This window comes from Anopheles nili, chromosome 2 (genome assembly GCF_943737925.1).
Source record: "Anopheles nili chromosome 2, idAnoNiliSN_F5_01, whole genome shotgun sequence".
Lineage (NCBI taxonomy): Eukaryota > Metazoa > Arthropoda > Insecta > Diptera > Culicidae > Anopheles > Anopheles nili.
This window is the reverse complement of record NC_071291.1, coordinates 60,513,827-60,585,915: the sequence shown is the minus strand read 5'-3', so window position 1 is coordinate 60,585,915 and position 72,089 is coordinate 60,513,827. Positions and strand designations below refer to the sequence as shown.

General features: G+C 48.6%; 1 protein-coding gene across 1 annotated transcript; it reads left to right on the top strand.

Annotated features, from left to right (window-relative positions):
• Positions 1-16,102: 16,102 nt before the first annotated feature.
• LOC128727289 (uncharacterized) lies at positions 16,103-51,183 on the top strand. The gene is made up of 9 exons (XM_053821186.1): positions 16,103-16,166; positions 39,709-41,238; positions 41,826-42,052; positions 42,231-42,384; positions 42,564-42,833; positions 45,506-45,781; positions 45,894-46,094; positions 50,136-50,314; positions 50,698-51,183. Exons 1-9 carry the CDS (start codon positions 16,103-16,105, stop codon positions 51,181-51,183), a joined length of 3,387 nt encoding a protein of 1,128 aa, XP_053677161.1.
• Positions 51,184-72,089: the final 20,906 nt, after the last annotated feature.

Below are 72,089 nucleotides of genomic sequence, written 5' to 3'. Positions count from 1 at the left end.
ATATCTTGCCCAACTGCGGTTTCACAGCAAAGCCCGAAAACCGCACCCAGCTGATGCTTTTATTCGATCTACAACATTTCTAAATCATTTAACGGGTGAGCTCCATTAGCGTGATGCTATTTTTCACTCACTCCCCTTTTAGTAGCCTCGCAACCACGCAGTTTTTCAATTAAAGTTTCAGTTCCAATTGTGCGGCACGTCGAGCGAAGGAATGCATTTAAAGTTTGCCACTAGCCACTGGACTCGCAATCAAAACTTTGCCGCCCTGCCTGTCCGGGATAATTGCTATCCTACACCCGCGACAAACCCAGAACCCTCGTTGGATCGGTTCGGTTTCAATTATCGGTGGAAATATTTCAATAAGGATTTTTCCCATTTTTCCACTCGCTTAAATCATTTCCTAATTATCCTAAACTGGGGGACGGCGTGCCCGCGTTGCACCGAGCGTCCGCGCAAAAGTTTAACAATTACGTCTGCTAACTTCGCCACAACACCATCATCATCATCATTGCCGTCATCATCATCATCGCTGGCGTCATTGTTTCACTCAGAAAGTTGGCCGATTATTAGAACCCATCGCAAGCGCGGGAAAATAACGCGGAAAAATGCTACAAAAAAAAGCATGGTACCTTCACTTCATCGCGCGGGCATTTGTAAAAGATACGTCAAGCGGGCGCGATGGTTCGGTTTCTGAACAATAACTGTTATTATAGATGTTGTCTAATTACTTCCCCGGCTAATTGTCCGTGAAATTAGCTTTCAGCGTGGGTGGGAGCGCTATTTTTGGCAGCGCCACGTGGCGAAGTTTGCTTAGCTTGAGGAATCAGGATGGAAATGAATGCAAGTGGTTTTCAAAACAGCTAAAGCGAAACACCTTCCCTGAGGCGGAAGCTTAACGCGTTCGCGAGGAAAAAAAAACACGGACGTCAAAAACAAAATCCCACCCACCCACCCACCGAGCACGCAGAGAACAAAAGGGAACAAAATGGCTCAAACGTTGAGCACAAATTTGAGTTCGAAAGGTGATTTTACGTTCAACCATGGCCCGCACATTTCCTGCACTCAGGAGCGAAATTGAATTATTTACTTGCGCATCATTCCGATTGAACGGAGCCTTTCGCAATGCGGAAAAGCGACAGTGGTTTGGGGCAACGGGCAAAGGGAAAACTTTCTCGATCAACATTTTTGCTTTCAAGATTCACGTGATTCCGTTCTCGTACTTTTAATTCGATTTCTTATTGTACGGTGGCGCATATTGCTTGTTTAAAGAGAAAGAGACGCTAAAGAAATGAGACGGTCAGAAAGAGGGTAAAAAAATTCGCCGGAAAAACGATCCGCCCGGCGTCCGAGACTCGCCGCGAGAAATCAAAGTTCAATTGCTTCAATTTGACTGATTGTTCTTTTATAGTTCCACGATTTTGGGCGCAGACGGAGGAAAAGTGAGCGTAACTAGTTTGAAACAAAAAAAAATCCCGAACGTCTCATACTCAAAACGGGCCAATCAGTTGTTGGCAGAGAAATTTGCTTCATCTATTGACTTTGGTGCAGCAGTTTCTTTAAAAAAAAGTATTATCAAAGCAATTCAAACCCATTTTCTAACGAGCTAGAAAGGTTTCTATGTTGTGGACAATTTTCATGCATCTTATGTTTTGTAATCGCATCTGTCGTGAATGATTTAATTTTGTTGATGTATTTTAAATTCAAATGCTAAAGAGGGTCGTCGAATTCCAGTCTAAAGAGGGTCATCAGTCGAACCCTAAATGTTCGACGAAATCCGCTCGATCATCAAATTTGAAATGCACAAAGTAGTATACCAGGAGAACATAATTTCAGGAGACCGATTGGTCAAAATATCTCTCGTCATGTATCCAAAGTCTTCCATTAGTATCAGTAGAGCATGAATTTCGGAAGTACTAGGCTAAAAATGCTGGTAAAAAAGTAAACTCTTTACGCTCGGATTGTTAAATAAAATGTTTATATGTCCTTAAGTAAAACGATAAACACCATCCATGTTTGGGATACTAAAAGCAATCATGTTTATCTTCTAAGTAAACGAATAGTACATAGCATTCGACTAACATGTATAATAAAAACATAATTAATATGAGAATATCATAATGAAAAATCTGCGATAAAGCTGCGCAAAGTGAATTCGCTTGAATTTACTAGATTTATTTTTCTACGAATATGCATCGTTTCAATAGGTAAAACGGCTGAAAAACGTAATAAACTATTTGTGAATAATTTAAAATCCCATTCTTATTCCGTTTATGAGCAAGTTTTAACAAATTGGAAGCATATTTGCCTTTCGTTTCCCTTGAAACGTGCACATCATGTCATAATAATTCCCGTAAAAATGATATATAACCCCTCGAATCGTCTGCAAACCCGACGGAAAAACCTCCAGCTTTAGGTTCAGCTCGACCCTCGCTATAGCGGAGGAGTTTTCTCAGAAAACCGACGGAAAAAAAGTAATATCTGTCCAATACCCAATCAGAGCTATCTTCCGGCCCGATGCGTGAGGCGATGCGATTGAAAATTCCACCAACGTCACCAGTCCCCGCGCAACTTCTCACCCTTCCGTCCCTCTTTCCCTCCCACCCACAAACGGATATACCATCCCACCTCTGCCACCCAGAAGGACCTTCCGCCTCAGTGTTGACCATTTTCATTAAATTTCCGTTCACACATAATGCCACCGCAATTACTTCCACCCGATTGCAGGCGCCAGAACATATTCGAAGGCCCGGGCAGGATTAGCCCCGGAGAGTTCGAGAAAACACTCACCGTGCCACCCGAACCCTTGAATAATTTGCATTGACAAAAAAAGGTCCTTCTCGCACGCTTCCATTCCATGCACGCGCCCCCTTTTCCCAAGAAAACCCTCTGTACCGATTCGTTTTGTGTTCCCTTTTTTTTCTTTTCCTTCACGCCACCCATCGAAGGGAAACAAGGACCTGCCTTATCGTGACCTTTCTTCGCTGCACCCTCTTTATCAATAGAAAAGAGAAAGAGACAATTCCACCACCACCACCATAGCTGAGTTCCAAAGAAGAGGAAGAAATGCGAACGGAAATGTTAATAATAATAAAAATGAAAGACATTCCGTATTCCATTGACAATTTGCTTTTCGGTATCGGTCGGCGGTCGTTCTTCATTTCGGGCGTTCCCTTCGGCATTTTTCCCGGCACAATACGTCGCTAATGATTTCCCGCAAAACCGGGAGTTGTTGACGGGGGAAAGAAAGTCGACCCGTCTGTTGCGGTCGGTTGATCACGAGATTTAGCGTTCCTTTTCTTGTTTGGGGAACACCCCGTGAAACCGCGGTGGATATGGGAAAATGCACCGACGGAAGCAGCTACTGCTGACGGGATGAGCAAAAAAAAGGGCCACGGGAATGCCGGTTTCCAGGTCAGGAGGTTTTGTGCTGAGCTAAGGGATCGAAGTTTGGGTGGCTGAACGCTGTGAATGGATCTTTTATGATTTATTTACTGATAGGTTCGCGGTGCTCAATCAGCGTTTGCGATTGATTGGATCACTTCCGCTAATCAACGGTTTTTATTTAACGTTTTCAAACGATTCAATCAAACGGTGAATATTTCCTTTAAATTTGAAGGAATCTTAATGCAACAGAAGGTAACTTGACAACAGAATATCGAAATTATCCACCACAGATAATTTACTGGAAGTGTTCATTTATTTTACGTTCATTTGATGAAAATCTGTCTCGTTCATATCTTTCTCACCAACTCACGACTCACATCTCCCTTCTGCAACCGTTCAACGCCTGCTACGACCCACCGGAATGCCCAGAAACGTCGTCTGGTGGTGAAAGGTTCATCTCGCCGACGGTTTCCCTGGCAACCGGCACCATCCATTGGGAATTTCCCACCCCGATCGAAGCTGCAGCAACGCGCCGGGAAGCGGAAGGGCCCTGCAGGACGTGTTTTTGTTTTGACTCCGTCACAGCCGCATGTGAGCGCGTTTATTGCGCCTGCGCAAAAAGAGCGCTGTGTCTCCTGCTGTGCGCTTCAAAGCGTTCCTCGAGGACATTCGCTCTCTCTCTCACGGGTTTTCATACCCGCACGCTCATCTCACGCGAAAAGGTCTCACTAAGGGTTCACTAGTGAGATGTACAGCTTCACCAGGAGTACGCCAAAACCAGCCAGCTTCCGTTCCATCTTCGATCGAGGAAAGCCAAACCCCTCCCGGAAGCAAGGCGCGCTCGAGTCCGGCGTTAGTACGATTTTGGACACGCAACGCATAAATCACTCATCGTCGGTGCTCGCTTTTCCGGCAGCGGCACGATTTATTGGCCGTCGAAACGAAACAGGAGACGAAATGAGATAAGCCCACACGATGCTGATGGAAAATTAGCTCACAAGCGCTTCTGGCAATCTGGTTAGGGTGCTTCACAAAAGCGAAATCATGCGCGTTCTCAGATTAAGCAACAACCGGAGCCACCTGGGAACGGTTCGCTTTATTTTAATTAAACTTTTCCGCTTAAATCAGTCGCAAGCTTATCAGCGTTTCGTCGAAACAGTTAAACACCGTTCCGTGTCGCAGGCTCCTGCTACTTACAGCTCAATTTTGGGAGGCCACGTTTAAACATTTTCTAAAGAAATAAAAATAAAACCCCATTAAGTTCCATTGACCTCGTTTTTCAAGAAACGACATCATTCTTCACCACCGACGCGCTCCAGTTCTCCCACCGACCACGCCGTTCCGTCCATTCATTCTTCGACGGGTGGCAACAATGGGCATTTCCCAGTTTCCCATTTCAACGCACATTGTGTGGGGAAAAGTGGAAAAAAGCAGGCACAAAAAAAAAACACACGCTTCGAATGAACGTGAACATGAAAACAGAATTCCCCTCCATCGCGGGTAACTCATATCCTTGCGGTGAGAGAAAGTGCCCCTAAAAAACCACGACGCGTGTCCTCTCGCATCATGGTTAAACCATCCTGAGAGCGTGGCTGACTTCTCTCACTCTCTCTCTCTCGCAATTTTCCTACCGCTAAACCGACACGACGATGGCACAGACCGAGGATGCCAAGGATGCCAGTTTCGGAGTATCCTTCGCAGGGGATGGACCTTACGCGCGCGCGTTCTTTCCTCTCTATCTCTATCTCGCACTATCATCATTATCATCATCACCGTACTCACTGAACTCCTGGACCTGCCTGCGAACGCCAGAAAAAAAAGGCAGTAAACGTAAGTGTCAGTGAAACTGAAGGCGTGGAAAAATTCGGCCGGAAAAAAACTCGCTATAAAACGCACACAGTTCGGTACAACGTTTGGGAAAAAGGGAAACTGCCGTAGCGTACTTGGATTCGAAACAGGTTCAATCTAGCACTCGCGCTTTGTGGGCCTGTGTTGTCATGGTGAAGAGCGTTCTAATAGGAAGCGAATAATAGGAATGTGAAACCAGGACGACGGAATGATGTGCTGAAAGTGCAATTCGTGATATGTGATGTAATATTGGGTGTTGGGCAACAGCACACGAAACAAAGTGTCATTTACAGAGCTAGTGCCGATGCAAACGTCCTTTTGTTAGCAAAATCCACCGTTTAAGTAAATAATTCACCCCCACCAACATGTCGTAAACAAGGCTTACGCCAAAAAGGACGAAACGTGGTTGTGTGACGCCCCAAACAGTGCCGGAATGCGAGTCAAGTGAATCTGTGTCCCGAGACCGAGACGGGCCCCCAAACGTCGTCTAGAACGGTTCTGTCCCACCAGCTGACCGGACAGGGCGCAACGACATCATCCTCTCCCGTACATCAGCAAATAAATCATGATTCGCACGATTTAAGCACACGCGCTCCTTTCCGGCCCCGTCGGGGTGCGTCTTTTTTTCGTCCAGTTAACTCCGACCACTGCCGTAAGTAGACGCTTTCTCGTGGTGAATTTATTGAATCTACTTTTCCCCAACTCATCCTCGTCCCATTAGAGCGATCCATCCTTCTTTTCCCGTCTTTTTTTTGTCTTCATCTTCTTCTCTTTCGCATCAGTATGCGTGCCTGTCTGTATGTGTGTGATGAGACGTGAATGCTCCACGCGAACGGAAAGACGCACCCCCAGGTCGCAAAAAGGGCGCTTCGTTGCGGGGGATGAAAAAGTTTCGCTCGTTTTATTCCTTCCGCATTTCCCTCGCGCGTCCGCCAGTTTTCCTTCCAACCCACGCAACCCACCCATTTCGGTGGTGAAAGAACGCGAACTTTTCTTCTCATTACGCGCATACCGATGAAAATGCCGTAGCGTGTACGGTTCCTTGCCGTAGCGTCGGGAAGAAGTTTCCTCACGGGTGCACGGGAAGGGTCACCGAGGTGCCCGGGAAATCCCTTTCACCGGACAAAAGGAATCCACCCCGAGCGCGAGGACCGGTGGAATGAAGCACTGACGTTGAAATCCACACACACACACACACTCGGAAAAGTCGGAAAGCTCGAACTCACTCCAACAGCTCAAAAAAGACCGACCGTATCGCGGAGAAAAGTGAAACCGTTCCACTTTGGGAGGCGAGATGCAGGAAAAAGCCCCTTCCAAAAGCCAGGAAAACTAGGGAAAATCGGCCTCCGGCGAGCGAAACTACCCTAGCGCGATAAAAAGCGAAATAAACTACGGGCGGGAAATGAAGCAAACAAATTAAATTAAAAGACGCTAGACACGGCTTCCCGCTCGAATGTGGCCATTGTGGACAGCCGCCACTGGGGAATTGCGTCTGTCATCCGGTGCGATGCTCAGATCACCCCGAAAAAAGTGCCCCATTTGTGTCCTCGCAACAAACCCAACCGCTTTTGCTTATTGAAAACGGGCCAAAAACCATCCATATCAATCAGCACCGAACCGGGCCCGATCGCCGGCAGCTTTTGGTTGGGGTGTTTGTTCTAAAAACAAAACCGGTAACACACAAAAAAAAACAAGCGAACCTACCGGCCGGGTGGACTTAGTGGCCCGGGAGGGTGGTGGCCACCCAAATCCAAACCCACCCGGTCTAATAAGCTTACCCTTGATCCGCCCCTCGGAGGGTTAAAGAACTCGGGAAAACAATTTCACTAACTCCCTAATTAATGCGGAAAGCTTCGCAGAATTAATCCTCCCGGTGTTTTTTACTCCTTCTCTCTCTCTCTCTCTCTCTCGCGGGCCTTTTTGGGGCCACCGAGATAGAGAGAGCGAGAGAGAGAGAGAACGAAAGAACGCGCAACGGTGCGGAATGTTTTACATTTTGCCGGCCCCCGAAACCGTTTTCAAACTGCCCCTCTACACAGCTGACGAAAGTTCCGGCATCAAAAAATCAGAAAACCCAAAGTGGAGTTGAAATATTTGTGCTGCTCATCAGTGGGATTATTCTGGGAGCCAGCACTGGGAGCTGCCTCTGTGTGTGTGTGTGTGGGTGTCCTTTTTTTTCTCCTTCAAACATTTGCCATCTGGGCCGTTTTGTGTCTGCTTAAATCCTCCCCAAAGGGTTTGAGGGCGTTTTTCGGGGTATAGTTTTCATCGATCCGGCAGTGATCCGTTCGCTTGCTCTCTCTCTCTCTCTCTTTCTCTCTCTCCACCCCCGACAGAAAAGGTACACCTACGCGAGGAAGGCAAAAAGTTGTTCATAAACAATCATTTGCTTGTTTTACACAGCACAATCACACCACCCGTGCTGGGCTGGGGATTCGGGAAAAAAGGGATTCAGGTTTTCGGGGATTATTCGCCGGGTTTTTGTGTTGTTATCTACACGCTCTCGTGCTCTCTCTCTCGCTCTCTCTCTTTCGCCTGGCCGGGTTAGCATTTATCACAGTGGTTAGGATTGAAGAAAAATTTTCCCTCAAAAACGAAGCATACACACACACACCGGGTGCTACATGGGGCTTCACTCGAACCTCGGCTTCCCGCAGGAGCAGGAAAAACGACGACAATCCTGCATCAAGCACCATCGTGCGGCGCGTTATACATTCCGCTTCCATGCTCTTTTTTTCTCTTCATTCAACTTCACACCGTTCCCCCCCACGAAAAACCACACGCCAAACATGCACGGCGGAAAAATGCAAACTTTTCCCTCTAATTCACCCGCGCCGAAAGCGAATGAACCGTTGCTATCTATATTCCTGCTTCGATGGATCCTCGGCTTACGGTGCTCTTTTGCTGGCGTTTTTTTTGTTGTTTTCACTCCTCTTCTTCATTCCATGCCATTTCGCTCATCTTCGCACGGGTGGATTCTTCGTTGGGTATGGAAGGGAGAGGAAAAAAAAACCCCGGAGGCCAACCATTCAATGCAGACGCAGCTGCCGTTTTTCGAAGAGGGAGTTTGTTTTGTGGCCGCGCGGAGTTAAAAGTTAGACAAGCAACCCTCCGAACCTCCGAAACTACAAACGAACCGGCTACGAAAGTGCGGGTGAATGGGGGTTTGGTGGGGAGGGGGGGGGGAGCTAAAAAGGACACCCTCCACTCACCCTTAGCAGACCCGCGAAGCGAGGGTGGCTCCTGCTGCTCGTGCATATCGCACCGGTAGAACATCCCGCCGGCAAAACACCCGGCGTGGTGGAGTTTTCCTTCTTTCTTTTTTTTCGGTCGTTGGTGAAATTTTTCTTCCCACCACCCCCACACAAACCCGGCCCCTTCGGAAGGTGCACGAACGGGCAGGTTTTACCGGTGAGCGGAGGCCAAAAAAAAAATGTTCGTCCTTTGGCGCATTTGGCTTGATGTTATTGCTGCGGTATTTCAAAAAACTCTCCCCACGTCTGTCTGGGGGCTGTTGGTGGAAAACCCCACCGACCTCCGGCGTCGCGGAGACGCGCGGCGCACTTCGAACACATCGACCGGTGGGTGAACAAATGAAAGCCACAGCAATTTTGGGATGATATTTGAAATATTTAAGCCTTCCAATCCGTGCGCGTTCCACCGCAGCCGGCTTTTTGCAGCCGGTGAGTGGGAGCTCAATTTAACGCGAGGCCGCCAATCACAGCTGATCCGGGGCGGGATTTTTGCTGTTTTCGGAGTGGTTTAACGAGCCGATTGTTGGTCGGCTTTTTTCCTGCTTTTATTTTTTTAATTAGCGAAGCTAGACCACCCTCGGAAGCAGCTGGCCTGATCAGCTCATTGTGGACTTGAGCTCAATCGTGTGACATTATTTATTAACGGACACCTAATGGAGCACATTTCAACAGTTTAACATAACGGAATGCGTGTGTGTGTGTGTGTGGTCTGGTTGACCTGCATCCTCACGGGGGATTTTCCATCATAATGCATCCACCGCGCTTTTCCTTCGCCAGCCTATCATTCGTCTCCATCCAGCTGCAGTACGCGAACAAACGCTTGATTATCTCCCGTCACCTTCAATGGTAAAAGTGAGCCACCGGTGCTGCACGAACGAGGTGAATTCAATTCTCCGCGCTTCATTAGAAGGATTTATAATGCATAATCCCGTTTGCCGGCGCTCGTTACGAGTTGACGTCGTAACGTGTGGGTGATTAGGGACCGCTGGATCGCGATGAGCAGTCAGTAATTGCCACACGGGGGGTTTTTTTTGTTGCTGCAACTCACAGCTGAAGCTCACTGAAAAGCACATTCATGTGCATAACTGAAAGCCGATCTCGAAACTCGTTTAATTTCGGTGAGTAACTTTTCCAATTTGAAACCATTCCTCCAAAGGACGACTGAGAGCGCGTCATGTGAGCTGCGGTGTGCATAAATTCAGGCGCACTAACAAACAGAACCCAGGCCCAGTTTCCCAGCCTGGCTGGTTTGCTGAGAGCCACTAGACCAGTAGTTGCCATCAGTGCAGGTGACGGGACACGGGGAAAATCTGACGATGATTTCCAGGGCACAATACTGTCAGCAAATTGCTGTCCGAGCCGTAGCTCCTGGCCTAGTTTCACACAAGCAACCCCAATCAAGCCAGTTTCAGCGGTCCTGCACGAAGCCTCGAGGTCGCTCGATGGCTTCCGGTGTACGGGATTCCGTGTCCTGTCGAAAATCTGATTAACCGATTCGACAGCATCACGCGGGGGCGTTTTGAGCTCGTGTGGTCGCAATGTGCGCAACAATGCACGATGGTCGCTTAAAATACGCACCCCAGTTTCCCGAAATTAGAGGAGTGCGGACCCGAAATTTGGCACATTTTCCGACAACTCATGACCCATTTCACCCACAGGGGTTGGTTGTAGCTTACAGCATCGCTTGGTGTAGGTGTGTGTGTGTGTGTGTGTGGTGGAATTCGCGGCCAATGGCCACGATACCGCGAACGGTTCGTGACCATAAACCACCGGCAATGGCGTCGTGTGGGTTTAATTGCTGGTGCGATATTGCGACCGCAGCAGCTAGTGGCGAAGCACACGTGCAGTGTTCTATTTCTGATAATTAAGATACGCGGTCGAAGGGGTGATGGATTTTCGAGGGCCAATAAATATGGCCCGGCAACATTGCGGGTTGAATGGACATCGAATTATGCACTTTGTTCCGAGCCACGGCTATGGTCGCAATTTCGAAAAGGAACCTATCATGTAGCTCAGTTTTAATCAGAGTGTTCGTTTTGCATCAAAACGTCCTTCAACAAATGATCGGGAACGAGAAAATAACACGATGTTGGCTCAGTCTCTGTCGCGAACGAAAATAGAACGGCGGATCAGTGTCATAGATTAGCCGGTTTTTGCCTGGAATAATTCGAAATAGATTATCGATCAACACTGGTCTGATGGAATGCGATTTGTCTAATCTTTTCCGAGAGCTTTAAATACTATCAACAATAAAAAAACGAATGGTTTCAGTTCAACGAATGGAAATGGTTGAGTGGTGCAATTTAAGTGAATGTAAGAACAGGAAATGAAAAATGCATATTTAAACAGGTATTTAGGGATCTTTTAGTTTGGGGCAATAAAAGAAAAACCTACAGAAATTATACAAGCGACAAAATGGTGGCGAAGTATTCTACTACGGTGCCTAAACGAACACACCGTAAAACATCATCCAAGAAGCCCTTGCTTCGCGAATTATTACCATTCTCTGATGGGAGCCACAGATAATGAGCACGGCGAGTTCGGGCGATGTTCGTGGAATCAAAGTATTAACAATTTCCTTGCGTAGATTACTTCTCGCCGGGTGGAGGAGCATCTTGAGAAAATTCTAATTCCTTCAAAGCACCATCTCCAGCCCGAGTGTAACCACCGGAACCGACATGACACCTCGCGCAGGAGTCTTTTCCTGGCCCCTAAAGGGCAACGCAATCCCTGCGAGTCCTTTCGCAAAAGTTTCCACCCCACGATTCGGTTTCCCACATTGCGAGGGCCTACTTGGAGTAATTTCCCTCCCCAAGAAGGCCGGCTTCTGAGGGTGGAATTTCTCACACCACGATTCCCCATCGGAATCCCAACCGCAAAAGGGGCTCCAGAAAACTTTTGCCACGCGGTTTAGCGTGCCGCGCGTGCCCTTTTTACGACATCGCGCCGACACTCCATCAAATGCGGCTCGTGCCAAAGCTATCACGCTATATTTTCCCCGAGAATTATGGTCCCTGTTGTGCCACGGAACGGGATGGGTTGGCGTAAAAATTCGTGACCCCATCGGACCCGCCACCCCTTGAAGGTGGTGAGTTTTTCCCACCCTGAAAAAGAATGTCTCCACCGCGTGGAAGGCGATGGTGAGTATGGCTGTTTTTGGGCCGTAAAATACGATGCATGGGGTGTGAAAATGAGCTGTTGGGTTGCTGTACTATCAGTTCGATATGGTAATTAAATGTTCGCGTGCGGTTTTTCTTTTTTTATTCGGCTGGCACACACCCCCCCCGTTCGGTTCGCAGAAACCACGACAAGCGCGAAGGCCTCTAAGAGGATTTTGATTCCGTCTCGTCACGCCATCGTACCCCGGTTTTTCTGGGGTGGAAAATGCCCACCAGTTTCTCACATGCGTGTGCTGGTTTGTTTCAAACACACGGCGTGCGGACCTAAGTAGCTCCTGAGGCGCGAAAGACCCACCCAGGGGGTGCGAGCCACCTATTTTCAGCTCACAGCCCGCACCGAAATACGTACGCATCCTTTTTATGATTTTTTTTTCCGTAGCCGTTTCGTTTCCGTTGGGTTTGTTTTCATCCGCGAGCGCGATCGGAGTAGGCGCGTGCGAGCGACGTTTCGCGTGTGAGTTCGCTCGCTCGATTCCACGTCCAACGGAAGCAGCAGCAGCGTCGCCTCCTTTGATGGCGCGTGGTTGTGGTCGGGGATTAGACAGGCTTCGCTGGGTGCGTGCAAATACATGCCCCGATGCGTGCGTTGGCAAGCGGAATCGCGTAAAATTACCTTCCCGTGGTGATGTTGCAAGCGCTCGAAACGCACCACGCGAGTGGCCCTTCGAACCGATCAAAGGATTAAACGGTGTGTCCTTGGGAAGCGGAAAAAAAGCGCGGCGATTTGAATCCATCCCAGATGTAATTAGCTGGTTGAACGAAAACACCAAAGGACACGGGTTTGGCGTGCTGGTTAGGGAGTTACAAAACAGCGTTCTGTAGAATTTATTCCACAAAAACGTGTCATTAAAATTGTTTTACCCTCTTTTTTTTTACGTCCTCAGCGTTAGGCAATTAATTTGCTTCCAATGAACAATGGTATTAAATATTCACCGACCACCGGAACTCCTGCAGCATCCGGCGGCTTTTTAAGGTGACCTCTAATGGTTGCACGAAACTAGAGCCTTCCGCGACACGCCAGACGAAAAATCCCACCAAAATTGCACCAAAAACCGCTCAACATTTATGACCGAATGTTCACGTTCTCTGGCGCGCTAGTCCTTTTTTTGCTGGGCGACGAGTTTTTCCTCATCCCACCACGCATCGCAGCCTCACACTGCGTGTTTGTGTGCGTGCTCTCGCTCTCGTAAAACGATCAATAATATCGCCCCGCCAAGATGACGGTTGGATTTAACCCAATTCTCATCGATCGATAAGTCGTCCTGTATACATTCTTTTTCCCCTTTTTCTTTTTTTCTCTGTTGTTCGTCATATAAATTCTCTCTTTCCACTGGCAGCTGCTGAAACCCAGGCAAAAGTGGCCCTGTCACGCCATGCCCGAAAGAAGCAAAAAAAAACACGATGCCAAGGATTGTCCTCTCAGAAAATAGATCTGTGCGAACTGACGGCAGCTGAGATGGCCCCGCGGGGCCACCGTTTTACTGCTGCTTGGCTCGATTGCCACGGCGACAAAATGGGCGATTGTTTTCGTAAGCCAGTTTTATTTCGCTCCGTTTAAGGGGGCTCGTAAAGTGGGACGCCTTGGTTGGTTGGCAGGTCCTTGCCTTCACATTTCATTTTCAGCACGCAGTTATGCGAAACAAACAAACTAGCGTAACGAAAACAAATCATAAGCGACCATTAGCATACCACCAGCGAGTGACGGCTCGGGCACGTCCATTACAAAGAAACATTTTTCTCTACTTTCTTTTGCACATTCTCACAATGAACCAACGGAAACCGGAAACGACCCGAAGGTGTAGCTTATCACGCCAACGGTAATTAATTGCAATTAAACAGGAACCGATTGTGACGCCGGTTGAAAGATGATGACGCCCGATCGCTTTTCCTGCTAGCTTTCCCTAGCTTTCGTGGGGTCGGAAAATTACCTTCGACCTTTTGTTTTGCTTTTTCGGTGCCTTCTGGTTGGGGAAAAACAAACAGTGACGTATGCGGGTGGCACAAATACCACGTGCACCATCCATGAGGGAGATATGGAGCTATCGTGTCACGTTCACGGTTGATTTAGTGTGTTTTCGATCTCTCCCTTTTGCTCACCTACTTTCTTTCTTCACACGCTAATCTAATGAGTTATCGTCCAAAACGCGCGAGAGATGAAAAATGAGTCCCACCCCCCTATCACACAAGGGTGTGACTTTTCCTCCCAGTCGTCCGTCAAATCATTACTCGGGTTGGCCAGGGTTGGCTAGTTTTGCTGCGACTTCCGGTGGCTTGCGTACGAAACTCTGACTAATTGATGGATTCGTGGCACAGTTTCCGTGTTGCTGTGGTTTCTGTGCGCGTGTTGGTGTGTGTGTCCCAGCTCAGGAACCGTTCGTTCCTGTTTAGTTTTCCCTCATCGGAGAGGCAAAACAATTTGTACTGGGTCACGGTTACCGTTGGTTCCGTTCGTTCGTCCGAGCGTTTCATTAAAGTATTGTGACGCTAAATGGACACGCCGTGGGAGTTAGATTGATAAGGGAGTATCTTAGCCCACCGTGGGGCCAGTTAACGTTCCCAAACGTGCACCCGCTTTTCCTTCACTAGGAAAATGGCTTAGCTTTTCCATCCCCTCGTAACGACGGCAAACAAACTGTCGAGGTGTCGTCGCCCATTAAAGGTGTTCCCTGGGAGTGTTTCCTTGCAGGATTCAACCGAACCGATGCTCTGCCATGCCGGCGTTCGATGGCTTTCGATTTTCTGGCATCCTGCTCCTGCTCAACCCTGCACCACCCTGCAGCCCTCATGAGTCCACAACCCAGTGTGCCGGTTCCATTAGCGAGCAAGCACTTCCGTGAGTGGTGCCCTCGTTCATCCCCGGAAAGCAGCCTCCTGGAGGTTCCGGTGGCATGGTCCTGGCGCCTGCCATGATGTAGAAAATTAAATTATTTCCATTAGTTTTCACCCGGGCCCCCGCTATGGGTACCGGGGTCGCCTGAGGCCATCCGAGGGCATACACCACGCAGGAGGCTCGAGCTAGGGAAAATTATAATGAGGCTTTAAGATTTGGGTCGAGTGCCCGGGACTCGACGGTTTCGGGCTTTGGGCGGCCCAGTGTGGTGGCTCGCGGCTTTCTTTGGCTTCCTAAAATCGGCCGGTTGAGGTTTGAATTTGCACACCCACACCCGGGAGGGGGGTGGGCATATTTACAGCACACCAACATCAACAGCAACAACAGCACGTCTCCTCGCGGTGGCGCTTGGAATTGAAAGCCCACCGGTGGCCTGGCTGAGAGGCGTGTATTTATGCTGGCTCGTTCTTTAAGGCATAATTACCGAATATATTAAATTATAGGGACCCGAAAATATTCTCAAAATACCCGCGCCAAGCGCAAACGGTAGGATTTTCCGGTAGACGTTTTTTTTTGTTTTTACTTTTCAGCATGTTTCACTTTCCTTTCCCTTCTTTTTTTTTTGGGCGTATTTTTATCTACCACCTCCACCTCGCCGGAAACCGCCGGCTCGCCCGGATCTCTCGCTCGACGGATGGAACTGAAAATTTGCATTTCTGATGAGTGGCTGATGTGGTTTGTGTCGATAAAAATTCAGCCCATTTTGCTTGCGAGAAGGGTTGCGCGAGGCCCACTTTTGTGTTTTCTTCGCTTTGTTTTGCGCCGTGCAGCGTGGAAGGCTTGTGATTTTTGCTGTGAGCAAAAGGATGGCCCGAACGAAGAGCTAATTTTAAAACGCAAACCCCGGACACGGCACAAACCATTAGCGCTTTCCTTTATCTCTTCTGGTGAGGTTTAAACATTTGTTCGCATCCACACTAACACGCGTTTGTGCGTTTTTTCTTCTTCTCTTCTTTTCTCTCTCTATCTCTCTCTCTCTCTCTCTTCTATCTCTACTCCACAGGAAACTGGACGCTGGAGCCTGCCCCATTTCCATCTTCGGATGTTTTCGCCTTCCATTCTGTTAAATATATTGCCCTTTTTCCGTGCTGCTCGCGTGCCTTTGGATCCATTTCTGTGAAACACATTATATTTTCAGCATTCATTTTGTTTTCCAACCCACCACCCTCTAAACCGCTTCTAGCCAGCACATTCTGCATTAGGAAAGTGAAAGTGAGCGTTTTTGACGCCAGCAGTTCTTTCAGCCAGTGCGTGAGTGAATAGTGCGCCCCGGAAATAAGCATTAGCAGCCGATATTGTGCAATCGAATCAATTGGAAGAAAAGCGACACAAAAAAAGAGCGTGTTAAAAGCATACTTTTTCTAGCCACACGCCCCAGCTAAAGCATTCCCCGGTGGAAAGGAAGCATGCGTGGTTAAGAAAGTGCCCCGAAAGTGATCGTGGTGTGTGTGTTTTTTTTTCTGGTAATTTCCGTGAACAGCAGCCTTTAAACACTCCCTGCCCGATGGAATACGACAACTTCGGCTAGAGCTAAGGGCATGCCGTCGATGAAGATGCCAACGATCGACCGACGTGTTTGGATTATGTTTCTTTGGTATCTTCTTTTGAAATGTAAGTATACTCGCCAACTCGCCACAGAGCTCCACGAGCGCTTAATGCATAATCAAAATTAACGATCGCGCTTGGCAGCGGGTCTGCAAGCGCTTGGAAGAGAGTATTTTTGCAGCGAGTAAATCATTATCGTTACATCGTTCCCGCGCGGGCATTAAGGATGCAAAGCCTTTCACCAACTATTCTCCCTTTTTTTACACCCCACCAAAAAAAAAACCGACCCCACTGGAGAGAAGGGGCGAATGCTTGCCCGGACTAAAATCATGGATGTCTAATGAGCTCATCAAGGTTATGCGAAAAACGGCACAACGAGCTTTCGCGAAACATCGTGCTTCATCTCTCTTTCTCTCGCGCGCGCACGTTTACTGCCTTTTGGCATTCACTCGGTTCTTCACGCCACTCTCGCCTTTGGCTGACCGGAATGTTGGACTTGATCAAACATTTACATTCTCCGCTTTTCTGCTCCACTTTTGATAATGAATTAATTCCATCAGCGCGCTAGCGACCTGACCCCGGGGCTGGTCGCATCCTTGCCAGAAGATCCTTGCCGGAGCAGTTGCGGTGGTAGTGGACCTGATAGGGTGTTGTTTTTTTTCTTTGCCCTTCTCCATTCTTTCGCCTTTCTGTGTATGTGTGTGAAGGTGGAGGAAAATAACACCCTCTCTCTCTCTCTCTCTCAAAAGGAGTACCAAAAGAGACGAAGTAGTGGCCAAGCTTCCTTGTTCGTCCTTGGCGCCTGGTTCGCGCGCTCATAATCACTGAAAGCTACCGGTGTTCGGATGAAATGTTATGAATTTTTTAACACTCCACCTTTCGTGCGATTCGTTTCCATCGGTGGGGGTGTGTTTTTTTGTTTGTTTGTTTGTCGAACCACCCGTTTTCTCGGGTCCGAAGACAAGCGAGATGAATTGCGCTGAAATTGGTTGGCTTTTCGCGAGATTCAACACTACCCCGAGAGAGGTGGCCCCGTGCAGATTGAAGATCGAGAAAATGAATGCAAATTGAGCGTCTTTTGCATAATTGTAACCCGGTGCGCTATCTTCCCTCTCGGAAAACGTACACGAAAAAAGGCTACGAGGGCAGCATTTTTTAACCAGTCAATTTTGTTTTGCTTTCTTCAGCTACTGGTGCGATTTAGTTAAGCGCAACTTCAACAAATTGCCGGACGGTTTGGAACTGTTTTTTTCGGATGTTTACGCCCACCAACCGGCGAAGTGGAAAACGCTCCGAATCGTCAGATTATCACGCGATTTGCGATAACACAAATTGATACGGGACCGGTTGAGTGTGTGATGCGTTGACATGGTTCTACGGTTGTCCTGTTGCACAGGGAACGCTTCCCGTGGAGCTTCTAGCAGCCAAATAAAACCCTGCCATGAGTGTGCCATCGCACTACGTACGGTCGGTCTGTTTCGAATACTCCGAGGCATCCTTCAACCGCTGGGGCTGGGTGATGAAAATAATGATGATGCACCATCCGAAACCATGCCTTTGCGCGAAGGGATGACGCTGGGGAGGACCATTTCCCGGGAAGCACTACATTGTATGGTTGTACCGTTTGGTTGGATTCCTCGTGTGTTGGCTTCCTTTTGGCTCTCGCATCCTGTCGGAGGTTTTTGGTGTGCGACCGATTTCGGTTACGCGCCCATTTCCGGGTGGCGGTTTGAAGTTAAACAACGAATTTAAACGATTTGTTGTGGGCTTGATGTGTAGCATTTTCACGGCAAATGCTGCTCACTGTTAGCTGTGCGAGAATTCAACGAGTTGGCCAACTAATTTAATGGTGAAATTGTGTAATCGTTGCTTTTCAAAATGAAACAAGCAGCGTGTCGAAGCTGCATCGTGAAGCAAGGAGCCTATCTAGTTCCTCTGGGGTAACATTCCCGAAATTTAGGATCCCCACGGGCACCTCCTACTGTGCCAATATTTGAGGTTTTTGGTTGTAAATCCGAAACGGATTGAAGCACCGAACGAACAAACTACGGAAAAACGGAACGATCCGCGCGCGTGAACCCGGTGGTTATGGTGTCGGTGATGAGCTAGCAGCAACAACCCGACCAGCTCGACAACATGTATCCGCTACTTTCGGCTACACGGAATTCGTAACGTTCGCCATCGTTCGACCGCGGGTTTGGTGGTGGAAAATGGTACCTTTCGATGCTGGAAATTGAACCTGCCTATCCCGAGTCGTCGCCGAGAACCGTTTTGAACGCTTTCTGCTTTCAACTGGGTGGGTGAGTCGGTGGTTGTCTCCGGCTCGTTTTCCCGATAGTTTACATCGATGGGTTTTCGATACGACCTCAAACCGATTCCATCCTCAAAAGCACACACACAGCAGTGGCGCGGTCTACACGCGTAATTGATGTTTGCAGCAAATCGGTTGAAGGACGAGCGAGAGTCAGTCGAAAGGACATCGTTGCTCGAGTGAACCCACGAAATGGAAAGGTCCGATCGCAGGACATCGCATATGAGATTCTGTTGGGAAATGGTTTGTGGGAATCCAAATGTGTGGGTATGGCTTTTTTGGTGGTTTTTTTTTGGGTCCAATTTTTCCCAACCAATGGAGCACCATTTTCATTACTTCTGATTAATTGAAGTTACAGTGTTGGTTGTCCGCTTCCTGTCGTGATCGTGAGAACCAAGTGAATAAGGAATTTTCTCATGGAATAAAACGATAGGAGTGTTTACCTAAGAGATTATTAAATAAAATCCTCATAATTATTATATCATCATCCTTACTGTCATTAAAGAAAAAGAATAACTGTTCACTAATGTTAAACATGCGCGTATATAATCTCTCAACTAAAGCAAAAATCGCTCCTCGCCAGGCTCCATTTCTCAGCATCCCTTTTTTCACCGGCTTTGAGCAAAAGAGAAGCTCCATAACCGTTAAATTACGTCATCCCTGGGCTCGGTGCCATCCTGCCTGTATCCTTTTTTTTTATTTTGCTTGAGTGAGCGAGACACCGCCCTCTCAACCCAACACAAGCATGGTTTCATGCCATGTGCTCGAACCATTCCAGGACAACCCTAGTGGGAGCATCCGTTAGGAATGGGATTTTCCACCCACCACCCACCATACCACTGTGCCAGTTTCCCGGGCATCATCGTCGTCCTCGTCGTCGGTGGTAGATTTATTCATTCACAGCAGCTCGTTACCTCGCGTACGCTCGGTGGCGGGTGGCCGACTTTGTAACAAGTGGTTTTCGAGGGACAAAGCAACAAGCAAAGGAGAGAGCACACACACAAAAAAGTGGAATAAAGTGTACAAGAAGCGAGCCCCGGGAAGCCTGTCACGGAGCGTAAGCAAGTGGAAGGCTGGAAAGCTCTTAAACTCATTACCGAGCCGAGTGTGGCGTTACGGGGGCTGGAATTCATATTAATTAAGCTAGGTGTGGTGACAATAGAGAGAAGGTGTAAAAAAACCCTGTCTCAACCACCGGGATCGTTGGCGGCAGCAGTCGAGCGTGTGGATGTTGTGTGAGGAAAAAAAACCCCCCCGTCCACGGTGTCTGTCGTCTCGATCGTCTTGTCAGCGCCTCGGTTTCTTGCTTAGTTGTGAGGTGTGCAATTTTGCTGCACGAGTTTGCGTGAAAGTAAACCAAAGTAAAAGGACACCCCGGGGGGGTACGAACACGGCTCGCTTCCGGCCAAAAGGCAAACAAGGATTTACATCACTTTATAAATCAAAAAAAGGAAGCGAGCCGAATGTATTAATAACAAAGACAACCGAGACAGCGCGACGCGTGCTGATAGTTACGATGAAAAATACCGGATTCGAGTACTCGAGCTTGCCGGCAAAAGTGGCGTACCTTTCCGGCCATTTCCAGCCACATTCAGGAGCTCTTCGGTGGGCGCGAAAAATGCGCACAGCAACGAACGAATGCCGCTCCGTAAACAAAACTCCCGCAGCTTCGTCCTGGCCGGGGAATGACGAATTACGATGCCGACGCGGGGCCGGCGAATAGATTATCCCTGATGATGATGGAGCACACGGTTGTGGGAATGGTCGGGTGGTTGTGTGTGTTTGTTTGTGCCTTTTTTTCTTCATCGTTGTTATTTTCGGGAGTTTACCCCACCGGAAATGAAACCCTTAAGAAGGAAGATGAAGAACGGAAAGCAAACACATGCGCGCGCGCGCGTACACACACGCACACAAGCAACGAGTGAGTAAAAGTAAAATATATATAAAAAAAACAAAGAAGGATAATCGACCGAAGTAGGCGAGGAGGAAAACAAAGTGTGCCAAATGCGCGGCCACGCCGCCCGAGAGATGAAAGCGAGCAAACAAACCGAAGCAGGCGGTGACGGTGGCCTCGCAGCATAAATCTCCGTTATGCGCTCATTTTTTCCACTTTGCCCCCGCGCGTGGAGCTTTTGTTTTACTTCTGTACCGTGGTTGCTTTTTTTTCTTTCTTCCCTCCGTTATGCACGATAAATTACAGCCGCCGCGTCTTCGTGATCGTTCTTTTTTTTTTTTGAACGCACTCCCTCAACACGAGCGTAAAAGTATTATTCCCCGGCTCACAACTCACGTGCTTTCGCGTGGTCTGTCAGGCGCAGCACGTGGGATTCATCTCGCAACAGCCGGGCATTAAAACAGGCACCGGAAGTGCGCGTGTATAATTCCCTCGCTTCGTTTGGTTCCGGCTGGTTTGGAAAGCTAACGGGCGGTGGTTGTTACGCTTCCGGTGTGAGCTCGGAACGGGTTAATAACGCCACCCGGAAGCACGCAGGAGAAAAAAAATGACTAACTGCGCATTTCCCGCCCGGGGCGGGGAAACATAAAATCTGGATAAATCGATAAAAGCGCTCTAAGACGATTAGGGAGATGCTAAAATTAGACGGCTTTTTTTTTTTTGCTCGCATCCCCGCTCACAGATGGAAAAAAAAACAGAACAATCGCCTGCAAGGTGTCATCGTTTTCTCATATAAAAAATTCATTACCCTTGAAACGTGTGCTCGCGAGTGTGTCATCAACAGTCGCCCCAAACAGACACACACACAGACACACTCCCATTCTCTTTCTCTCATCGGGTAGCACTCGACAAATGTCGACAGTTGTTTAATGCCCTGTGTTCGCCCTGCACGCGGGCACTGCGGGGCAATAAACTACTTACGATTCGTGCCGGTCGTTTTCCCTGGCGCGAGTTTTCCCCGGGAAAAAGGACACCCTACGGTAGTACTCCCGTCCGTCCCGAACCTACCGTTTGTATCCGTTTCACCGAAATTGGTTTTCCATCGGCTTTCGGCCAGTTTGTGTTGGCACGATGTGCGGGATGAAAAATGTGTATCTGTGTTTGTGTGCGTACGTGTTCCCCGGTGGGAACGGTTAACGATAAATTCGTGCGGTTGCCGACAGATAGAGAGATGCTCTCTCTCTCTCTCTCTTTTATTCGCTCCAACCTCGTGGAAACTCTTCCCAGGCTTTCTCTCTCATGAACTTCACCAAACGCAAAACGCATCATAACAATCACGAAACCGGAGGTTCTAACGGTCTCGAGAGCCAGACGGAATCGGGAAAACTGCCACCACCGCCGCAGGGGTTTAATTTTCGGACGCGTTCGAAAAACGCGCTACCAAGCGCGGTGGCACCGATGGCACCAATTGGCTCCCGGCGTTGCCCGGAAAACGGGCAATAAATATTCAGGACACGATTAGTTTTCCCGTCCTAGGGTACCGACCGAACCGACACGTGTCGGTACTTAATGAAATGTGACGAGGGTTAGTCACGGAGGACGTTTTCCTGGCCGTTCGGGGGGGTTTTTGCCCAACCATCCCGACCGTACCCCAATTTATCGCACATCTTCCGTTTTGTCTCGTAATAATTTGAATAACCGAACGCCAGGGCTAACCACCGAAGAGCGCGGCACTGGCAGGGAATTCTCCGGTGTGCCGATAATCCTTCATTCACCCCGCAGTGTCAAGGGAAGAAAAGGCATCCGCCGGCACTCCGGCGGAAAGACAAACAACGCCACGTGGTAGGGCCACGCGAAAGGCTCATCCGGTTTCCAGCGTGAAGTTGAGAGATCATTTCGCGTTCGATCGCCGTGTCGGCGTTGTTTAATGATACGCTGATTTATGATTATCTGCGTGGCAAACAAAACGCGCCGCGTGCCACGTGGAATGATCTTTCGTGGCGACGGATAAAGGGGATTTAATCGACAGCATTACGAGTCGTTGTCGCGTAGAGATTGATGCACGGAAAAGATTGCTTTTTACCGTGTGTGTGTGTGCGTTAAACACCGGAACAAACGAGGAATAAATTTATCTCCGTTTCGGTGTATGATTGGGGGATTTTAGCTGCGGACACGCACCGATTTAACCGCAATTTGATTGACATGAAATCAAACATTTCGAGAATCCCCCTTCTTTCTATTACACTCGACGATTCGCTCAATAAATATCGATTTATCACATCGGCCCCCTTTTTCGAAACACCCTGCCGTTGTGATGCACTCGAGAAGCAACTGCACATGCCGTGATTAATTATGAACGCATTGGGGGGAAAATGCCGCTTGCAGCACGAAAATCGGTTCCCATTCAGAATGGAACCGGAGTCGCGGGTTTTAGCGAAGGTATGGTCGAAGGATCGCTGCGGGTGGCGACAATCAGAAGCCCACGTGTGCTACGCATTTCGCGGAAGCCATTCGGTGCACTCAAGCCGAACCCGGATTTTCCCGGGACGTACACGCGTACAAAGGCGCTCGCCCCTAATGTTTTGACACATATTCACCCATTGTTGTCAAACATGTTACCTTCCGACGTGTAGCGAACGTGCGCGCGGGTTGACAATGCTGACGTCGTTGATGGCGTCGACGAGGACAATAATACGTTGTTGCTGTTCACCGTTCCGAGCACCGGTTGCAGGCTTTAAGCGCTACCCCCTGGTGCAACAGTAGAAGTGGTACGTGAAGTGGGGTGAATACAATTAAGCCGCAGGATATCAGGGACGCACTACCGACCAGCGGAAGGATCGAAGGGATCGAAACGCACGTGAAGCGAAGGTTCAATTGTGCGTTGAACCCCTGCTTAATTCCGCTTCGTGTATTTTTTTCTTTACTCTTCTTTTCGATCCACAAATCCTTTGTGCGCTCTTTCACGCGGCGCATCACAACGGAATGCATCGATCGGGGTTTCGTGCGTCAAACGCAGCTCGCCGGTCGTGTTGTGACGGTTGCAAAAAATGACAAAACACAAGTAGGCGTGGAAATGGCTTCCGCGAAAGAAACCACCGCATCTGGTGAGATGAACGATTATGCTGCTACCGTTGCTAAGCAACGCGATGAGCTCCGATCGATTAAATCCACTAGAAAGGAGGGAAAATGTGGACCCTTCCGATAAATGGTTTTAACCATCTCCGGATGGTTTAAAAAGTGAAACATAAATGAAATGGGAACAGCATTTTTAAAACGCCCCGTGACACCAATTCAACGAAGCCCAACTCTCGTCCTGCACCCATTACAAGCAGCAATAGCAACAGCGAAACAAAAAAAAAGCTACATAAAAGGATAACATATTCTCCCGCCGGATAGCCATGTAAATCCCTTCTCACTTTCGGAAAGCATTTGTTAATGCGTGTCGCTCATTCAATTTCAAATTAAAGCGGCACCAGATTTGCGCCGTGGGATTATCCCTACCCCCGGGGGGTTGCCGTTATTTATGGGTCCTTGTGCGCCAGGGCACTTGGGTTATAATTTCGGGGACGAGCAATTCATGAAACACAGCCCCTTTTTCGAACGTCCCAACGACCAAACGAGCTCGTTATCGATCAGTATTGTTCGGGTGCGTACAGAGAGGGGGTAAGGATAATGCAAGGATCTTCCGTCGTGTGTTAAAGGCGCAGATTAACAAACCAGCAGGGCCGTTGACCCGGTGTTTACAACTCTACTGATAATAAAATCCATCATTTTTGATGTCATCCCAAGGAATTGTTTACATGATTGTGATGAAAAAAAAATCATCAAAACTAGTTTTTTTTTTCGCCCCATGTGTCGGAAGTAATTTCCATAGGGGGCGAGAAAAAAACCCGCATCAGTTTGTTTTGAATTTTCCTCGCGTAAATTTGCCTCATAGCTGAATTTGTTATTCCGTTTGAGTGTGTCGGGGTGTTTTTTTTTCTTCTTCATCCTGTCTCCCACTTCTGGTACACCCTCAAGTACGACCTAATTCAACCAGCACGCTTTGCTTGCGTGAATGCTCATATCTCTGGAGTGCCTGCAACTAACCCGGACCCGGCCTGCGCGCGATGGATGAGCGCGAGAAGCGGACACAACAGCGAAAGAAGCGAAAGAAAAAAACCGCACACGGAAGGAAGCGCTGAGTTAGTCCTGCGACACGGAGAAGGAGCAAAATAAGGACAAGCCTTGGAGTTATCTAAATTACATCCTCAACCAGACGCAGGTTGATTTATGGCGTCATTAGTATGAATGTGAGCGTGCTCGTTTGCGCCTGCCCGGTTCGTCCTCGGCAAGGTCGGCCAGGCTCCACACAGCGGCCCAGGCACATAGTGGCTTAATGTTTGCGCTATCGCGTTTCGACCCATTTCTTTCGTTACTGCTTCATTTTTTTTTCCTTCTTTTGGCTCTCTCGCATCTCTTTCCCTCCAAGGCACTCTCCTCTTTTTACGAGCATCCTGTGTGCGGGGGCGTCCGTGGGGTTTTCGCGTCTCGAAGAAACGAGCTGCAGCGCCATCAGCGACGCCGTGGAAAATTTAAAAATTCCTCCATCATCGACGCGCGAAGATATTATACCCACCCGGAGTTGGGGTCGGTTATGCGAGCTCTCGTTAGTTCGTTCTAATATGCGGGCCCTGCCCTGACACTGCGAGACTGACGGCCAAGGCCACCACTAAAAGGCAAAGCGCTAAGGACGCCAGTGGCTTCTGGAGTCGATTCCCGGGCGCCTTCGGGGCAAGAGTAATTGCGAAAGTAACGCATCCATCCCCTGCTGCAAGGACGGCGCGTGGTAGTTTTTGAGAGCGGCGATAGTGGCACTAAATCAAGTGCGACACTGTCAGCGTCGGTGGATGGGCTTTCGCCTTTTTCGAGAAGCGATAAGGGATGGAATTAATATTCCATTCCAACAAATTTAACCACCCACAAAGCGGTGCCATCGAAGCGGTGCTCGTTTGGCAGGATCTTTAATGTTGGTGCTTTTTGAAATGAATAAACCGACTTTCGACCACTTTAAAGCGCTCCTTTTTGTCAACACCCAGCCCCCCTGGCTGGTGCGGTTCAATTTATGGAACAGACGAGATTGCCTTTCACCGAGCGTCTAATGCGTGCCGCTTGCCTTTACGGTGGCATTTTTTCGCCGTATTTTAATCCTAAAAAACATGAAATGTAATAAAATCGCCTCCCGCCTGTGCCCACCCGGAAGTGGTGCATTTTCGTCCTTGCAGACCGAATGTCCCCGTGGGCTTAAAGGGGGGGCCAAGGGAGCTAACTTCCGCTAACTGGGATGGGGCTGGGGCCAGCACGACCTCTTCCTTTCGGCGAGGGCTGCTATCGATTGCAATCATCTACCGGCAGCAACATCACCTCCACCACCAGAAGCAGCAGCATGCATAGAAAACACAGTCGACTTGGTGAAATAAATTTTCATCTCCACATGAAAAACCCACCCACCCGTGGCCGCCCACGCTTTGCGTCATCACCATCCGAGGAAAATGCTAGTGCTCGCGTCCCCAAGCCCAAAACCCGGCCCCGGCCCCAGGACAAAGAAGGAAACAAAGGAAGCAATAACATTCCATCAGAGCTCGGGCTCACCCTCGCACGCCCACGAAGGGGCCGGGCGCAGAATACTGATGATGGTACGTCGCACTCGGCACTCGCTCGATAAGACTTAAGGCGGGCACAAACTGGACGAGGGGGCGACCGAACTCGGAGCATAATCTAAAAATGAATAAATTCAAATCGCTTCATTTATCCGAAAGAGCGTCTCCCCGTACTTTGTCTTCTTTTATTATGCCGTGCGCTTACTTTACGCTTTCCCGGCATCGCTTTCGCTTCCACCAGAGCCCCATTCGTTGCTGTCGCTCGTCCTTCTGGTGAGTGAGAAAAACGGAGAAAGGACACCACCCGGTGACATTCGGCAGTGGCAAGTCGGTGTGTTTATTGGCGTTGCCGTGCGCCGAGTGTGATGGGAAGGATAATCGAATGAAAAAGCGGCCCGAAACATTTTGCGAATTGCGTGGCTTACGAGGAAAAAAACCGTACGTCGTCCTGCCGCCGGAGGCCAACGCAAGGACGAACGCGATCGTTAAGGAACGCGACCGGGTTTCCGCTTTCTTTCCGTTTCCAGCTGCTGCTGCTGCTGCTCTCGGGGGAATAAAAACCAGGGCAAAAGTAACGATACCGCTTCAGATTGGTATCGCTGTCGTTCGGAAGACGGTGCGCTTTTCCGTTTTTGTCGCTTATCGTTCGCATAAGCGAAGAAAAAGAGGGCTTCGTTCTTGTCCTCGTTTTTTCCTTTTTTGTGTGTGAGTGCTTGCTTGATGCTGCATTTTCCTGCAAAAATGTGAGTCATTTCGCTCATCTGCGGGGAAGCAAAAAGCCACCGTAAGACAGACTGCTCAAATTCGCGCGGCCTAATGTGTCCTTGCGAATTTCTTACGGCCATGTGGTGTTTGGGGCGAAGGATGTTGTGTTTTTTTTTCTTTCGTCCTTCTTAGGCTTCCCCATCACTAAAGTGACAAACGAGCGCCCGAAAGCTATCGATGGATTCGGTTTTTTTTTTTTATTTTCGTTTTGTTTCTGCTTTTATTTACCTCTCTCAACCGATAACCGGTGGTGGTTGTCAGTTGCCCTGCAAGCTGGTCGCGTTCAACGAGATCAAAGTAGCCCGATTGGGGAAGCGAGTGTGGGAAAACCCGCCGATATGAAAAACCATGGCCTACCACGGCTGGTACACTTATCGCGAAACCCAATTGAGGGCAGCTCGCTGTCATCATGTCTCTTCAGGCTTGAGTGTGTTCATCAAGCTTATAAATCAATTTGTTTTTCTCCGTTTGATCCCGGCTTTCGTCCTGCTTTTTTGCCCCATCGATACACATTTTCTTATCTACTGCGTTACACACATTCCGCTAAATAGCTGTGGCTTCTTCTTGAGCACTTGAATTTCCCTCAGGGAAGGAGTATCCTTTTTTTTGCTCTCTTTCTCTCTCTCTCGCTCACTTGGAAGGACACATCCCGTGAACGACACCATAGATTAGCCATAGATTGGGGGTCTGTTTTACGCCCTCGAGCTACTAAATCACACTCAACGTCACCGTGAATTGCGTTGCTGGGGATGAAAGGAGAAACAAGCAACAAAAAAAAAAGGAAAATGAATCACCCCCACCTCCACAAATGCCCACTCGAGAGGTAGTCTTATTTTTTGTTTCTTCGTTCGTTGTATCCATCCCACTCAAACTCACCCCCATTCGTTTGGAATGAACGCGCCATTCCCCGGGGGCAATCGGTCTTGCCGTCTTCAAAGCCTCTTCGATTCCGATTATATGCCGTCGTCGTCGTCGTTGGTCTCGATGAGCCAGAACACGCTGCCAATCTAGTTCATTTCCAAACACCGGCGGAAGCGAGCCAATTCCCCGGGTCGCAACAAACGCAACACAGACAAAAAAGAGAGAGAGAGAGAGAGAGAGACATCGAGACACTCGACACCGAGTATGAATCCCGCCGGCGGGCATGTTTTAGATGGAATAATTACAGTCCCCATCCACCGTTTCCCGAATTGGCCGATAATACTCGGGCACCGGGTTCGCATTTAGTATTTATGAAAAAAGCCCCCCCATCAGTCGACCCCAACACCCCGCGTGATGGCTTGAGGGACGAAAATGATGTACCGTTTGCGTTTAAATATCTCGCTTTCTCTCTCTCTCTGGGTGCTCCGGGAACCCCAGCCGGGATCCAATCAAGAGTGCTACCGGTGCTGGAAGCAGATTGCCGGGTTTCATGCCGGCTCATCCGTGCCCAAGGTAGCGGTTCCACTTGCAAAAACCCGGCTAGGCCCCGTAGGCGCCTCCATTGTCTGCGTCCGGTTCCGGACCAGCACCGGCGTGTCGTCCTGGGCGGGGGGTTTTTGCGTCGAGTCGAGGAGAAAAGGATTTAAACAAATACCTTGAGGATATTTGACGACTAAATCGAAATCCCAAGCCGGTGTCGGTGTCCCTTGTGCCGGGTGCCGTCGGGTTGGCAAACCTCCGTTTAAGGATTGGAAAGGGTCGTGGTATGCACGCGCGTGTGGGTGTGTGTGTGTCACCATCACAATCGCCAGCTAGTTAGAATTCAGGTCAGCATTGGTGCAGGGTACGGGTCTCCGGGTTCTCTAGCTTCGAGGAGGGAATCGCGGAGTTCTCGTCCTTTTTTCCCTGATCCGTGCGTTTAAGAAGACTCTCCTTTATTGAATCCCCTGCGTGCGATAGACGCGGATTAGCACATTTAGCTGATTGATTATTACGCTAGCCCTAAGGCACGCCTGTCGCAAAGTACCAGCAGTTTTTCCGCCGTCGACGGAAATTAACCCGATTAAACGACGATGTACGGGCACCTGGTGTGATGAGAGCCAATGAATGGAAACCCTTAAATTGAGGGTGAATTTTTATTTCGTGGCATGACACAAGACACAAAGACAAAACTACACACAAAGACGGGCTGTTCTCTCTCTCCCAGGCTGCAGTTTGGATGAAGCATTTCCTTCGAGAGGCCCACTCAGCGGGATTAATTCATTTGTTCCGGCAGGTCGTTGCTTCCGGGCTTCTTGCTATAATTCCACGACGACGACGGCTTATACGTCTGACGTTTGTTCCACCGGGACCACGGTGCCACGTGGGAACGGGGCCTCGATCGTCCATCGGGAATCGATTCCACATTGCGAGCGGTACGAATTGTGACTAATTCCTGAAGCCGAACCCGGCATGTGCTCCAGTCCAGTGCGGTTCGTACGCTGGGTTTCCTCTCGAAAACCGTAGCTAGAAGCCCGCTTATCGGGTGGGTTAATGAGTGTCAAATGATTGTTCGCAGCACCGGGACCCAAGCACCCAAAGGACTAGAGGGGTTTTTGTTGGTTCACCACTCGACAGTTGGAAGGGTGTCCTTTTTTGTGCCACAGTCGAGTTCCCCAGGGCTACCCACTTGAAGCGACTCTCGGCGCTTTTGGAAAGGGATTCATCCTCGAGTAGGATGATTTAATTCGGAACCAATTTGACGGAAGGGTCCACCGAGCGTGACGAATCGGTTGAGCATTTGTCGGTGATGGGGAACGCCATCGAAACGCCACCGTGCGTCACCCGACATTGATGGGATTTTGGTGGAGCGAACAGCGAGTTGGGATAAGCTTTATGGGCCCTTTTTCCAGGGGCTTAGTTTCAAGATCGGCCAGATGGTTGCGATTGGCCGCGTGGAAAAACCCACCCACGCGCGGTTTAAAAACCACCGCCTACCGTTACTTCAATCCGATCGTCCTGATTGAAGCGGGATGTGTTTTTTTTCTCTGAGTTGCCTTCAATTTAACCTGCGAAAACTACACCTTTGTCGGAAAAATCATCCAGCGGCGTGGCGACAATCAAACGCCACAGCTCGTGAACAGCTTGCAGTTTTTCCGAACTCACCAGTGGAGAGGAAAGCAAAAAAAACGCTGCAAAAACTCGCTCGTAACTCCACCGAAGCATCTGAGCACCGCCACGTAAACAAACAGAGCTGGCCCCCTTCGGTGGCTCATTGTGCTCATTGTTAGCTGCCGATGGCTGGCTGGTAAGTAAGACGGTTCGTTAGTTCCGTGCGACATTAACGAGCACAAGCTTGGCAAGCGCGTCCTTGCGGCCACACGTCACGTCCCACCCGACTGCCCGAAACGCCAAAGTGTTTCGTCAGCAATGATTCGCCGCCATCGTCGGAAGATGCAACCGGGAAACCGGAACGGGAGCAAAGGAGAATAAAACTGACGGTACAGCAAAAAAGAAAAAAGGACGCGGTGCAGGACGCGACCAGACAGTGACAAAGAACCGCCAGGGACAGTAAAGCGACACGGCACGAAGCAATCCAATCGTCAGCCGCAGATGCTGCGATGTTTGCGCTGTTTATTTCCTTTTCGCAATCAAACTGGTGGATTGATTGGAGGAATAAACACGAGCAAACGTTGTTGTTGTGGTGCGTTGTTCACGCGAGCTTGGCAGTCCACCCTGAGTGGGTGGTGATGTCGGGTTTGGGGTGGCAAATCTGGAACGATAAGTAAATAGCGCACGACTGTTTGCTCTTCGCTTGGAGTGTCATTTCGGGGGGGATCTTTGCGCGTGGATCGAACGCGCCCTCGCGCAGAACCATCTGTTAGTGTGTGGGTGGTGGGTGAGTGGGGAAAATTAGTTTCAGGACATCAAACAAACTGACTGGTGACTTGGGTGTAACAGCGGCTACAGGAACCGGTGTCGAAACTTTCTCCGAATTGGGAAAAAGCAACACAAAAGAAAAAGAAAGAAGGAAGCCGGTGGGTGGAAAACATTTTCCACACTCCCTCCTCAATTTCCGACCCAAAAGGAAGACGTACGACAGCAATTACGTGGCGTACGATGCTGGTCCCCGATGCGGGTCCTGAGTGAGCAGGAAAAGAAGCACAAAACTCACACACACACACACACACGAAAAAAAAGGACACGACCAGCCGCAGCTAAACGCCCGGCTCTATTCCCGGGTACCGTTTGCTGCAATTTGCATTTCAAAGCAGTCTATTTTTCTCTGTCGGCGTTGCTGCTTTTTATTTTCTCAGCCACAGAGCCGCGAGACAGGGAGTTTCTCACTCGCATCCTCGCTTTCGAAACGGAAAAGCATTTGATGAGCGCCGTGGAAAACGACTCACCGGGTGGATCGGAACGACCACGAAATTGTGTCGCGGTTTCGCACAAACTCAATCGATCGAAGGATAAGTTAAAAAGGGGGTGGCCCAGCGAATGCCAATGCCCGCGGGTTTTCTCTTGCGCCGGGAAGTCACATTCCGGCGAATGTGAGCTTGAAGCATCTGTCAAAATTTGTCCCCTCGTAAACGTAGCCGGAAGGGACTCCCGTCGGGGCACAAGGAAGGACACGTGTGCACGTCATCAACGCGCTCGTAATGCGTGCAGAAAAAAAAAACCCGCACGCCATGATGGGCGTTACCCGACGTTACCGGTTGCTATGGTAACGACGCGCAAGAGGGCGAAGCGTTTTTCGTCGACTTCGCGTGGCCGCGTGCCACTCAAATATGTATATTTATAAAAAGGAAAGCAACGTCGATACGGTCTCGGTGACTCCTGGGGATGAACGGGCGCGTGGGTGGGTGACCGCAGGGGGTCGGGGCAAAATGTGTGTTTATTTTATGTGCATAACTTTCAATAAATTCAGTCCCCGACACGCAACAACACGCGTCCCACGATTCCGGCGGTCGTTCGATTCGCATCCTGTTGGAAGCTGCTTTTGCGCGTCCAATTGCCGCTGTTTGTTTGTGTGTGTGTGTGTGTGTGTGTGTGATCGACGCTTTTCTCCGGGTTTTCCACCCACATTGTCCAGACTCCTCGAGAGCATGATGTATGAAAATGTGACGATTCATCGTGTTTGCTGAAACGAGCGTAAAATGATCTTTATGTGCGAACACGAGCGGTGTCGTGAACTATCGAACCGAAAGTTAAACCAGCTCGTGAGCATCCTGAATGTATGCAAATACGATTCCCCCTTTATTTGAACCCTATCGTTTCTCAGAATCCTTGAGACATTTTTGTGTATTTTTATCTCGCTTGATACCGTGCCCGAAAGATGCGCCGGACAGTCGGCTCGAATTCCAGCGGACAACACCTTAACGAACGGCGACATCAGCGTGTCCTTTCGTAATCGAGCTCGCTTACAACGCCTCACATCCACAGAATTCCTGCTCACCTCCCACCGCACGCGCCCACTAATCCCGCAAGATGTATCGATGAAAAGTCATTAATTTTAATGATTCATATCGACGAAGTGTCGCATTCGCGTTTGGATTTCGGATTTTCGCCCGCATCTTGCACCCATAAATCACTCCCACCCACCACAAGCGTACATCGTCGCTTCACCCAAAAGATGAGGACGTTTTTCGCCCTCGCTCGCCCCGAGTTGACCTTGCTGTCCTTGCCGATGGCGGGACGCGAACTGAATTATCCTTCAGCTGACGTCAACGGGCGGGCTCGAGTCGTCCCATTCGAATCCTCCCGCCATCAGGGCCGGCTGCGAATGATATCTGTGCCGAGTTTTTCCACCCAACCAATCCCCTACTCCCACTCCAACAGGCCATGAGCTCTACCGACAGTGACACGGACTCACCCTTGGTCGACTTTTGCGCGTGCCAAGCCGTTTTGCCGAGCGCGCTGCCATTGCCCGTTCCAGGCGGCATCATTATGAGCGAACCGTGGACGTGTAGCACGCGCGCGCACGGCACAGCTTTCCCGACACCGGCCATCCGGCGTCCCGGGGTATGATTATGCGTCCACCATCTCCACCCGCACCGTACGGGGGTGACAGTGGGTGGCGCATCATCAATTACTTTCGCCCAAGGAACTGTCAGGCGCACACTTTTGTCATTTCTCTCGACCGAGGGACTTCCGACGGACGGGTGGGACTTGTACTTTTCTTTCTCTCTGTTTGCTTCTTCTGCTATTTACTTTTCGGCGCTTCTGTTATGTTGCTTTCTTTTTCTATTTTTTTTGCTCCGTTGCTCCCTTCTGACGTCTGTCATCGCCGGTCATTAGTGTGGGTTGCGTAAGACTGGCTGCGTTTCGCTTCGAGCGTCCTTCTAAGTGCAAACAATGGTAACCGATGGATGCGGGAGTGCAATCAATAACATTATTACCATCGACAAGCTCATCGGCAAGCGTACCTGGTGCAGCTGTCTGGTGACGGTGGATGGTGGGCTTCTGAGCACCAGACGAACGCCATGTTTAATGAGGGATTGTTTTTTTTTTCACGGGTAAACATGGCGTCCTGTCAACCTGCGAACGAGCGGTCGATCGCAGTAGGCAGTGACCCGGGAGCTTACTTCAATGGACGCCATTTTGGGGGAATGTTTAAAGCTTTATCCTTGCTTTTTGCATGACTTTTGTGCGTTAAATGTGCAGTGAATCTCACAATAAATCAAAAAGAACAGCCGTTTGGCAAAAGCTCTATCGGAGAGGCCTATGATTTCCACCGAAATAGTTCCATTTCCCATCGTTTCGCCGTTACGCTCCTAGTAAAAAGACAACCCAAAAGCCTGCTTTCGCCGTTGGTTCCATTTCCCAAACCCTTTTCGGTCACCTTCACGGTGTTTCGTGCGCTCGCAACATAACCGCTCGCGAAGGAAACAGTCTCATCGTCAAGAAAAACAGCCAAAAGCCCTTCTTTCCGATTTGCGTGGCAATCACGTGGGGCGCTTCATGTAAAGTTTATTATTATTTTATCGCCTAATGAACATTCAGTGGCCGGCGGAACGCAAAAGCGAACTGCGAACTGCGCCATCAAGCCGCCAGTTGAACGGTTGAGCGTTTCGTGTGCGAAAACGTTTTTATTTCCCGCTCGCGTGAATTCCTTCGCGTAAGTTTTGCGCCCCTCGTGGAGCATTTTCCGACCGCGTGCGCGCCTTCCCAGGTCGCAGGTTGGGTTTGCTAGCTCGTGCGAGGGAGCTTTTCTTCCTCGACGCCCCATCCGTGCTGGTGGAAGGTGGAAAAGTGAGAACGCCCGACCGTTTCCTCGCAGCGATGGAATTAGTTTGAACTGCGAGCAAATGAACTGAACACCGCAGTGAGGGAGGAAAAACGAAGATCGGGAAAACATCTTCCATGCCACGCTATTCCCAGCTACCTTCCTTAGCACGACGCATGCATGGGGAAAACTGACGAAAGTCTCGTACGGGAGTACCGAGAAACCGACGAAAAGAAGGAAAAAAAAGCGAGTAGCAGCGCGTAAAATTTGCGGCAAAAACGACACTCCATCGCGACTCCTTCCGTGTGCTTGGTTTTCCTTTTTCTTTGCCACGTTGCGGCGCTGCGGGTTCATCAAATGGAGCGTTTGCTTTCCGCGGGCAATGGCAGAGGGCAGAAGAAAGAAAAAAAAACAGCAAAGGGCACCAACGTAAGGTCGTGCTTCTCGCAGGGGCGTAAATTAGATTCCGACGGGATCTTATCAAACATTTATCTTCCGGTCGACCGATCGCTGCGGGAGTGGAGTCCTTTTTGCAAGCACCCGCCGAACCGGTTACGTGTGCGCTGATGAAAAGTATTAATAAAAGAGAAACACCGGTAATCGAATGAGCGCTCGGGAGCCCCGGGGGAGCCGGGAACCTTTTTAAATAACTTCACCTAGGCTTCCACTTCATCAGGTCTGATTATTATTGCTGAATCTCATTTTCAGCACCCCTGTCTGGGGAGTAGACGGAACCTGTTTTTTTTTTGGGCAAGCATTTTCCGCAGACGAGCGTATGAGGGTTTTGCGTGCCAAAATGAAAAAAAAATCGCACTCTTCTTTTAGGGGATGTTTTTTCTACAGATCACCCTGCCATTACATAAACATGTGTTTATGTTCAGCTTTTATGGGCGTGCTTCTAATGGCACCGTCGCAGAGACAATAACCATCGTCCCGGATGCATTCCGTTCCGCGCCGGCATAAGTTATAATTGTTCTGTAAATATCGGCGGGAAATAAAATGGACCCCGCCGACGTTTTCCTTTCCAAACGCCACCTTGGCGATATCCGAAATGATGGCTTTGTGTTGCGTTCAGTTTCCCCAACTGCTTTGCGACTTTTGTCCACACGCTCGCGAAAGCTCGATCTTTCTCTCGCTCTCTCTGTCTTTTCGCCTTTATTGCATTTTCATTTCATTATTTACAGCAACAATGCACGGGAAAAACGCTTAAGCGACGCTGAAAAGGATGCAATTCCCCGAACGTTTCTCGGGGGTTATCTTGCGCCGGTAATCGTGGCAAACGCGCGCGCGCTCGCTAGTATCTGTGGCTGCAATTATCCTTCCGTTGCAACCGGTCGAAAGTGAAGCTGGTGGGGGGGGGGGGGGTGGTGTGCTGGTAATGTAAAATCCATGGACAGTATTGCACCATTACATCGCAACCTGGCGTGGACGGCAGATTACACTCCCGCTGTGCTCCTGCTGTTTCCACCCACGACGAGAGCAGCCCAATGACCGGTGCTCGTGGTGCACCTTTCACTTCGGTTTTAATCCTGCTTTAACTGGACTAACGGATGAATAAAGGAAACAAAAAATAAAAACTACTCCACACACAAAGGACTTCAACATGCTCGAACATAACCAAACGGACAGGCACACATTTAAGCAGCAAAAAAAAAGGGCTGCACGGATGGTTGGCGACCAACGGGCGGCTGAAAAAGTGACCAGTTCGGTGTGGATTTCCGAGGAAAAATCATTGTCAAGCCAAACTCGGACACGAGGAAACACCACGGTCACCGCTAACTGTTTTGCATAGTGCCGGGGAGAGAGCAACCAAAAAAAAATGTTGCATCCCACGTTGATCCCCTTTCGTGAGGCTTTTCCGGGGGAGATGTGAGTTTGGCATGTGATGTTCGCTGGGAAAACTCCCGAACCCGAACAAAAGCACCTACACAGAAAAAAAAAAACAAGAATTAAACTTTCCCACAACGACCGGTTGGTTCTTTCGCAGTTTTTCTCTGGATGGGTGAGTGGCATCACGAGAGAGGGTGAGCCCGAGCTTATCTGGGTGGATCACTGGAGCTTGCTGGTTGGGGGAAAAAAGAGGTCCGCTTTTTATTACCTTTTCCCGGCCGCCAGCCAACGCAGTCGAGCGGTGCTGCCTCATTGCGCCTGAATCGCTGCAACCGACCGAGCACGGGACGGTTTCATTTGGACGTCATTTTGCATTGTGAATTGTGTGCAGCATCGTTTTCCCTTCATTTTTGTTTTTTTTTTATGCTACAACTTCTTCCTTTTTTTTGTCCTGCAATTTCACCTTCCCCTTTCGTCCGTTTTGCTACCCGAGATTACATTGTTCTTGCCCGGTCGGTTTTGTGCGCACAAATGAGCAAATGGAGCAATTTTTTCCCGCGTTTTATGCTCCACCGGGGTTGCTTAATGCCGCACGATGGCCAGAAGGTTGAACCGGGGTTGCCTCGGTTTCTCGGTTTCGCTCCACTACATGCTTATTAGCTGCGTACGCTTGTAAACGAGCTTCGGGGAAGTACGAGCTTCGTTCCATCGTCAGCGTGATATCGAGCTGGCGTGTGGGTGATTCCATTGAATATTGTTGAACGAAATTTACGCCAATTTTCCTCAAACCCACATCTTTAACTGTGCACCAAATAGCCGTTCATGTTGCCGCGAATTGTCCTGAGCAATTTTTGTTTTTTTATCCAATCGTGTCAAAGTCAATTGAGTGTGGCCAGTGCCGGTGGTCTGTAAATAACGAAATGAAATAATTGGGTCGCTGAATCTGGCCTCTAGTCGGTCGGATAATCCTTTTTAATGTCATGGCCCACGCTCCAGCCTGCGAGGGCGTGTACCGGGAAATGCCTCTTACAAAATAATCGCCCCGGGGGGTACCATCGTCATTCGTCCATTGCCTTCATCATCTCGCAACGCTCGCAATCTTGTGCTTATCAGAGAAGAAAAATTCAGCATTTTCCCCGTTCCCGGACATCTTGCGGCCTTTCGTGAGGGTTGTACGAGCGTAGGCTCGCCTGGGTGGAAGACGGTGGCCATTCAGCCATCGATACAGGGGTGACCCACGCACAGTAGCCCACGAAATAAGGACGAACGAGACGACCGCGTGGCTTCAAGTACCTCTTGGACCGCTTGCTCGTCCTTCTGTGCCACTCGTGCGAGACGGCTGCTGACTCACGGGAAAAAAAGGGACCATTAACGAGTGTTTTTGACTTCTGCTCTCTAATAAAATGATTCGATTTTTACGACCCATTCGAGCCCGCGGGACCCGCCGGGTGAAACGTTTCGATACAACACACTCTCGTGCCGGTGCCTTACGCAGAACGGAGGCGCCCTCCGTTTTATGCTCTTTCAAGGATGACCAAACTTCAAGGGAAAACGAGCTTGCGATGGAGGCGCAAGTTGGGAGGGCAGCGAAAGTGGAAAAAAACGCACACACCGGCATCCGGACAGATGCTGAGAAAGGATACCAGCAGCAGTAGGACGAAACCGCTGCTAAGGACGAAAGCAAAAATAAAAAAAAAAAACCCAAAAAAGGTTTCCATGATCGGGACTTTCGGGCTGCGAATTCGGCGATGATATCGCTGTCCTCGAAAGGATGCTATAAAAACACAAACCCCGTAACGAAACTAGCAGATGCTGATAAAGAAAAAGAGGTGTCCAATTCCACCGATGGACATATTTGTAACAGAAATTTGTGAAGGGCTCGGCCTGGGTGGCGAACCGGTTTGGGCAGAAGTTGGGTCGTCCTTTCTATTGAAACTTTCGCCTCCGGGCGTCCTCGAAAAGGGAGAGAGAGAAAGAGAGAGAGAGAGAGAGAGAGAGAGAGAGTGTGCGCGGAGAAAGCCAAAGTCATCCTTAGAACAAATCTTGAACTTGCCCCACGTCCGGGCATTCGGCTATCAAATGTGCCCTATGACAACCGTGAGGCTACTTTGGGTTTTCTTTCTCCTTTCCGTTTTTTTTTCTTGTTTTTGCCCTTTTCTTCCACTGTTCTGCGTTTTTTTTTTTCTTTCTCTCTCCTTTCTCCAGCCCGGGACAAAAGTTGCCCGGAAGCAAATTGTTCTGTTGGAACGATTTTGGCTCGCATCATTCTTTTCGCCTTCGGCTTCGCAAGCAAAAGTGGCAGCAAAACTTTCGTCCTGCTGGATGGTGAAGCTGATCGTTCTTTGGGAAGCTCCCGCAGTGGAGCTGGAAAAGTCGAAAAGGACCTTATAGCCTCTTTGGTGAGGGAGAAGAGGATACGCTTCCTGGAAAAAATGTCATAACAATTGGAACTTTGCAGACGTTTTGAGTAATTATGGCGAACAATTCACCCGGCAGTGTACCACAACTCAACTGCTTTGGGTGCTGCTGCTGCTGCTGCTGCTGGTTGCGATTAAAGAATGTACAAATTTCCTTCGATTTGGCAAACTGTTGTCTTTGCGTTTAAGCTATGTTGAGCATCAATTTGCGCGTACGAGCACGAGCTCGGGGCACGACATTTCAAGCAAACAGGCGCACATTTTTTTTTTTAAACCAGCGCACATGTTTTTCACTGCGAAGCTAATAAAATATTGTTCGTCTAGCCGTGGCAGCGCCACCCTCGCTCGATGTAGCATGAGAATATAACACGTGCATAAATGTTGTTCGCCATTACTCGTCGCCCATTGCCTGCTGGAGTTTCCACGCACCCACGCCACCCCGAAAAACGCTCGTCCCGACGTCTTCCTGCAAAGCGTCAAGAAAGAACGCACGGTATTTAGAGCCGTAAGTGCTTCTGGCGGCACAAGCGAGCTGAATATTTTCCGGTATTTTCCTTCCTCTTCTTCTTCCTTCTTTTGCTTCAGCTTCTTGCACCAAGAACTGCCCCACTTGCTCGAGCGGGACGTTATGAATGCGTATTCGAGACGGAAGTGAGAGCATCCCCGTTTGGGTTTTGGGGCGGGTGTGGAGAAAAAAAAAGTTTTATCAAATGGGTGGTTTTAGTTAGATGGATATGGATATAATTCTGCCGTACGCTGTTCGTCGCAAAAACCGCCACTGGATAGTTCTGCCTGGTGCTGCAAAAACCTTCAGCTCAGCGAGAGATAGCGCAGAATTTATTGGACCAGAGCCACGCCTTTTCTTTGTTCATTTGGGTGATTCTTTTTGATAGATTATGTTGCGAGAGTGGCACGGCGTCGTCGTCGTCGTGTTGGCGTATTCGAACCGAACGAGCGCTTTTCCAGTGGCTGGTGCAAGAAAAACATTCTCAGTGCAAAGAAAAAGGCCTCTGGCGGGAACGGACGCGTGGCGGGGCAGAAGAACACATTTTCTAGACATGTAATTCTCGGATTTTCCTGCCCGTTAGTAGCGGCCATTTTTCTTCTCCCCGTAGCGTTTTCGGGGGAAACGCGGGAGTAAATGAAAACCCGGAAAATGGCTGGTGTTTTCCCCCCCACGTACAAGCCTTACAAGTGATGCACACACACACACACGCTGGACGGAGCGCGAGGATAAATTATTTTGTCCAGACAATTGAACAAGCTTTGACAGTGGATGTCGAGTAGGAAGGGGGCTGTACATTATAAATGAATTTATGTGGAATTTATTTTCGATTTTCCCAAACACCGTAGACGGATGGTTTCATGGAGCTCAAATATTTACTTCAAATCGAGCCACTCTGAGCGATACTGTGTTGCAATGTAGCTGTCAAAAATAGTAGCTCAAGCTGTCAAAATGGCAGAAGTTGAATTTTCAATCCAAGCAGCCACGGCCACATGGTCAAAACACTCGCCAAATGGCCTGTCCAATGTGTTATTTTCTGATGGCGTTAGTTGTCTTACAGATAAGTGTTTTCCCCCTGTTTATCAGTGCCTAATTCCTTCTATTATTACTTTTTGCTTCAGGTTCGTTGACAAACGTAGTGCCGGTTTCGATGGCCCTCGGCAACACGGCCGAGACCGGGGAAAACAACCCGACACAACCCAACACCGGTGGCAGCAACCTGGAGGATCTGTACCACCGAATACTAGATGACAACGAGTTCAGCTCACACGCTAACCTCCGGTACAACCGGCACAGTGAGGCACGGGAACGACATGCCACGGCCCCGGACCAGCAGTTCCCATTCGCGACTCGTTCCGATACCAACCCACTCGTACCGTGGCCACCTCGATGGCAGGATGCGACATCCGCGCAGAGGGTGAATAATAACCGTAGGATAAATTTCGAGCCACCCGAGGCTACCAGCGATCCAATGGCCATCTTTGAAGGATTGCCAAAAGACGAACGCGATTCACCTGGTAGCGCGATAGCCCTCGAAGACGTTCACGAACAGCGGGCGCTGTTTGAACGGGATGGTATGGCCGGTGTGTTACGTGATGCGGACGTACAACCGGAACATTCGCGCAGTTCGCCAGGACATGGTGCGAGCGAAAATCGCTATCCAGCCTACCGACGACACCGAAGGTCGCTGCTGAGACGCCGATCGATACGACTGAAGGAATCGATCGGGAAAACGGATAAGGAAGCCGAAAGCTCTCCATCTTCCGGTCCACCGCCAGCACAACACCCAGATGCAGGCAGTTCCGGTTATTACCCAAGCCCAAGTACGCCTCCAACCGATGGCGATGGGCGTAATGTGATCCAAAATGAGCATCCCCAGCAGCATAAAGCGGAACTGGGCTCGCCCAGTGAAACCGGTGGGACGAAAATCGAACACCTACGAACCGGAACCATCACGACGACTCAACGAACGGTGGTTCCGCAACCGGCCAGTTCCGTCGCTATCGACAGCTTCAATTTGCTCGACGACAGCGTGTACGTTAGTCCTGCGCTTGGTCACCGGAACGCGAGTGGTACGCCAGCACGTTTGCCACCGCTCGGTACCGACCTGACGCTTGACGCGAGCGGGAACATTTTCGGGCGGGAAAACTTCGACGAGCAAATTATCTTTCTCAATGGACCGGATCTGCTGGCGGAGACAAGTGGCGAACCGGTCGAACGGCAGCAGCAGCAGCAGCAGCGGTTAGCTGGAAAGGTGGCTCGTGAAGTCGCTCGTGTAGAGCCTGGCGTAGAGGGCTTCGTGGGTGATGAACCACAGGCGATGGCATTGAGACCAATCATCCGAGGACCAACGGACGACCATGTGGTGGAGGATAACGTGGTGTTGGTGTACGCCGACCAGCACGAGACGGTGCGATTGAACTGTGAGGTCGATGCCGATGTCACCTCGAGCGTGTGGCTCAAGGATGGCCAGATCGTGCACGTGATGGACAAGAAGTCACGCACCGCCGACATCCGGTTCGTGCGGGAACCGCTCGGTGCGCTTACCATCGCGAACGTGATGCTCGAGGACGATGGCGTGTGGCAGTGTGAGGCGGAAAATGCTCGCGGGTTTTTCTTCAACGGTCGGCCGATAAAGTTGATCGTTTTGGGTAAGTTTGAGCTCGGCCCGGTTTGGTTAATTGCGTCCCGGCCAGGTGGTTGGCGAATCAGGCTTCCAAAGGAACGTCCTCCAGGGTGGATGAAGGATACGGTGTTCGTTCTTTTTCTTTTTTAGCTTTCGGTGATGGACAAAGTTTCACCAGACGACCAGCCGTTTGCAATTAGGGCGAGCAATTTCGGGAAACTCCAAGTAGCTGCAGTCTTCTGTTTTTTTTCGTTTCTTTTCTTTCCCTTGGTTTGTTTGTTTTCATTTTCTTTGAACTTCTTTTATCGCCACGTGAACGGCTGGAACGGATGTCTGCTGATTCACCATTTTGTTATCCCACTTTTCGCAACACACGTTCATTTACGCACGCACTCGGGGTAGTGCTTTGTCGTTGACTCAGCTTCATACATCCTTCCGAGCTGCTTTGAGACCGGAATGGAGCCCAAAATCGATAAGCAAATACCGTTTCGAACAATCTATCTCCACCATCAATCAGAGACATGCAACGTTTATTCGTCCTCCCCATGTGGGCGCGTGCGAATCCTTTCCGATTGAGACATAAATTCAGCATCCACTCTCTCTGTTTTGCAGACCCACCGAAGGAACCGTACCTTCTGATCGATTCCCGTCGGCTCGACGCCGGCAACATGTTCATCCCGGTGAAGGAAAACTCCGAGCTGACGCTGGCGTGCGTGAGTGAGAGCGGCAATCCCAAGCCAACGCTCACGTGGGAAGTCCTGCTCAGTCCCGGCATCGACCGGCACGCACAGAAAATTTCCAGCGACGTTCTGGAGCTGCAGGAAATCAAGAAGGATAAGGTGAGTAGCTTGCGAAAGGATCGCGTTGGGGATTGGTGTCCTGCATGATGAATGAAATGGAAATTAGCCCAAGGAATCGCACGCTTCACAGCAAGCTGGGAGTGGAAAACATTTTGCCATTTCGTTCGGTTCGAGCGTTTTCATCTGATTCGCGGTTGTTGCCTTTTTTATTCCGCAGGATAAGGAACCGTACAGGATCAACAGCGGTGCAATATCGGAGGTGAAGCTTCCGGCCGTCTTCCGGGTGCATCACAACGCTCGCATCCTGTGCATCATGGAGCACCCGACGCTGAAAGTGCGCCAAAACGCATCGATTCTGCTCGATGTGCAGTGTGAGTGGAATTTTTCATTAGTCCTGCCCGGGTCGCAGCGATCCTGAGCTTGCAGTTCCGTTTGATCTGTGACGTGACGTGGTCCTGCGGGGCGTTTGCTGTTTGAAACTAACCTCTATCTTTTTTTTTTCTCTCTTTTCATGTTGCTTGCCCGTCTTCGTCCTTTTCGTCCTTCACAGACACACCATCGTTTGCCATCACGCGGACGCCCGGGTTCGGGTATCCGCTCCGGGAAGGCATCGAGGTTTCGCTCAAGTGTGACGTCGATTCCAACCCACCAAGTACGCCGCTCTGGCAGAAGGACGACGGTGACCCGCCAGTTCCGCAGACGGGCGATGGCTTCCTTAACTTCTCGGCAATCCGACGGGAGCACTCGGGATGGTACAAGTGCACCTCGCGGCATCTCAACTTCCAGTACTCGAGCATCGGGTACTATCTCAGTGTGCGATGTGAGTAGCCGGTTTTGGTTGTGATTGCGCAGCTCTCGTTCCTGCTCGATGCCATTTGTGACAAATTTTCGTTTCAATTTTCCATTTGCATGTTCCATTGGCTGCGTTTTTTTTGTTTCTTCGTTTCGATTGGAGTGTGTTTTAATTTTGCTGCGACGAGGCGAGGCGATAGAAGGGAAGGAATAACGTATGGTGAATAAAAACGATTCAATTGGCCAGGATGCTTGATGCCATCATGCATTGATATGTTACGCTTTTATGTATTGGAAATTTCGATCGGTTTTACAAATAAAATGTCTTCACAACCTGCTTACAGTTGCTATCACATTGCATGGATGATAAATTACATTGCAAAATGCATGTGCTGCATTTAGAGGCAGCCAGACTTGTAGTCAGACGGCTCAGAGTTTCTCTAAAAACAACAGCATGAAATATTACTGTAAATAAATGCAACACGAGCAACATTTAATATGAAATTGATTTGAATTTTTTCTCTGCCAAACGAGCGAGTGAGCAGAAATGTTGTTTACGAGAAAATCAAATAAAAACAATATCATGATCCTCGCTGTACAATAAAAACATATCTGAAACTAATAATTTCATGAAAGCATGATTTCGGAAGGCTGCACGAAATTTCGCCCAAAATTTACCGTCAAAACGCATTAGTAACAGGAGAGCATGAGCTGAGCAGGTAACAGAAATTTTCGTTCCGCTGAAGTAAACTTCTGAAGCTCGGAACGAAAAAACATTTCTCCTCTGAAGTAAACTTCTGAAGCTCGGAGCGAAAAAACGATCTTCTCCCTCCCCTCCCTGGATACTAAAAAGATCATTTCTCCACTGAAGTAAACTTCTGAAGCTCGGAGCGAAAAAACGATGTCCCCTCTCCCCTCTCTGGATACTAATACGATCAAATTCTCCGCCCAAGTAAACTTCTGAAGCTCGGAGCGAAAAAATGATCTTCCTCCTACCCTTCCTGGATACTGAAAAGATCATTTCTCCACTGAAGTAAACTTCTGAAGCTCGGAGCGAAAAAACAATATTTCTTCACCCCTTCCTGGATACTAATACGATCAAATTCTCCGCCGAAGTAAACTTCTGAAGCTCGGAACGAAAAAACAATATTCCTTCTCCCCACCATGGATACTAATACGATCAAGTCTCCGCTTAAGTAAAATTCTGAAGCTCGGAGCGAAAAATCAATACTGTTTTTTTTCGCTCCGAGCTTCAGAAGTTTACTTCGGCGGAGAATTTGATCGTGTTAGTATCCAGGAAGGGGCAGAGAAATATTGTTTTTTCGCTCCGAGCTTCAGAAGTTTACTTCAGTGGAGAAATGATCATATTAGTACCCGGGGAGGGAATGGTGAAGAACGTTTTTTCGCTCCGAGCTTCAGAAGTTTACTTCAGTGGAGAAATGATTTTTTCAGTATCCAGGGAGGGGAGGAAGAAGATCATTTTTTCGCTCCGAGCTTCAGAAGTTTACTTGGGCGGAGAATTTGATCGTATTAGTATCCAGGGAGGGGAGAGGGGACATCGTTTTTTCGCTCCGAGCTTCAGAAGTTTACTTCAGTGGAGAAATGATCTTTTTAGTATCCAGGGAGGGGAGGGAGAAGATCGTTTTTTCGCTCCGAGCTTCAGAAGTTTACTTCAGAGGAGAAATGTTTTTTCGTTCCGAGCTTCAGAAGTTTACTTCAGCGGAACGAAAATTTCTGTTACCTGCTCAGCTCATGCTCTCCTGTTACTAATGCGTTTTGACGGTAAATTTTGGGCGAAATTTTTGCGCAGCCTTCAGATATGTTTTTTTTGTACAGCAAGGGTCATGATTGTTTTTTTCTTTCAAACTTCTCGAATATAGCGTGTTCGCTCAGACGTTTCTTTCGAAGAGAATAAATTTAAAATTAAATCCTGCCCATGCTCCTTTTTACTCCGATCGCAGCATCATTAAAATAAATCCAGCCCCATAAGCGGTTTTCCAATGCTCAAACCAAATATTCATTTATGTTTCTATTTGTGGCCTCCTCAGATTCAGTAAAATCCGTCTGCTTCAACCGATTGCAAAACGAACAGCGCAAATGCATTTTCCGAGTCAATCAGTGTGCATCGTAGCTGCATTTTCCTTCGTCTGTTTCTTTCTCGCTCACTCTCTCTCGCTCTCTCTCTCGCTGGCATGCACTTCTCCGTCTCCGTACGGTTGCTGCAACTCAATTAAAAAGCAATCTTCAAAACCTTTTCTTATTTCCCACGACACAAAAACTAATAACCTGCCTAATGGACGGGTTCCCGGGTTCGATTTTCCCGCCACCCTTTAAGGACACTTGGCGTGGCGATGCATCTGCGGTGCATTTGCAACGCCGCGACAAATCATTTTCTCACCATAAATTAAACCATTCCAATTAAGCGCGCAATTTGTCGCCGCTCGGACGCTCCATTCGAGCCACTCTGGTGGAAATTGATTTTCCCCGCTTTCGTACACGGGCTTCACACACGCGCAGGATTTACTTGGACAGCCCAGCCCGCCCGTTAATGAGACGCTGGCCATGCAGTTGTTTCGTGTTAACCCTTGAAGCTTTTCCCTGTTGAATTTCCAATCCTTCCGGGCATCCGGAAAATGGCGATTGATTTAAAAAGAAAACCCACACATTTCTCTCTCTCTCTCTTTCTCTTTATCCTTGCAGATGAACCCGTCGACGTGACATCGGAACCAGTTGAGCAGGACCTGCCCATGTCACCGTCCTCATCTTCTTCCTCTTCATCCGCATCCTCCTCTTCTGCGTCTTCCTCATCGTCCGCCTCCATTTCACTGTCATCCGCCGCATCCGCGCCGGGAGGATCACCCAACGGAATGGCTCCCTCTGGCGTTCCTGGTGCCGAAGGAGCCGGTTCAAGCTCCTTCAAAGGTGGCCAAATGGAGGTAGAACTCGGTGGTTCCGTTACGCTGCAATGCCCTCAAGGTACGCGCACACCCAGGAAAATGGAGAAAACCCAGGTTTCGGGGGGGACCAAAAAAAAAAACGCCCCAACCAAAAAGGACGTTTTTAACACTCCATTTCCCACACTTCACAGGTTCGCTTGGATGTTGGTCACATCTCGATCCAATGACGGCACGGTTAAAAGGACTCGGGGCCGGAATCTACACCCCGACGGGGCAGTTTTCCCTCAAGGATGTCGTCTACCAGGACGCGGGCACGTACAAATGCGTCGGTCAGAACGCGAGCAATCGCAAGAAGCTCGAGGTCCTGCAAACGGTTTCAATCGCGGTGAAAGGTAGGTTTTCGTACGTTGCGTTGCGTTGTGGGTTTTCCTGGCATGCCGTATCCTGGAGCGCAAGGACACCCCCCAATGAGGCCGACAAAATAGCAACCAATGCGAGCATTTTTTATTCATTGACGATTCGGGGAATTTTCCGAGGCGAAATTCCATCAATCACGGTCAAAATTGCTCAAATATTGATACACCAGCATCGTCGTCCTTTCGTTTAAGGATCTCGTAGAGGCTGGTGTACCCCCGGAAGGTTGGTTGATTAGGAATTCCACCGCCAAACAACCAATCCAACGGAGCTGACTTCGGTTAAAAAATTAATGTCCCAATTATTCAGCCCTCTCCCTTAAATTACGTCCTCATTCCATTCGCTAGCATGCCTTCCTCGGCACATCCTTTTTTTTGTGGTTGACTGATAGAATGGGCAAAGAACACGCCACGCCGGTTGACGGGTGGAATAATAATTCATAATAATAGCAACAATTTGCAATCAGTGGCACGGAAATGAGACAAACCGTGGGTGTGGGTTAGAAAAAAAACGTCTTTTACTTTCGACTTGCCGTTGATGTTCGATGCGAGGAAACGATTCTCTAAACCGTCGGTCAGCTGAAGCGTGTAATTACGTTCGTGTTGGAAGTTTTTTTTACACAAATCTATCAATGCTTCACGGTTCAAAAGGTAGACAAACCACGCCGCTTCCGATCGATCTGCTGTGTGTAAGCGAACGAGAAGACTTATCGAGTCGTCTCGAAACGCTCCGTCTCGAAAGAGGGATCAATCTGTGCAGCTAAACCAGCGAAATTGCCTTTTTTCCGAGAGGGTGCAATAAAAGTGAACTATCGTTCGAATTCACCGATCGCCATTTATTTTACCCCACCTCACGATATGGTCGATTCTATTCGCGCGTATCGATAATTGAAATCTGCAAAACAAATCCCTGCTGAAGGAAGAAGTGTTGGAAAGAAGAAGCAAAAAATAAAAGCCCCCCCTGTAATAGAACGTAGCTAATAAATTTTCCAACTCCCACACGAGGCGCCATTTTAAATGGCACCCCATTCGGACGCAGTTTTTGGGGGGTTTGGGAAATTTTTGCAATAACAAACAGCGAGATGCGTCTGATTTTGGTGGCGCTTTTCCTTATTGTTTGAGTCGCGTAACTTTAGCCGATTAAGATGCGATTATTTTGGAAACTGCGCAGAAAGTCTCGCCCGCTGTCCTGCAACGCGTTCGATCGCGTTCAATCTCACGCCATTACGATAATTGAAACTCTGGCAGTCAATCCTCAGGTCTCCCAGGTCGAGAGGATCGGTCGTTTTGTTAACGAGTCCTCGGGATGGATCAGCGTGAAATTTTCCACCCAAAACAACCCGGAATAGGGAAAGGACGAACGGGAAAGGACGAAACCAGTGCTTGTTTACGCTGCGGCCGTTCCATCGTCGAGGAAAACGCGCCCGCGTTTGACTTCCGGTGGTTGTAGCAGCCGCAACCATTTCCGGTGCCTGATTCCGCTTTTCGTTCGGACTGACATCCGTCTGCAGCCGCGTGCTGGCGTAGAATTGTTTCACCAGCCGTCACACGCCTCGTGAGCCTCGTGAGGGCGTTGGTGTGCAAATATTCAACAGGATGTGTGCGTCGGTGCGCAGGACATGGAGTCCTGATTTTCCGTATTTGCCGGTCAAATGTGCGTTGATTTGGGTACCAGACTGGCCTTTCCTTACACGCCGGCTGGTGGTAAATTAGTTTTGCGGTTACAAATCACGACAAGCATCGACGAGTGGCGCCCCAGGACACCGCGGGTGTTGTCCTGACGATCGCTTTTCCGGTTTTCTTCGCGTGTTTTGGTTGGGGGGAATTTTTTTGCGCCAACAACACAACGTTGGTAAATTATGTGGTGGTTCACTTTTCTTTTTTTTTTGAGAGCTCAATAAAATATCGTAAAAAAAAAATACACGCCTCGGAAAAACCGACAACCAACACATATGCTCGATCTCTATTCACTATTTGTAAGCACCGGCGGCACCAGCAGGACATATGAAAATAGTCCTCATGCATCCCGAGGCGGGTGGACATTCATAGAAAAGGACGCGTCATAACGACAACAACAAGGAAAAAAAGGAAAAAAGAAAACGCATGTCACGCGTGTGCGTAGCCGAGGCTTTTGTGTGTTTGGGAAATTCAATTTCCATTCCACAAAGTAAAATCAACATCGGGGAGGAAAATTGAATTCACCAAGCTAAGGCAACGGAACCAAAAAAAAAAAATACATATATGCACGACACAAACGAGAGCATAAATCATCCTGGCGGGCTTTTGACCAACGCAAATACATACGTACAATACGGGAATGTGGCCGAATGCCCCGAGTGCACCATTGTTTGACCGTATTGTGGTGTGCGAAAGGCGGACAATTTCATTCGCCCGTTAATGTGTTGATTTTGGGGTGCTTTTTTCACTCTCATTCACTCACTCACTCACTCTCTTTCTATCGAGTGGTTTGATGAAAGCCCTGAAAAAAAAGATAAACTAAAGCCCCACGTCGGGCGCGGTCCTTTCTGTCTCTCGACTCTGGGTATCCTTTTTTTTCTTTTCTTCGATGGTTTCGCACTCCAAAGCGCGTGCAAACAACAGACTGTGTGAGCAAATTTGACAAAATCGAATCGTTGCAGTGAAGTGTTTGCTTTGACACAATTTTACGCGCACGCCGGCTGTTTTTTTGGTGGGGGAGATTTGCCGAGAAAACCCTGCACGGTGGCGAGTTGCTTTGTGGAATTTACCACGCGTGCGGCACATGATATGTTTGCGTTTCGCTATCGCCGATGGTAAACGCAACGAGCGACAACCAAACCCTGGCTTCCGTCAACAAACATTGTTTGCGCTGGACTCTCGACGATAGATAGGTGTAGATCTTGAAAAATAACACGACACCAGCTGGTGGGGCATTAAAAGGAAAAAAAAAGCAACATAAAATATCTCTCCCATCCAGCTAAGCGATTGCTATCGTCTCTCGGTTTGATAGCGCTTTAAACTAATTTCCAAAGCGAACGGATTCACAATTGATTCGTCGACGAAAGTCGGTTAAATATTCACACCAAAGCCATGTCCTTGCATTTGTGCACAACGAGAAAATGCGCGTCACGTCACCGTCCTGCTTCAGACTGCCGGTGAAGGGCTGCCATTGACTTATGACCTGCTACCGTACGCGATCATTAAATTTTCACGCAGCATATGTATACGCCACCATGGATGGCTGTGAGTGTGGGTGTGCTTTTTTCCAGGGTGCGTTTTCTTTCGCAAACCATTTTCCCGTTTTTTTCATTCTCGCGAACACATTGGCATGCGAAAAAAAAAAAACATCCCCGCGGTTAACCACCGTGTCAAACCGAACGCGAATTGAATATTTATGACCGTTGTTGAATAAATGAATTTGACAGCTTTGGTTGACCGACAAGTGGTATTGTACGGTTTTTTTTTCTCCCCCCACGGTGCCACTCGCAAACGTGCTCAACATGGGGAAAAACGCGGGATGCAACAAAAACGAATAAGCAAACAAACAAACATACAAAAAAATCTGCACTCGTCTGCATCAAATTCTAACACGCTCTTCTCGGTTCGTTTGCTCCCAGGGTTAGAAGAAACAATTGGATGGAATCGATCATCGGGTGGTGACATCGGTTTTTTTTGTTACCGGCAAATATAAAAAAAAGGACCCCGCAATGGAGTGCTCAGGGCAATGATCGAATTCAACCGTCACTGTCACGTCTAATTGAAATTAGACGCGCACTGATACCGCGGGGATGATTGAACGCTTTGTTTTAAATCATGCGTGATTCGAATAACGGTTACGGAGGGTTTTTTTCTCTACGCTTCTGTACAATGTCCACACTTTGTTGTACTAAACTAATGGCACAAAAGGACATGGAAGGCTTTCATGGAAGGATCAGGTTGATAGGTACTCAATGCACTCTCTAAACAAGTGAAATAAAATGCATTGTAGCTCCTTATTTTTTTTTATAGCGCTTTCATTTAACTTTCCCTTTTTTTTCCCAGGTGCTCCAAGCGTAAGTGCACGAAATACGACCCCCGTCGCGTATCCTGGATCACCGTTGCATCTGTCGGTGGAGTTCTGTGCCAATCCTCCGGCATACGCAGCCCGCTGGTTGCATGGCGATCGAGTCTACACGCCCGGAAATCAGTACGGAACGGACGTACTGGCGTACGGATTCATCGTAAGTAAAGGATATCTTTCTAATATAACAATTGCACATCCTTGACATGATGAGATGAAGGAGCATATTCAACATAATGGTCATCCGTTGGGATGCAATTCAGAAAATAGTGGGCCTCTGAAAGACCTTTACCCTTGCTTTGGGTAGTCGATTATTTGGCAAATATCCCTCATTTTTTTTTTGCCTTCTGAATCTCCACCCAATCTCCAATATCTCGTAATGGCACGGTTCAGTCGCGTGAAGGATACACGTGACCGCATCATCCTCGAACGTGAAAGTTTCGCGAATCAACTTGAAAGCCTCATCGCTACGGAGCTTCTCGAAACCATCTCGATCTGATGCTATCCCATTCGTATTCCTTTTTCTCCATCACATCCTTCCAGGATCTACCGACACCATTCTGCAAGGAGGCACGTCTCACCTACGTGCACATGCACGAGAAGGTCCCGCGGACGTTCTACTTCATCGTGTCCTCACCAGGAGGCGTTGCTGAGGCGGTATTTCGCGTCAACTACACGCTCAAGCACAAGCAAATGGGATCGTCCGCGGGTGCTGCATCCGCCTCCGGTGCCGGTTCCGGCTCGTTCGGGAGTCCTTTTTCGCTGTCTGCTTCCTCTTCATCGTCCGCCGCCGGGACGACGGTCAACGGGGGCAACTCGGGGTACAAGATCAACACCAACACCATCAATACCGTGCCCGGGAACGGGCTGGATGATGACGAGCAGCTGATGGAACCGGAGGAGATTCATTTCCCGATCTTTGGGACCGGATCCAACGCCGGTCCGGGAACGTCCACGACGGTGGCTAGCACGTTGGGTACGCTCGTGGTAGCTTTAGCGTTAAGCTACCGTCCCTATCGCTACCTATAGTAAGGCTATCGAAGTCACTATCACTCTACTGTCCGTTTGTTTTGTTCCCCTCAAAACTAGCTCTCTCGTTTTTGCGTTGTTATCGTGATAAAGCTTAATTTTCCGCTCACACCAGCGAAAGGAACCATCGGTTTCGCCGTGGAGGAAAATGGCACACAGCCGTTAATCAAATGGGATGAAGCAAACAAAACCATCCGCTCGCTGATTCTTTCTTCGATCTTTCCAAAAATCGTGCTTTTCAATTTCACTACACTACGTCAGCTGCCAACGAGCTAAAGCGTTGCTGAAGTCCTTAAGAATGGGGCTCAGTGGGATGCGGAGAGATTTCTAAAGGGAACCTAGAAAAGGGACGCATCGAATTTTCATCACTTCAAATTTTGTCTGACCCTTCCAAAGCTCTACTGCCGCTTTTCTGATCAAGTTCTATGGCGATTTTCCAGCTCTTAGCTACTTGCAAAAATGTTTCCACTCATCACTCTTCTCGCTGTTAAAACAGATGGAAACATGGAACCCCGTTGCGCCATGCGGGTACAATACAATTGTGTGTGCGAGCACTTTCGGGCGCACTATTTTTTTTAAACAAACGTAAGCTAATGAACGTAAACGATCGAGCTATAATACATCCGAACCAGAACCACGTTGTACACCTCATTTTGGGAAAAGGCCACAGAAAGGAGAACCGAAGACCGTTTGGAGCAGCAAAATGGCAAGCGAAAACGTCTAAAATGATTCTGGTGTGTGGCTACGAGGGCAGAGCACAAAATCGAAATCACCTTATGAGAAACCTGATGAGCTGGATATGGACCCAACAAAAAAAAAAGAAGGAGCAATTTTTTGAGCAAAACATACATATATTTACCGAGGGATGATGCGAACCATGCGATGGTGCTTAAAGGTGCGTTCATTATGGTTCCTTTTTTTTGTTTCGGCAAGGATGCAGTCCCGAAAATTCGTTTGATTCGTTTCCACGAATGGTTGAAAGGGGGGGAAAAGCTGTACCAATTAACGAAAAGGACGATCGTTCGCTCGATCGCACTCACACGTTTGCTCACTTGGCGAGGCTTACGGTGGAAGCATTCAGCCATGACTCTGTACATATTAGCCAAACGTATACAAACAGGTTCCGCGCAAGGGAGCGGGAGTTATTTTTTTAACAGTTGGCTCGTTTATTCGCCCACCCAAACACTGTAATTAAGTTCGATCATCGTTGTCGTCGTTGTTGTGTAAAGAATGCTCTAGTTTTCGAATGTAAGATCAAAACATCAAGCATCAGCGTAAAAGCGAATACCAGTGAACGTTTAGGGAATTAGGTACTAGTTAAGGGACACATAAACACGCTGATCAAACGGAAAAGCAGTTAGATTTTGCCGAGGGGGAAGAAAAAGAGGATCAGAGGACGAGCGAAAGGCGAAGGATCTTTCGAAGGATAACGCATATGGACTGCGGTGGACTCTTTTAATCGCAAACATTAAGCCTCGATCGTACGATCGCGTGAGGAAAACTATACTAAAACTTATCCTTCGCGCAATGGTGGAACGATACTGCCGCTGCTAAAAACAAAAAAAAAAAAGCTTGCTGTACTGTACACTACTCCTAAATGATCAATCGGTATCCTTCTTATCCTAACTACAAACAAAAAGAAACAAAAAGGGATGGTCGATGAACAAACGCATCGCTATCGTTTTCCTGCTATGTAATATATATAAGCTGGCATCATCTCACCATCATCATCTAGCAGTAAGTTGAACAATTTCGCTCATCGTGGTTTTTTTTGTTAGTGCTACGGATCAATTAACGTGCGATCGCGGCACGGCTGCTTTTCATCATTCTCCATGACAGGTACTTACAATGATGAGAAAGAGAGATCCTTTTTGCTTTATCGTCGTTAAACCTTATCCATGCTACTATCCTAGTATCTATCATCCATCGTAGAGCAAAAAACGGTTCATGCTATCCTTGTAGCGTGCAGCTGCACACGCATCGACCTTTTCCATTATCTATCCTATCTATCGGTACGTATGAATGAAAAAAAAAAAAAGAATACACAAACACTTCTTATCCTCCTGTAAGAGTCCAGAGTCCATGAACAAGTTAACACACGTGTGCGCTCCTGTGCGGGGGAAGCAACCGAAACGAAATTTAATGAAAATTGTTAAAACAAAACCCTAAAAACACCCGAAGCGAGGAGGATGATATTAAGATAAGAAATTATTAACAAAAAACACACATACACACAAAGTCACCTGTACATATATGACGAAGCGAAACGAAGAGAATCGGAAAAGGAAGCCAAAATAAATCTAGCAAGATATGATAATATAAAGGACAACAAGTGTGTAAGCTCTAGCGAGGGGGAAAAACACATATAGTGCGCGAAATGGACGCAAGAACCCCCGAGAGAGAGAGAGAGAGCGAGAGAGAGAGATAGAGAGAAACGAGTTACGATTAGTAGGATTGTTTTCCCGCGCTCTCAAAGGGCGCGTGGCCGGAACTTTAAGTTCTAACCGCCGTTCCCGGGGGAGTGAAGCCTGTCGAGCAAAACCGGTCTAATCCTTGCCCCGGAATGGTTTTCCCACAGCAAAAGAAAATGGTAGTTTTTTGTTTTTTTCCTTTAGTTAGGGAAGGTTGCACTGTTTTTCCTTCATTTATCCTTCATGACGCTCCCGTTACATATTGTGCATTGGTTGAGCGATGCGATAATTCGCAAGCGCAGGGATGCATCCTAATCCTTACGAAATGAAAATGGGTTTATGAGGGGTTATGAAAAACAAAAGAGAGAGAGAGAGGGAAAACCTTTCTCAATAGCGTATTATATGCATTGAAACTAAGTGCCGAATCGAGGATACGTTCAGCAGATCATTCGTGGAGAAATGGACACCGGAAGGAGTTAATACTTGTGCTATCCACCAGGGCGAGATGGGAGATTATTTGAACTAAATAGCCAACCTGTACTCGTGTACAGGCGAAAATCTACACACGTGCAAACACACACACACGAAAGAGTCGGAAAATATACGGAAATCCACACGCCACACAGTTTAGCGAAAATTGTAACAGAATTTGGAACGAACTTTGTACGAAAACTGATCAAAACTGAACCGAACGGAAGTCAACTTTCATGTTCACATGGTCGGTTTCGTTTACTTACAAAAAAAGCAGCCCACGAATGCGTTTGTTGGGGTAACCAAATAAGCTCCACTACTCAACAAAAAAGAACAAACTGGCAAATGATTTAAAAGCAAATGGATAAAAACACCGACGCAACATGATTGTCATTTTATACAAAAAATGGAAAAATAAAATGAAAAATTATTACCGAAAAAACCATTTCCATTTCCATTTATTTGTTCTTGTGTTTATTTGCGAGTTGTTTGCGTAATTTGGTGTTTTTTTTTTCGTTTTGAAGAAAGAAAAAAACCTTCACCTTCCTGGATTTAGCCCTGACGGAGACCTGACGAAGCGAAAATCCGGTTCCTTTCCACGGAAATGACGGGTTTCAGGTGAGAATCAACAAAAAACTGATACACACATACACTCAGGCACACGTACAGACTCACCGCATCCATCTCACCATCTGGCATCTGGCAATCCACCGTTTTGCGGACGTCGAATAATTTGCTCCGAAGGCCGGCACCGAGAAACGCCACCAGGTAACGCAGCCGAAACCGAAACCCCCGAGCGAGCCGGAGATAAAAAGTATAATTTTATGTGGTTTTATTGCCGGAAACGCATAAACGGCGGCATAAAACACACAATTTACACGCCCCGCATCGGGCGTGTGGACAGCCCCCCGAAACCGACCCGAGAAAGGTGAAAGTTTTTCGCAAGAAAAGTACACCCCGTTGCCGTAAGTTAATCCCCATGAATCATAGGCCCTTCCGTGTGGGGTGGTTTCTCGGGATCTCCCACCCCCATCGCTTCGTTCACGAAGCATTGCCATTTGTTTCGAGAGGATTTGCTGCCAGACACGGGAACCGGCGCCATTTCCGATTACGGTGAGTGGTTTGGGATTGGGTGCGATTTTTCCCGCAATCTCTTCTAGTCGTCCGGTTTCCGGCACCGGAGCACCTGCGCGTAATGAAGGGTTATCGATGCCGTTGCCAAGGTGACGACGATTACGAGAAAGGCTTTCGGTGAAGCCTCCTTAGATTGCCGCTTAAGGCCACACATACACACATGTGTGAGTGTGTGTCAGCTGTCACTGCGTGCATATCCTTTCGGTTGCAGTCTTTTCGAATCGTCCTTTCTCAAACGACTCATCCCTATTTGCGATAGGATCCGTGACGTGCATGGCCACATGGCGTTATCGCGTCATTTGCACGCGCATCCCCTTTTTGCTTCATCCATCTCGACAAATCCTTCACTTTCTTTGATCGCGTAAGACAAACCCGACCGGGTCCACGGGACACGGACACCTTCAATTATGCAAATGCCCAGGTTGCCCAACGTTGCATTAATTATCCTGGACCCGGGCGTCGGCACGTACTGCCGATCGCCACATGGAATTCTCGAACATCCTCTCTTCCACCGGGACGGGTTTGATATCAACCGCGAAACGGGTGAAATGCGTGCAACCGATACGAACACCCCAACAGCCGGAAGGACATTACGACATGCTGCCATCGTAGCCGCGTATCAATCGAACCGGTAATGAAAGGTAAACAGATTCCTGCTGGGAAAGGGGAGGTCCTTATGCGTAATGGATTTATTGTGTAATTACGTGATAACTATTGAAAATGATCAATTATGAAAACACTTACCCCTGGGTGGGCTCCCTCAGGTCCGGCATCGATGTAAGGGCAACGTCCCCAGTTGTGGCCTGTTGGGTTGAACATCCCACGAGACAGGTTCATGTGGGCTGTGGTACACCATATGGGTGAATTACGGCAGGCCAGCAGGTTAAATTGAGGCCGATTATCATTTATGAGCTTACTTTAAACACACAAAACACGGAAAAAAAGCTTTTCTCGCTATGGAAAGCGCGCTGGAAGTAAAGATTTCGATTGTTTGGCTGCTTTTCAAAATCATCGCATTGTACTGACACCCCACCGTGTTTTGGACATCTTTCGGCATGAAAGGTTCCAGCACGCGGCCTGAATTCCGAAGCATTTTGGGGCGAATAATAATCGTACCGCATCGCGTGCAAAGTTTTTCTTCCCTCCCCAGCGACCCTGACGATCGTTTTAATATGTCCGGGTTTTTCCGGCACGGTGGATGGAGGAAGAAAAAAGGGAACGATCGAGAGTGCGAGAGAAAAAAAAGGCATACAAACATGGCTAGAAAACGGACTAGAAACTCACGCCACCGGGCACGGGTCGGGAAAAACTTTGACGACTTTTCCGTTCGGCTTTGCGTCACGCATTTGAATGTGACCACTGACCAGCGGTGGTGGTGAGTGAAAGGAAGACACGGGCAGCAGGACGAGGGACAAACTTTGGGAAAATTATTTTATTACGCTTGAAATCGAATCGCGTGGGTTGGTGAAAGTTCACGATCCTGTCGCGGTTGAAATTGAATGAGATCGTACTCGGAAATAAAAGCACCATGGGAAGAGAATAAAAAAAGGCCCCCAATCTCCTTCATTGCTTTGTCTGTTATTATTTTTACACAAAAAAATGAGAAATATCGGCATATTGTGAGGCGAAAAATTGGTTCGTTATCAGGCGAATTTGACGCCACACGATATCGCCTTTCCAATCCGTCCGAAGCAGCATGCTGGCACCCAAGCTTTCCCCAGGTTTGCCACTCATCGTGAGGGATCAAACAACCCCTCTGCCAGCCAAATCACAAAGCAAACGGCAACAAACCGCTCGCTGGATGGATGGGTCCGTGGAGGGCCGTCTCATCTAAATTCACGGCAAAATTTTCCACCCAGTTTCCAGCGTGCTGCTGCTAATCCTACGCCAGCGGATCGGCCCTCGAAACAGAGCCCAGCTCAAAGCTCTGCCGTTCTGCGTACACAGCGCCCGAGAGCGTCCGAGAAGCTGGTGGACCGGATTTTAAAAGAAGCAAAAAAAAAGCTTGTCAAGCTAAAAACAAGCTCAATTTGTTCCATGCCTTCGGGGCATGCAATGTATCGCAATTTTCACCACCAACTCCAGCAGTAGCAGCAGCAGAAGCAGAAGCAGACGGCGTCCTTCGAGTCCTTCACCGGCCCGAAACCCAAGCGGCTAGTTCTCGTCAAAGCGTCCAAAGGAAGGCTGGAAAATGAGGCAGGGATTACATTCTCGCTCGATGCCGGGGCAGGATGCGCAAGGACAGCGGCCTTGGTGGGCGCATCGCAGGATGTTTCGGGGTGCTTTTGAAAATATCATAATTTCGTATTCTATGTTTCCTAATTTTGTCGCACCAATGCATCGCATACAAAGTAGGAGCGTCGCTGGGGGGGAAAGGTTTTGTTGCCTTCATTTTTTGTTGTTGTTGTTGTTGTAGAGCACGATGGAAATCTGAAAACCGAGGTCCTTGAGATATTGCAAAATTACAACGCCTGTGAACCGGCCGGATCGTACGGTGGCTTCGGACGGCGAGCGTACACATTTTCCCGTCGATGTAAGCCGTGTCGTGTGGCTGGAGGGCGAATTTTTGCAGTAAATGTTAAATATTATCTACGCCATCCGCTTCCCATCCTCCACGCGGTGGCAGGATCTTTTGCGTGGAATTTTCTACCAATTTTTGGGGTTTTTTTTTTATGTGGCTGTGTCCCTCGCTCGTACATGAAATTACCATTTTTAACACTTCTGGGGATGGAAGACGCACACACACACGCACGTCTTAAGCCACCATCGGGTGGTTTTTTTTCCTTTTTTTTGGGACGCGTCTTCGTGGATAAACTGGCCACGCTTGGGTTGTTGTGTTTTTATCTTTTTCCCTTCATCCATTTACTCTAAATTAGCTCTCAGCTCTGCCGTCGTCGGTGTCGTGTGGAGTGTTCTATAAACTTAAAACCTATTACGTATGCTTCTTATGTAAAAATGTGTCACCGCCATATGAAAGGATTTTTCCACCAACCTCGAGTGAACGGAATAAATTTATTGCGAATTTTTTTTCCTGGTTGTTTTTCCTACACTCGTTACCATTAATGCAACGAGAAAGGTAAAAGGATGCATCTCGCCAACGGGGATGCACACATACAGAAAAAAACGCATCACAATGCAAATTTTCCCTCAAAATAAAACAACATGCACTTGGCCGTGTGCGCGTGTCCTGAAGGTGACTCTTTTTTTTGTTTTTGTTCGTTTCCCCCCACTCTCACTGGACAATGGCAAATCGGATTCGGGAAAAAGAGCGCACAATTTGGGCACAATAATTCGCCGAAAAATTATGACCGCGAACCCCCCCGGGAGGCATGATGGATGTGATTTTTAATCGATATTCGATTTTCATATTTTTCCTTCTCCCCCCGCCAGCGTCCACCATGACAGCGGACGGAAATCGATCCCTGCTCAAACGCAATGCTCTGGTCGCTTTTCGTGAAAATGCCTCCAATGTTTGGGCCAACCACTCGTAAATCAAACGCCCGGGTTGCGGATGTGCGTGCGCTTGATGGGACAGTTAATTTATGTCAGCAATTGCGCACAATGCGGTTTGCCACTTCCGACAATTTCACCGGACGGAGATTGTGCTTTTCTTTTCACGCATTCTCGATTTTTTTTGCTTCATTCATTTGTATGCCACCAGTGCGTGCGTGTGAAAAGAGAGGAGCTTTTTTATTTGCTGAACCTCCCTGCAGGCGTGAGGATATTTTTCCGCTAGTAAAATTGAGGTATGGAAATGTGACATCAGACGCACCATCGTAGCAACCCGAGAGATGTCATTTTTGATATCTGTCACCGCTGTTGTTCGGCTTTGTCATAGCTAAACAGAGCTTACCTTAACATCAAGGTAGGCTGCGTCTTAGGCACGCAAACTGAGCAGATTATTCCAGAAGTAACAAGCTTACGAAAAGCTAATAGTACCCGGCATCAATTTTCCGTGCTTTCCTTGCATGTTTCACACACTCACACTTGCCTGGTTTTTTTTTGTTCAACCCCTTTCGGAACACACTCTCTGCATGCTGATTTCGGCGGCCTTTTCTGCCCGAAACGATGCGCTTTCTCCAACTCGAGCAGCACGGATCGCGTGGTGCATTTTCCCATGCAGCCAACACCGGCGCACCGAGTCGAGGTCGCGCTCGTTTGCTCACTTTCCCATGGAAACGTGTGGTCTTATCAGTTCGGCACCCGGCGCGGGTGTGATTTACATATGACGTGCTTCGGAAGGCAACCCGTCCCAAGGTTCATTTTCCACCACCCGAGTGTGACACACCCCCATCAAGCGGCACTATCAATCGGGTGCCATTTTTCGGTGGTGCTTGTCCCCCGTTGTCAATTGGTTGGCCGCGGGTGTAAAGAGAGATCACGACGGTGCCATTTTCAGCAGACAACCTCGCTCAAACGGCACAATCTGCTGCTGCTGCTGGTGGTGGGATTCCCATTTCCAAGTGCCATCAGCGAACGTAACGAGTCACTTCCCGTCTGTGTCTGGGTTTCTGTAGGATCAAGCACCGGTGCCTGCCCGAAACGGAAGTGTGGGAAAGTGAGCAAATGTTTCGCACAAACCTCGCTTTCCCCCGAAACAGGACGATGTAAAACAAAAAAAAAAGGGGGGAAAGCGAGACAGGACTTCGGAACCGATCCTCCGACCAGACGCAGGAACCACGCCCGGTGGGTCTCATATTTTACGCTTTAATGCGAATTTACGTGCACACTCTCGGTATGGTAAGCCGAAATGGCGATATATTACGATTCGGTGCACTGACAGTGTTCGGTTTTATTCTCCCTTTTTCCTTTCCACTGGCACACGGTTTTAACGGAGCATCCAGGAAGGTGATCTTTTAGTTTCGGTGGAAAATTTCTCCCATTCACAATCGATTTCTAAAGGAGCCTTCATCGCGTGGTGTTTTTTTTTTATTCTTCGCTTCTTTGCTCTCGGTTCTTTTACTCGGTCGCATTCTTTCACCGGTTAAAATCCGATGAATCGCTTCCATCGTTTTTCGCATTTTTATTATTATGCCCGTTTTTTTTCTTTTTCATCCGCTGCTTCTCTCCCTTGCCACCGGACGGGGACTTTGCCGTTCGAAATCGAAATCGGCCTCCGAAACGGTGGGCTTAGAGTGAATAGAAGCGAACCGTTGACAGGTGAGCTGATAAAAAGGAAGCTGCAAAGCGTGTAATTTATTTCTTCCCCTCGGCGCAACGGTTCCTTTCTTTTTTTTTCACGCAGCGCGAGCTTTCATGCGAGGAATCTGCTCTCATCCTTTTTAAATTATACCCACGCTTGGCGCACCCGAGCGAGCATTAGGTGGAACCAAAAAAAAAGCGTGCACGTTCTTATCACAATCACACGTTTTTTTTATTCTCTCTCCTCCAACCAAAAGCTCGATAACCGCTATAGCTGGTATTGTCTCGTTTTTTTTCTTGGCTATTGTTCGGTGGTGTCTCAAGAGGCATTAAACTGTCTTTTAATAACTCCAAGAGCCATCCGTTTTGACTTACTGATCGCACTTTCTCGAACAATCTGCCCTGGGCGATCCGCGGACACCGTGGGCGTTCATGCTTGGCGGAAATTATTCACATTAATACAAGGTGCTTGAACTTTCGCCATTCGCTGCGCCATTGTGTGCCGTCAATCCGCCAGAACTGGGCTCCGGTGCCGTGCACAGAGCCTGCCGGGGAGTAAGTGGACAGATTAAGCTGACAGCTTACCGGCATTAGCTTCATTAATAAAGATTAACGTTGACGCGGAAGCGGGCACGAGCACGAGCACGCTCAAGCTCGTCACATTGTCCGCCCGGAAGCACGCCTGGACGCCCGAAAGGACATCGTCCGGGGGATGGCCGTGGCCGCTCGGGACACCAGATCACTCACTAGGTATATTTATTATTGCATTAGGAAGTAATTTACTAAATCACGCCCCGGAAACCGTTGCGGGGGCGCGCGTGACGTCAAGCGACTATTCTAAGACCGTACGGCGAAGAAACGCGCTGGAAGCGTCGATAAAGCGGTTTTGCAAGCGTGCCATAAACGAAAGCTAAGCAAATTAAGGTCTCGTGTATATAACTACGCACGCCTTGTTTGTTTCTGCTTAAAACCCAAACCACCTTGCGCGTGGATCGGCTCTACCACGTCTAGGAATATTTTAGCACCTTCATCTAGCGGATAAATCATTTCGCGATAATTTTGCTTGTGAAAAGAACAAACAGCTACACGGGAGGGCTGTGTCGCGGTGGGGGGAAAATATCTGCAGTATATCAAAGCTTCCGGTTTTGTTTTCATCCCCGGACATTAAGGACACGAGCAACAAAGCAAACCAGTTCCCGCAACAACGAAAAAAAAACACACGCCGGACCCGTAAAAGAATCAGCCACCGCCTATTATTAATTTATTCTCGGCACCTTTTTTGCGTCCGTACGCCGTGGTAGAGCGACCCCTAACAGCAGCCGAAACAATGGCGGCACGTGTTATCTTTTGTGGAAATGGGTGGGTAAATTTATTTACACCTTGCGCTTACCGTTCACGTGACCAAACAATGGCGGCGGCGGATGAGACGTGGAACCTTGCACCTTGCGAAAAACAATGGCCGCTCGGTCAATGAGCTCGCAGGTGTTGATGTATGGAAAATGGTCCAACCTCTCTACGTGAGCGTGTGTGTGTGTGTTTTTCTTTTGCTGGACGCTTATCTTTCCTCCTCTACAAAAGGGGGCCAAACGTGAGCGTACCCTTCGCAAACCCAATCTTAGTAGGCCGTGGGTCTAGCCTAGAACAATACGTGCCGGCATAAATTCGTGGAGATATGCTGCCACGGCTATCTAAAGTGCGATCGCCCACGTTACCATGACAACCTGATGGCGTTGGCCTCAAAGCGCTCCGTTTCACCGAGCTCGAGCGTGCAAAAGGTGCGAAATAATTGAAATAAACCCACATTAAACACCGCATCTCGCATCCAATTCTTCCCTGACGGTGAGGTCTTTTTATTCCACCGCCTCGATTGTCAACGATTGCGCTCATCGTCTAATGAAACCACTTCTTGGATGGGGTTCCCAGACCTTCACGGGAACCCACCGCATAAGCAGATTACGATTCTTTTCGTCAATCGTTCTAGGCCAGGACCCGGTGCCAGGACACCGTAACGACTGAGTCAATTTACGGGCACCTTTCGGTGTGGAGGATAATTGCGTTTTCCGAATTCGAGTGGCCTACGAGATGCGCGGGAAAGAGACAGAACCTACCCACCCCCGGCAGGTTCCGAGGCGAGAAGCGAGCCACCGTTGTTTGTCAAAAATCTTATCACGAGCCTAAAGCGTGCCACATCCCCATCCCAGTGAAAACGTCCGCCCGACGGTGGCTCCCAGGCTTTCTTTTCCGAGAAACCAGGAACGGTGTAATGGTACCCAACGTTTTCCCGGCTTTTCAAAAACGCCACCCACGGGGTGGCAAGGAAAAAAAAAAGAAACCATTCGTCACCGCGCCATGACGAATGGTAAGCCTCATCAACCGCGGGGACAAGGTGACGTAAATTTAACCACAATCACTCGGAATGTTTCACTACGCGGTGATGGAGGCACTTTCGGGCCACGTTGATATGCTGGGAAGGGACTTTTAACACACAGAGAGCAGGGGTTTAAAGTAGCTTTTCCAAGTGGTGGAAATGCACCACTCGAGAGTGGAAAATTTTCTTACGCCACCTCAAGAGCAATCAGGTGGAGTTATTAGCCAGCCGGGCAACCGCGATGAATGCGATGTTTGGGAGACTTTTCAACACACACAAGCTCCAATAAATACAACAGAAAAGTTTTATAAATCATTCAACCAACGCCTTAACCGCCCCACTTAACCCAACTCCCACTGGTAGTGGGTTTCGCTTTCTGCTAATAGATCTTGATTACTTTAGATGACCCTTTTCTGTTGGATTGTTTTATAAGCGAATTATTCAAATCTAAACGCCAAAAATGAAGTTATTCACCGACCGAACTCCCTACCCCTGATTAAGCTAATTTCCCACCGGCCACGCGAGCGCGAACGGACATAATCATCCCGTGCAGTGGCGTGAGGGTGAAGGAAACAAAAGACGAGCGTTGATAAAAATTCACAAATCATGCCTCATGCTCGCAACGGTCCTAGAAAGGGGCTTCGAAGCATCCCGGACGCGACCATGAATAAGAGATCATAAGTAACAAGATCAAAGATATCAATTTCGGGCCACTATAGTGCCGGCAGCACTTGCCAGGCACCAAAAATTCCCGTTGTTTATTCAACAAATCATACCATCGGGTACCGGGCCTGAAGTTTCCCTTTTTGCAGAAAATCGCGCCACCAGAAATGTGGGACGGGAAAAAGGGAAAACAGAAAAACGGAAAGGAAACGCTCGGTAATGTGAAACGCGCCAAGAGGGAAAGAGTGACGCTCTTCAAAGCACATCAAAAAGGATACGTCTCGGGGGTTTGGGACCGGGAAAAACGGGAAGCGAGAATTTAAATCAACGACCGGCGTCTAGCTGGTTCACATTAAAATCAACAAGATTGAGCACGGGCACGCGGCACATCCGACAACCGGTGGGATTTCTTGCGAGTGTACTCCCGGAAGTGGTCCTTTTCCTTCGTTCGTCTAATTAGACCGGGAAACCGTCCTGTACGGGATGTACCGTAAAGGGAGGGAAAAAGGCTTTCGGGGGTGATTAATTTGTGCCATCCCCTTGTGTGTGTGTGTGTGCCAGCAAACACGACATGTGTCGATAACGGAGGTACCGTTTTTGCGAAAAAGGATAATTTGTAATAATGCACATTTACATCGCTATTAGGTAAATTACGGCCGACAAGGAGCCTCCTTTTCCATTCACCTTTGCCCCCAGTTAATGCGTATTAACTTGCCCTCGTTGTGTTTTCCCCCCTATGAGAATTCGAGTGAATTTAAAGTTAACTCCGGTACAGCTTCGTGAGGGTGGCGAATGCCTTACGGATTCCTTCGCAACACCGTTTTAGTCGAAAACGCTCATTCGTTGGTCCTGCCCAAGCCCGTTCCTTCATCATATACTGGCTTTGGCTGGATAGTTGCTTCATTTTCGAGAATCAAACTCCACTGCAGCTGCAGCGGAATTCCAGCAGAAAGCAGCTCGCGTTCACATGCAACTCGCTTTCACACCGTACGTTTGCTAGTCCTTCGGACTCGGCTCGGACGTGTAAGGGAATGCGGGCACACTTGGTCCTTCCGGTGCCGAGAAAACCGAGAAACCGTACACCATTACAAACCAACCCTCCTTCTTCCACCTTGCACGACGATGATGATGATGACGATGCTGATAGTGATGGCGTCTCGTGATGGAAACAACCCTCATTCGCACCACACAAAACCGACCCTTTCACCCGACTTTTTTGGCTCTAGGAAGCGGACGGGGTCAAGAGCTCCCTGCTACATCACGGCACCGGAGTACGGAACGGAAATTGTTAATGGAAGGTCGCTCCTGGTTCCTGCCTTCTGACCCTACCATCCAACGTAAGGCGTAATGATGGCGGCAGGATTCAAAATGTGCAGCGCCGCGCGCGTGTGCGGCAACAAACAGGAATGGCGCGAACGTTGTTGCTACCTTGCCACGGGGACGGGTAAAAACGGCTGCAAGTAAAGTGTTGATGGTATTCATTTCACTCGAGATAAATTACCTTTTCCCATCGGTTCCCGGGTGTGCCTTTGCAGCGGGAAAATGCAACGCGCGTTGGTCGGTCGCCGGTCCGCGATTGAGCTCATACCGTGTGGGTGGGGGGGGGGGGGGGAGAGGAAAGAGAGGGAAGAGAGGGAAGCGAGTTCCGCGAGTTGCGATGCAATGAAATTAACCTTCAAATGGTACAAAATTACAAACGGCATTGTAACAGATGCTACAATGACCGCGTGGATGCTCGTCTTTCATTGCTCGAGCTGTAACACCGCCATCGTGTCATCGGGCTGTATGAAATTGAGCAACAGCAGGAGGAGAGTTGCTTGCGTCTTCATCCGAGGTGTCCTTTTTCGCTTTATTTCAGTTGAATTGGGCGAGCAAATGTGCTACAAATTTTTTAAAACAAACATCTCAAATAAAGCAGCCGTAAACGTCTGTCATTATGACGTTTCGAAAAGCCTACTTGGATTGGGTTTATTTTCCCGGCAGCCATTTTGAAAGTCTGAGGGTGTTTTTTTTGTTTCCTCTGTTCTACCTTTATCAAGTGCATAATCACACCTGCCTGAGCAGGTATCTGCGGGGTAGTTGGCCGTCAAAAATCTATCCGGTCGCTGGTAAATCCCTCCCCGTGGGCCACTGAATCGGAACTCATCCAGCGCCAACAATAAGCCGTAACGTTAATTGCTCCGCCGCCGGCAGCGGCACTTCGCATGAGGGAGAAACTTTTTAATAGGATATGATGATGATAAAATTAAACGACTTTTGGAAAGTTTAATTTTTTCTTCTATGCTCTCTCTCTCTCTCTCTCTCTCTCTCGTTCTATCTCGCTTTGTTTTCGAACAGCCAGCACTTTACGCGGCCACCTATCGTGCGATTGCAAAACGCATCGGGTATGACGGTCGCCATTCATCACCCGGAAGTGGGTTCCTGCATCTCACTCTCGAGCTGTTTCACTCTCCTTTTTGCTCGCTCTCCTAGCGTATATTTTACTACCAACTCATCTTGATTTTTACTGGCAAAAGTCTTATCCGTGTGAGGGGTCTTTTGCCGTGTTTTACGTGCATCAGCTTTTTTTTCTCCTGCCGGTCATCTCATTTTGCTCCAAGCGTGTCCGCTTGATTTATGATGCCCACGGTAAGATTTGCGAAAAGATTTTATTGCACCACCCGGTCGCCATAGCAACGCCATGGTTCAGGCGTTTCACAAGTTCATGGTGTACTTTTTTTTTAATAGCTTATGTCGTAAGCGAAGAAAAACAGACATGAGCCCTAGGTTAATCACACACACTCACAACGGAAAAACAGGGCGACATTTTAATGGCAATTCGCTTTCTATGCCCGCCAACAACCATTTTCGGCACACACTCAGATCTAAATCGAATAAAAAAGGGCGTATAAAAAACTTCTCGTTGAATTATTTCACAAACTTATTTCAAACGGGCGTCCAAACTGCGCACCCTAAACCGAAGCCCCGGATGGCGATATCTCATGTCCGGTGTCAGTCTGTCTCCATCGTCATAATCTGTTTTCGCAACCGAACGCATCCCTGCATGCTGCAATGAAGGTGCTGCTTTCTAATGGCTTCTAGCGCGTCTGCAAAACCCGAGCAAACTATTGTCGCCATGTGCGGCTAATGGCCACAGGGAACAATACACCCAGCACTTGTTCGTGAAAAGGGCCTCCCTCTCGAAAGGCGAGAAAGAAATCCTACCGCGAGGACGCAAAACTATCCACCCTGCGAGAGATTTTTCTCCCATTAACCACCGGGCGTTTCGATGCTGCCGTATTTAATGAAGCAAGCTGCCATCGTGGATGACTGCGTGGCCGACAATAAAACCGTGCAATTTAAAATGCGCCCCTTGCGGATAGCGAGGCCCCTGGCGACGACGGCTCCATTGCGTTTCGGATGCCCATTTGGATAATTTATCGAGCGTGTACCATTTGCGGGGCTGAGTAATTGCTCCACTCAGACGCATCCGACGCAGCCGTTGGAACCGTTGGAGTTACTGCTTTTTAGGCGAAATCATATTCAAAAGCGCCCCCAACGATCGAAACGCTATTTAGTGGAAAGGTACATGCGTCATAGTTCTCGCTGTAGGAGTGTGTTTCGTATTCGTTCATTTCTTAATTCCTAATCGTAAAATATTTGCCCCGTTGGCACATCGATTTCCTTCTTCTCAAACGCACCTGAACACCGAGAGTGTCCACCCGCCTGAATGTTGGTTTAAATTTAATGAATATTCATAGCTCCATGGCCGCACATTCGCCGCACAAAAATGAGCCAAATTTTGCCTCGCCATCGAACGAACGAACAATTATTCCCAGCTTCATGCCAAAGCTTCCACCGCACGACCCCGGATGGTGGTAAGATTGTGACTTTTCGGTGGCCTTTTCGAGACTCTCATCCTCCACTTTACGCTGCACGCAAACGGAGGCAAAATGGAAACAAATTGCCCGTTTCGGCACCCGGCATGGCGTCGGCAGACGTTGGGTGGTCCCATTTTCCCACCCACCGCTTCGGAAACGTGGAACCACGTGGATGCGGAAATTGATCGGACATTCGGAAAATAATTACATTAAAAGTATATGACCCATTAGCCGTAACTCATGCTGACATAATTGTGCGGAGTATGAAAATATATGGCAGAATTATTCAAATAACGCAATTAAAATGCGTACCTTCGTTGGGGGAAATTGGAGGAGTAAAAAATCATGCTGATGGCACATGGATCTCCCCCCGTTGTGGGGTTTAAGCTTAAGACGCATAAAGTGAAACGAGAAAAATGCCTGTAATCAATTCAACCGGTACTGCAGGTAGCCAAAAAGAAGATAATGAGGGGGCAAGATTCCGAAAGATTTTCCTTTTTTGTGGAAAATCCTTCAAACCGAAGTGAGTAAACGTTTCATTTGAAACTATCCGTCGCGTAGCTTCAAGGCCTACTAAATTGCGTCGTCCTGTTTGAAGGGTTTTCACTACAATTGGATTCGGTTTAAACGCTTGGGTTGATTTCTGGGCGAATTCAATGATCATAAAGTAATAAATCATCGTGAAGTTTTTGCTGTAAAACTATCCCATAATTTCACTAAACAAGTGCTGCTTTATTATTGCTTTCACATAATCCTTCGTCGGTAACAAATTACCCGTGCTCGCATGCTGATTTGCTACGAACGAGAGCTCAATTTCCTCCCCAACAAGCACGACGCAGATCCATCCGCAAATTGTCATTTTATCCAGCAAAACTCACCTTCTCCCCGCTCAAGGCGTAAAGCAAAGTGCCTGCATTTTCCTCCCATGACTCATCACAACCCACAAGTGGAGGTGGGTGGAACTTTTCCACCCCACCAGCAAACGCAATTCGTCGATTCGGACGAGCGCTTCAACCAGCAACCTAGCGATGGAGGATGGAGGCTGCTTTCAACAGCCACTTCGAGCGAGCGGCTCGAGTGCAGCTTGGGCCTGCTTGACAATCGAAAACACTCCTCAAACCCGCCAGGATCACCGTCGAGGACATCCCAACGAGCGCGTGACGTTTGATTGAGAGTGGCGATGATGGCGACCGAAGAAAAAGCGATTAAACGCTTACCGCACTCGAGCCGGATTGGAGGCCTCTGCCTGTCTGCTTGCGCCCGGATCGGATCGGATTGCCTTCGGATTCGATTTGGATGGCGGCCCCGGGCAGCTGCAGCCCATTGCATACCGGCCTCGAAGCGTCCTTGATGACCGACCCACACCGCAGCATGTTCGTCGTCCGCGTCCGCGGGCCAGCGAGCAGATAAATCAGATAATAATAATCAATGTCAAAGTAAGGTCCAATGAAACTCTTCCCGCCAGTCCCGTGATGCGCTATCAGTGCGGCAGGATCGCACGCGACCCGACTCGCGTGGAGAAGCCAACCACTCGGTGGGAGAACGAACCGGAAGGCCTGGTCCTTCAAGCTGCCGACTACCGGGGGCGATGGCTGTGGCCAGACGATGGTCTGCACCACCACTCACTCTGGAGGTTTCCCTTGTCTCCCTTGGATTGTTGTTAGCGGCTGGGTTATAATTGGATTATAATCTGGGAAACTCCAACTCCCTCTATCCCGGGAGACCCTCACGTACGTCCTTCGAACCGGATCTTGACTCGTACGCGGTAAAAGCCCGGTGCGGCCGGGTTGCACGGCTCCCAAAGGCAGCCCCAACGGGTTGGGAAATTCTACACTAACTCCGATGACCTTTGTCCAAATATTCTTGCTCTCTCGCTGTCGCACGGCTGGCTACTCGTCTGGTGCCGGTGCTCCACAATTGGCGATTGTTTCCGATTTCCGAATCGATTAGTCGAAACTGCCGATCGAAGTCGAGTTCCCTGGTTTGGTGTGGTTCACCGTTCTGCCCTAATGAGATTGGGTAGAAATTTTGGGAAACTCTCTCACACCCTTCATGGGTGGAATAAGGGGTTGAAAAATCGCAGCCTACTGCGTTGGTGCTGGCGATGAAGTTTTGCAATATATTGAAGGGTTGAAAGAGAAAGAGAGAGAGAGAGTTTTTCTCTTTAATTTGCAGCGCAAATGTGAACAAAAGAAATCGATCACACGTTAAGCTTGTTAAAAGTGGTAAAGGTTGAACAAAAAAAAAATGGGTTCTTTTTTTTCTCCACTCATTAAATACCATCAGCGTGAGCTTATCTAGCGTCACGAGAAAGACATGTACTGAATATCATCACAATTCGAGGAAAACCGCACCAGAAAGGACATAAATGCAACGTTACAAGCACATCGAGCGATGGCGCTCCTGTTGGACGCAATGGTATGCGAAATTTTAGCATCCCATCAACGATTCAAATGCGATGCGCACCCGATGGTTGCCCTCCGGGGAATGATGCAAAATGCCGTGTGCGTAACGAACAGGACATAAGCGAACCCGACAGCGGCGCAAATTAGAAATGTATGCATGCATGCGAAGCGAAACCAACCAGCTGGCTGCTGGGGCTTTAATTAAAAACCTCCCCCCTTTTGCGTGGGTGTAATAACGTGGGTTGCGCAGGTTTTGATTAGCAAATGGCGCATTTGGATGAGTGATTTTTGCGTCATCGCCGGTGTCTATCGAACACGGGATTAAGGGACAGACAGGTTCTTGAGAAGCGGCTCACGCAAATTAAACTTCAAGCCATGACAAGACGAAAACAGGAGAGACAAAAAAAAGCAGAACTCGAACAAAAAAACCACCCGGTAATCTGTCATGGGAGATGATCCTTTTGGGCGCCCGATCCTGATCCCAGTAACGGCACCATAACGACAAATAACGCGCCCCATCAGCCGTCGATGATAAGCTGCTCGATAATCGAGCGAAAGTTGCCGCAAAATTGTTTTCGCATGCAAATTCAATTACGCCAAGCCTTTCCCTCCCACCGTTTACAATCGCAATTACACCAACCAACCCACCCCTGGGGATGATGTTCATTTGGGGGGGGGCGTTTTGGTAATAATGGGTTTTATCGAAACGTTGACATGATTCGCGGGAAATCGGCTTGCGGCAATCAATCCTCATTTGATCGCAATATATTTGTATCGACAAAATGCATGATGGAAGGAGCAATATGAGCAAAAAAAAAAAGAAACGTGTGCACAATATATCCACAAAACAACATGCTCACTCGTGATCGCGGTGTTAATGATGGAATAACAGATTTCGAGGTTGACAGTGACGTGGGAAAAAGGCCCCTGCGGGAATGTGTGTTCGTGTCTGGTCTCGAGTCGGATTACGCAGGGAAATGGATGCCGCAAGCAAGCAAGCAAACAGGAAAAAAAAACGCAGTGCCACCGGATTGAGGTGGATAGGATTAGGAATTACATTCTTCTCCAATCACTTGCTTGCGGTGCACGAACGACACGAGATGTAATTTGTTCCAACGCAGGTTCCTTGATTACTTGTCATGTCGTTTTGTTACGGTAATGAAACAACGTGTTTTTCCTGTTGTACCTTTTCTAATTGATTAAAGGACGGTCTTGCGCTTTAATGCATTTGCCTCACATGGCGTCAGCAAGGTGCATAAAGAGACCTCCTTTTTCCGATGCAAGCCGCTAGCTGCATTATGATCCACCAGCAGCTTGAAAGCTTCATCCGCTTTCGCAAGGATTTGCACGAAATCTCGCAAATGTCCCGCTTCGCTTGATTCCACCCTCTTGTGGCACGTACTTGAAACGTGCTCGGTGGCGAATTCCAAAAACCCTACTGCGAGCGGGTTTTGTGGCTCCTTTTATGGAGCAGTGGAAGAAGAAAAAACCGAAACGAAGCCGGCTCTCGCGCCAACTAGTAATGTCAATAAGTACAGTAGATTGCGATGTGTGCACACATGCACTGGGCAAATATTGAAGCTCAGTTGTGGGTGGTAAAAAAGGGGCGATTCTTCACCGGTGAGCTTGACCGGATATGCCTGCCTCAAGGGTTATGCAACCGCTGATACCCGAGTGTCCTTTACCCGCACAGGAAAAGAGATAGGGAGAGAGAGAGAGAGATAGAGCAGAAAAAAAATAATACCATCTCGTGTGCTCACGATTGTAATCAACGGATAGAATCGTGAGCAATTTACTGTGTCTATCAAAGGCACACACAACCACACAAAATGATCACTTCCTGTCTTGCGATCGGTGCATCCGTACCCGATAACTTGCTTGCTTGCACATAATAATAAAAAATGACCCATTCATTTCGAGTGCGCGCTGGGATTTTACTCTTTTTCTCAAGCTTTTTCAGGTGCCTTTCTTGTTGGTGCGATATTTGACCTCCTGGTTTTCCGCATAAAAAACCACCCCCGAAAGAAAGTGGGGGTTAGTTAGTGCTGGGAATCCCGACAAAACTCCCTCACACAAAACGCCAACGCTTGAGTTCCGCCATCATAAACCTCACCGGGGAAAAAAGGCGTGCGTTACTCACCCCCGGCTAACGTCCGGTGTTTGCCATCGAGGAAACTTTTCAACTTGGAAACTCTCGCCCCATTCAAATGCGTTCTGCAATGCATTGTGCATTTATGCAACGATGACTCGACGCACGAACGGTGGAGTTTCGTCAGGCTCATTCACATGAGCCGGCAACACATCTCCGGGCAACATCCGGCAAGGACTGCCAGCGCAGTATGCTTCAGGGTCGGGTGAAGCTGTTTGCCGGAATGGAACGGAAACTTCGCCAACGCCAGCCAGCGAACATCTTGTTTCGTTTGTCGAGGCCATAAAGCGGGTCATGAATTTC

What these genes read in the sequence shown, in the direction of transcription:
- LOC128727289 (XM_053821186.1), top strand. Translation starts at nt 16,103, where the DNA reads ATGAAGATGCCAACGATCGACCGACGTGTTTGGATTATGTTTCTTTGG. An exon ending in GATAAAGTTGATCGTTTTGG is followed by an intron (nt 41,239 to 41,825) that starts GTAAGTTTGAGC and finishes TCTGTTTTGCAG; the next exon opens with ACCCACCGAAGGAACCGTAC. An exon ending in GGTTTCAATCGCGGTGAAAG is followed by an intron (nt 46,095 to 50,135) that starts GTAGGTTTTCGT and finishes TTTTTTTCCCAG; the next exon opens with GTGCTCCAAGCGTAAGTGCA.